Source organism: Phocoena sinus, chromosome 6 (genome assembly GCF_008692025.1).
Source record: "Phocoena sinus isolate mPhoSin1 chromosome 6, mPhoSin1.pri, whole genome shotgun sequence".
Classification (NCBI taxonomy): Eukaryota; Metazoa; Chordata; class Mammalia; order Artiodactyla; family Phocoenidae; genus Phocoena; species Phocoena sinus.
This window is the reverse complement of record NC_045768.1, coordinates 94,949,881-95,021,969: the sequence shown is the minus strand read 5'-3', so window position 1 is coordinate 95,021,969 and position 72,089 is coordinate 94,949,881. Positions and strand designations below refer to the sequence as shown.

The 72,089-nt window shown below is 39.5% G+C and overlaps 1 protein-coding gene across 1 annotated transcript; it reads left to right on the top strand.

The window, feature by feature from the left end:
- The first annotated feature begins 14,262 nt into the window (after nucleotides 1–14,262).
- DIRAS2 (DIRAS family GTPase 2) lies at nucleotides 14,263–50,226 on the top strand. The gene is made up of 2 exons (XM_032635474.1): nucleotides 14,263–14,409; nucleotides 48,088–50,226. The coding sequence occupies exon 2, from the start codon at nucleotides 48,124–48,126 to the stop codon at nucleotides 48,721–48,723; it is 600 nt and encodes a 199-aa protein (XP_032491365.1). The 5' UTR covers nucleotides 14,263–14,409; nucleotides 48,088–48,123; the 3' UTR covers nucleotides 48,724–50,226.
- Nucleotides 50,227–72,089: the final 21,863 nt, after the last annotated feature.

Below are 72,089 nucleotides of genomic sequence, written 5' to 3'. Positions count from 1 at the left end.
GGTATGTTATATTTCATTTTCATTTGTCTCAAGATATTTTTAAAATATTTTTGATTTTTTTTTTTTTTTTTTTTTTTTTTTTTTTTGTGGTACGCAGGCCTCTTGCTGTTGTGGCCTCTCCTGTTGTGGTGCAATGCTCCGGACACGCAGGCTCAGCAGCCATGGCTCACAGGCCCAGCTACTCCGTGGCATGTGGGATCTTCATGGACCGGGGCACAAACCTGTGTCCCCTGCATCGGCAGGCAGACTCTCAACCACTGCGCCACCAGAGAAGCCCTAAAATATTTTTTTCTTTTGTTTTTGATCCAGTGGTTGTTCAGGAATGTGTTAATTTCCACATATTTGTGAATTTTCCAGCTTTTCTCCTCTTATTGATTTCTAGTTCATAATAATGTGTTCAGAAAAAGATACTTGATATAATTTATATCTTCTTGAATTTATTGAGATTTGTTTTGTGGCCAAATATATGATTAATCCTAGAAAATGTTTAATGTTTGCTTGAAGAAAATGTGTATAGTTTTGCTGGTGCATGTAATGTTCAGTATATGCCTTTTAGGATCATGTGATCTATAGTGTTGTTCAAATCCACAGTTTCTTTATTGATTCTCTGTCTGGGTGATCCTTCCATTGTTGAGAGTGAGGTATTAAAGTCCCCAACTATTCTGTGGGCAAGGCCACAGGCTGTGTTCAGCAATCAAGCAGAGCTATATGCTGGGTTCCATGCCTGATGGTACCGAAGACTGGGATCTGAGGCTGCTCAGGGTCACTTTTTAGTCTTCCTGGTTATGTAGGGCCTGGGGGTATGCTTAACAGTTGGGCAGTTGGGTGGGGCTGCTAACTTAGCTCCACACAGGCAGATCATAGGATGAACTCTACATCTGTCAGACATCTGTGATTACACTTCCTGGAGGGGAAGGATTGGAGGCTTAACTGAGCAGTTGGGTGGGAGTGCACATGTGCTCCCCTGCCTAGGTAGGCCTTAGGATGTGTTCTATGGCTGCTGGGAATCTGTGGCTATGCTTCATGGTGTGGTACAACTGGAGGCTATGCTGTACAGTTGGGGGGAGTGCAAATTTGCCTCCCTACCTGGGTGAGACCATAGAATTAACTCCATGCCAGTACATCCCATTGGCTGAGGACCCAAATCAGGCAGAACTACCAGCTAAGTTCCCTGGCAAGATAGGGCAACTGGCTTGGCTCTGTAGATGGACAGAATTGCTGGATGAGATTTCTAATTGGGGGGCGCTGAAAGTAGAAGCCAATACCTTAGTGTAAATTGCTGTAAGCACTGCCCCTTCCTCCATTTCTATATGATACTCAGTGGTCAAGCTTAGTAGATTTCCCCAGTAACTCTCATAAAGTGACAACCAAGTGGGCTTCCTGGGAAGCTTCCTGCAATGCTAGGGAAGCTGGATGTCCACACTGGGTTCTTTTATTTCCCACTGGAGAAACTGTAGGCCCAGGGGAGATTTTTTAGCATAGCATTGTACCAGTCTGGGGAAGAGGTGTTGCAGACAGAGTGTAGACACTCCTCTTAACTTTTCTAATGTGTTTTTTCTTGGCATCTGTTTTCTAAGGGGTGTTTCAGCCTCACCCCTGAGTTCTGGGATTTTCACAGTAGGTTCCTATCTATAGGCAGTTGCTAGTTGATCTTCTTGTGAGGGGGATTGAAGTTGGAAATGTCCCATGACACCATCTTGATGGCATCACTCCCCATTTCTATGAATTTGACTATTCCCAGATACTTCATATAATTGTACTTTTGTGTCTGGCTTATTCCACTTAATGTAATGTCCTCAAGATTCACCCATGCTGTAGCATGTGTCAGAACTTATTTTCTTTTTAAGAATGAGTAATATTACATTGTATATGTATACCATATTTTGTTTATCCATTCATTCATCATTGACATTTTGCTATTTCCTCCTTTGGCTATTGTGAATAATGCTACTGTGAACATTAATGTACAAATATTTGTATGAGCCCCTGCTTTCAAATATTTTTGATATTTACCCAGAAATGGAATTATGGGATCATATAGTAATTCTATTTTTAATTTTTTAAGGATCCATAATAGTTTCCCCTTGTAGCTGCTATGTGTTTTACATTCCCACAAACAGTTCTCCACGTATTCCCCAAAACTTTTATTTTCTGTTAATAGCCATCTTAATGGTGTAAGGTGATATCTCATTGTGGTTTTGATTTGCATTTCACTAATGGTTAGTGATGTTGAACATTTTTTTCATGTGCATATTGTCAATTTGCATATCTTCTTTGGAGAAATGGTTATTCAGATTATTTGCCCATTTTTTAATCAGGTTGTTTTTGTTGTTGTTGAGTTGTAGGAGTTTTCTAAGTTTCTGGATATTAACTCCTTATCAGATATATTATTTGCAAATATTTTCCCCCATTTCATGAGTTGTTTGTTCACACTGTTGATTGTATTCTTTCATTCACAGAAGTTTTTAATTCTTATGTAATCAATTTATCTACTTTTTTCTTTTTACCTGTGCTTTTAATGTCATATCTGTTGGGGTCATTGGCAAATCCAATGTCATGACACTTTCCCCCTATGTTTTCTTCTAAGAGTTTTATACTTTTTAGCTCTTATGTTTAGATTTTATGTCCATTTTGAGTTAATTTTTGTATTAATGCAAGGGTCAAACTTCACAATTTTCAATATGGGTGTACAGTTTTCCCAACACTATTTGTTAAAAAGGCTGCCTTTACTCATCAAGTGGTCTTGTTATTCATGTTTAATATCATTTGATTGTAGATGGCAGGGTTTATTTTGGGCTCTCTATTCTATTCCATTGTTCTCTACGTCTATATTTATGCCAGTATCACACTGTTTTGATTATCATAGCTTTGTACTAAGTCTTGAAATTAAGAAGTGTGAGACTTCCAGATTTGTTCTTTTTCAAGATTGATTTGGCTATTCAGGGTAACTTGAGATCCATTTGAATTTTAGAATTGATTTTTCTATTTCTATAAAAACATTGTAATTTTGGTTGGAATTACATAGAATATGTAGATTCCTTTTGGTAGTGTTGGCATCTTAACAATATGATCTTCCAATCCATGAACTATGATGTCTTTCCATTTATTTGTGTGTCTTCTTTGATTTCTATGAACAGTGTTTTATAGTTTTCAGTCTACAGGTCTTTGTCTCCTTGGTTAATATTATTTATAAATATTTTATTCTTTCAGATGCTATTGTAAATGGAATTGTTTTCTTAATTTCCTTTATAAATTGTTTATTGTTAGTGGATAGAAATGCAACTGAATTTTGCATATTGATTTTGTATCCTGTAACTTTACTAATTCTCAAAAACTTTTTTTTTGTGTGTATGTGGAATCTATAGGGCATTTTTTTAACATATAAGGTCATATTTTCTGTAAGTAGAGACAATTTTACTTCTTCCTTTCAAATTTATATTTGATTTATTTTTCTTGCCTAATTGCTCCAGGTAGGACATCCAGTACATATCAAATAGGAATGACAAAAGCTGGCATCCTTTTCTTGATATTAGAGGAAAACCTTGACCTATCACCACTGAGTAAAGAAGGAAATAGAAGGAAACTGTTGTTGTGAAAGTTGGGTGCAAAAGGGTGCTAAATTTTGTTAAATGCTTTTGTTTGCATCAATTTAGATGATAATGTATGGTGTTCTTTTCTTCATTCTGCTTAGGTAGTGGATTACATTGATTGATGTTAATTTTTCTTAAATGTTTGGTAGAATTCACCCATAAACCTATTTGATTTGAGGATTTTCTTTGTTGAAAATTATGAGGATGAGGTTTTTAATTATGATTCAATTTCCCTACTAGTTATAGGTGTACTCAGATTTTCTATTTCTTCATAAGACTATCTTTATAGATTATGTGTTTCTATGAATTTTTCCATTTATCTTGCTTACTATATTTGGAGACAGATGCTTGTCCATTGTACTCTAATATAATCCTTTGTATTTCTATAAATTCTGTAGTAATGCACCCCTCTTTCATTTCTAAATTTAGTTATTTAAGTCTATTCTCTTTTTTCCTTAGTAAATTCTAGCTAACATTTTATTAATTTTGTTGATCTTTTCAAAGAACCAACTCTTGTTTTATTGATTTTTCTTTATTTTTAAAAATTCTCTATTTTGTTTATGTCTGCTCTAATCACTATATTTCCTTCCTTCTGCTAACTTTGTGTTTAGTTTATTCTTTTTCTATCTCCTTAAGTTGTAAAACTAGATTGTTGATTAGAGATTTTCCTTCTTTCTTTTTAATATAAGGATTTATGCTATACGTTTCCCTGTTGCTTGCTTCCCTCTTCCCTCTTTCCTTGCTTTCACTGCATCTCATAGTTCTAATTTCCCTTGTGATTTTTTCTTTGATCCATTGGTTGTTAAGGGTGTGTTGTTTGGGCTTTCCTGGTGATGAAGTGGTTGAGAGTCCACCTGCTGATGCAGGAGACACGGGTTCATGCCCTGGCCCAGGAAGATCCCACATGCTGCAGTGCCCATGAGCCATGGCTACTGAGCCTGCATGTCCAGAGCCTGTGCTCTGCAACGGGAAAGGCCACAACAGTGAGAGGTCCGCGTATCAAAAAACAAACAAACAAAAACAAATTAAAAAATGTGTTGTTTAATTTCCACATATTTGTGGATTTTTCTGTTTTCCTTCTATTGATTTCTAATTTCATTCCATTGTGATGAAAAGATACTTTGTTTCCAAACAATCTTTTACATCCATTGAGACTTATTTTGTGACCCAACATATGGTCCATCCTGGAGAATGCTCCATGCACACCTTAGAGTGGAAGTTGGGTGGTATATTCTGTATATGTGCCTTAAGACCAATTGGTATGTAGTGCTGTTCACACTCTCTCTTTTGTTAATTATCTTCTCTCTCATTGTTTTATCCATTAGGGAAAGTGGAATACCAAAATTTCCTACTATTGTTATGGAGCTGTCCGTTTCTCCCTTTAATTCTGTCAATGTTATATTCATATATTTAGGAGCTCTGATATTTGGCACATGTATGTTTATAATTGTCTTATTTTCAGTGTGAATTGACCCTTTTGCCATTATATAGTATCCTTCTTATATATCTTTTCTATCTCATAACAGTTTTTGACTTAAAGTTTAATTTTGTCTGATATTAGTATAGCCACCCCTGCTCTCTTTTGGAAAAATTTTCCCCATATTTTCACATTTAACCTATGTGTGACCTTATCTCTAAAGTGAGTCTTTTATAGACATGATACAATTGTGTCTTGTTTTCTGTCTGTTTTGCCAATCTATATTTTTAGATTGCAGAGTTTAATCCATTTACATTTGAAGTAAATATTGATAAGATAGAACTTTTCTTATGTGCTTCCAGTGTGTCTTGTACCTTTTTGTCCTTCATTACTTCTTACTGTGTTTCACTTTTTTAAGATGATTTTTTTTATTAACACATTTTGATTTCCTCCTCATTTTATTTTGTGCATATTTTATAAATATTTTCTTTGTGATTACCATGAGAATTACATATAACATCCTAAAAGTATAACAATCTATTTCAAATTTATAACAAGTTAACTTCAGTCACCTACAAAACTCTCCTCCCTTACAGCTCTGTCCCATTACTTTATGTTTTTAATATCATAAATTAACTATCTATATGTTGTACCCATTAACATAGATTTATTGTTAGCTTTTGTGCTTTTGTCTTTTAAGTCCTGTAAAAGACTAAAAAGTGGAGTTAAGAACCAATATTACAATAATACTGGTTTTTATATTTTTCCATGTCTATCTTTACTGGAGAACTTTATATTTTCATATGGCTTTGAGTTACTGTCTAGTATCATTTCATTTCAACTTGAAGTTCTGCCTTTAGGATTTCTTGCATGCTGGTCAAGGGATAATAAATTCACTCAGCATTTGTTCATCTGGGAATGTATTAATTTCTCCTTCATTTTTGAAAGACTGTTTTGATGGATACAGAATTTCTTTGTTGATAGTTGCATTTCTTTTGGCATTTTCCCACTGCCTTCTGGCCTACAAGATTTCTGCTGAGAAATCTGCTGATTATCTTATTGAGGATCCTTCATATTGACAAGTTGCTTTTCTTTTGCTATTTTCAAGAGTCTCTCTTTGTCTTTGACTTTTGACAGTTTTATTATAATTTGTCTCAGTGTAGGTATCTTTGGATTGATATTATTTACAATTTGTTATGCTTCTTGTATTTGCATATACATGTGTTTCCTCAAATTTGGGAATTTTGGGTCATTATTACTTCAAATAATCTCTATGGTCCTTTCTTTCTCTTCTACTTCTGGGACTCCTCTAATACCTGTATTGATTTGCTTAGTGATACCCCATAAGTCCCTTAGGCTCTTTTCACTTTTCTTTAATCTTTTTTTCTTTTTATTCCTCACACATGATAAAATGTGTGAAATGACCTCTCTTCAAGTCTGCTAATTCTTTTTCTTGTCTGTTTGATTCAGATATTGAAACTCTTTAATGAATTTTTCAATTCTATAATTGTATTTTTAGGCTTCAGAATTTCTGTTTGTTTATTGTAATTTTGATATTCTTATTTTGTTCATATGTTTTTCTGATTTTTTTTTGTTCTTTGTCCATGTTCTACTTTAGCTAATTTCTTTAGTGTCCATTTCCAGAGATTTATTTTATTCCTCTGAATGGGCCACATTTACTCATTTCTTTGTATGCTTTGTGAACTTTTTTGGAAAACTGGGCAATTCAAAAACACAGCCAACTTTCCCGGTCTTTGCAGACTGGATCTGTGCAGGGAAAGACCTTCACTAATTAGCCTGGCAGACTGGCATAACGTCTTCTTAGGCCTTTTGGGGGCATGCATTTCTCTGGGACTGTGCATGTGCTTTTTTCCCTGATTTTCCCATATACATGACGGCTTTTAAATGTTTTGATGTGCCTAAGAGTCTCACTCCTGCTTTTTCCCATAACATTAGATGATCTATTGTGTTCCTCTACGTAATCTATGGTCTCCCTGCAGTTTTCAAGTGTTGTGGCACCTGATATACAAATATTGCCACTGTAGAGGAAGAAAAACTTCTCTTTCTGCTCTTTTAGGTTCTGTGTCTAAAAGTTAAATTGACAGAGACAGTTTAACAGGAGAAAGAACAATTTTAATTATTTATGTATGAACAGGAGTCTCACAAAAATATGAGACTCAAAGAGGCAGCCAGATGATGGAGGTTTATATACCACCCTGAGATAAGAAAAGAGTAGGGGTTTGGGACTTATAGGTGTAGGGAAAGCACATTTTAAGAAGATAAGGAAAGAAAATGTATGTTAAACCAATGTTGCTTTATTATGCACATAAGATTCTCTCAGGAAAAATTTATCTCTGGAAATAGCTCTCTTTCTGGTATAGATATCTTTTCTAATGGAAATTTCCTGTATAAAAGTAGATTTCCTTTACAAATAGGGAAATTTAGACTTTATCTTAGGCAGGTAAGGGGGAAGTAAAGAGCTTTCCTGAGTCTGCTGGTTCTCTATTGCCTTCAGCTCAAAATAATTCATATGCCAAAGTGGTATATTTGGGGGTGGCATACTCTGAACGCCTTCATCATCATTCCTATGTGATTTCTGAGTCAGGCAAGACAGAAATTTTGTCTTTTGGACAGCTGCCAGACAAGCTAGAATTTTGCAGATAAGTTCATTTTTTTCTTTTGACCCAAGGGAGGTACTAGGAATTGGGTGCCTTCCTCTGGACCACACTCTTCCTGCTTCTGACTCCAGACTGGGATCAGGGTGAGCAAAACCAACACATAATTTCCTACTGCTTTGAGTGTGGCCTTTTCTTGACTGGGCATTCACTTTGTTGCTGCATATTCTTGACTGGTTTTTAGAGCTCCCATAAACTTACTTCACTCAGTCTGTTGTCATTTACTTGATGTTTCAATGGGAGAACAAGGGTTTGGACCTTCCCAGTTTGCCATCTTGCTCAAGTTTGTTTTTTGTTTTTTTTTTTTTTTTTGCGGTACACAGGCCTCTCACTGTTGTGGCCTCTCCCGTTGCGGAGTACAGGCTCCGGATGTGCAAGCTCAGCGGCCATGGCTCACGGGCCCAGCCGCTCCGTGGCATGTGGGATCCTCCCGGACCGGGGCACGAACCCGCGTCCCCTGCATCGGCAGGCAGACTCTCAACCACTGCGCCACCAGGGAAGCCCTTGCTCAAGTTTTTTGACCCCTGTATATTCTTAATTGATTTAGATCTTGGGTGGGGAGTGCATGGTGTTTATGTACTTCACCCTCAAATTTCTTCAACCCAACATACTGAGACAGTGATGAATGAGGCATTCATGGTGTCCACATTCATTTAGCTTACAGTCAAAAGGGGAAGACAAAATAAATAAGTATAAACAGCTAATAAATAAACAAATAGAAGATGTAAATTAATCACGATCTAGACTCTAAAGGAAGCAGAATCTAGGGACTGAGTGATGGGTGGTATATTAGTTTGCTGGGGTTGCTGCAACAAAGTACCACATACTGAGAGACTTAAAGAAACAGAAATTTGTTGTCTCACAGTTCTGGAGGCTGGAAGACTGGAAGCTACAGTTTACAGTTCAAGAGGCTTCAAGTTGTTCTCAGGGCCAGATTCCCTCTGAAACCCAGGGAGAATCTTTCCTTGCCTCTTCTAGCATCTGGTGTTTTCTGGTAATCCTTGGCTTTCCTTGACTTGTAGATACATCACTCCAATCTCTGCCTCCATCATCAGATAGCTGCCTTCTCCCTGTGTATCTCTTCTCCTCTTCTTAGAAGGATGCCAACCATATTAAAGTAAGGGCCACTGTACACTAGCATGACCTCATTTTAACTTAACCAGTTACTGTGGCCACAAACCTATTTCCAAATAAAGTCACGTATTGAGTTACTAGTAATTAGAACTTCACATATTTTTTTTTTGGGGGGTGGCACAATTCAGCCCACAGCAGGAGGTGATGCAAGTTTAAACAGGGCAGTCAAGGAAGGTCTCTCTCCAGGCAATGCATTTAGGAATAGATTTGAGGCAAAGAATGTAGTGGAATGACCATGGCAAAATATGCTCACAGAGCTGAGATGCAGAGCATGTGCAACAGCCTTGATGGGAGGAAAGCCTTGGTGCATTTGGGGAATTGAAAGAAGGCCAGTTGGGCTGGCACTTGAGAGCAGCAGGACATAGGGCATGAAATGAAATTGGAGAAGCAGCAAGCCACTGGATCATGAGAGCCTTGGGAGCCAACATAAATGTTGGGCTTGATTTTAAAAACTCTGGGATTCTCCTCCAGGCTTCACTCCTCCTCACTGCTTGGGGAGCAGACAGGAGATCCCAAGCATAGATGAGGGGAGAGAGCTTAGAAGCTCAGACTCATCCGATGATACCGTCAGTCTTTTTGATTCTTCAAAGGGGACAAGAGTGAGAGGGACAGAAGACTTGTTTCTGCTACATATTTTACAGATAGAAAAGGGAGAAATGATGATGTGGAAGAGACAAATGCTTAGAATGAAGGTAATCCTGAGCACAGTGGAGAAACTGTCCTGCTAAGGAGGAGGAGTGGCTGTGTGAGTGGCTAGAAAGGGGGATGCTTGAAACCAATGTTCCATTGTCCTGTAATGTTTACATAATGACGCCAGGGAGCAGGATGTGGCCATCAGTGGTGATGGCTGGGGTATGGTGGGGGAAAAAGTCACTGGAAACAAGGAGATAATGGAAAGAAGAGAGCAGAGCGTGGGATGAATCTGTTAAGTGGTACTGGATCCAGGTAGAGAGAAAGACCACCAGACCCAAAGCATGGCAAGATGAATGGAAGAAGTTGTCACAGTGTAAAAGCAGGCAGTATTTTGCAGCCAGACAGGGAGATATGGCTCAGAAGATACAATGAATTGAGACCAAGGAGGTAATGGAGCAGAGAGAAAATACAATCTCTGTTTGAGATGCTACAGGAAAAGTGGGGACTGGAGAACAATCAGCTTTTTTTTTTTTTTTAAACATCTTTATTGGGGTATAATTGCTTTACAATGGTGTGTTAGTTTCTGCTTTATAACAAAGTGAATCAGTTATACATATACATATGTTCCCATATGTCTTCCCTCTTGCGTCTCCCTCCCTTCCACTCTCCCTATCCCACCCCTCCAGGCAATCAGCTTTTAATTAGGGCAAAGGGGTGGCAGACTCTCCCACAAAGCAGTGTAGGATTTAGAGGAACTTGATGAATAAGGCACAAGTGTTCCATTGGCTAGAATGGAAGGTTAGGGGAGAAGGGAAGGCAAGGGGTTTGATGGGCTGGATCTGGGGATGTGCAGAGCAGTGCACAGGGTTGCATTTTATGGATAGAATCATCTGTATGTATTCACAAATATTTTAGTAGACCAGGAGAACTAGGTCAACCTTAGATAAGGCAGGGATGAGAAACTCTCTGAGATTACAGAAAACAGATGTCAGCTTTAGTATCTGTGTAGCTCGGGTAAGCTGAAAAGATTAATAACAGATAGCAAGCATGGTGCCTTGTCCTTCTTGGGCTGAATATAGTATGGAGGGAGGCAAGGAAGGAGAGACACAAAATCACCTTAGACTTAAAAGCATCTGGTACATTTGTACAGAGCCCAAAAGGATGATTAAAAATACAGAAGCAGAATGAAAACTAATGGAATAATATAGAACTTTTATTCTCTGTAAAAAGATCTGCCTCTGAAATTCTTTATTCATAACAAATTGATGTTATTTTCTACAAGTCACCCTTGGCTTCTAAAGAGGGTGCTGCCACCCACCACCACCATCACCCCTCAGGACTGAAGCCTCATTGCCCCAGTAGCTGGAGTGTTGCTGTTGAAGGCTGTCAGCTGATTTCCTTCCTGGGACTTGCCCTCAAAAGGGCCTAGAGGGAGAATAGCATACATACAATGACTAATCCAGGGGTGGTTCTCAATGTGGGACATCTTTGAAGGGCCAACCCAACTTCAGAGGTCTTGTTTTGGGGCCAGGGAACTTGTGGACAAAAATCAATGAAAATTTTATTTTCTTCTTCTCTTATGTTCATGGGCCTGGGTTTCTTTTCTCCACATAGATGTGAAAACCTTTTTGCATTTCAGGGCTGAGATCTTACTTTGGAGGATCTGGCCTATACAGGGGTTAGGCTGGAGTGACTCCATGGGGACGGAGATAGAGGTAGGAGTTTGAGCAGAAGAGAGCCACTCCCGGAGGTGGACATCCTGACTGCTCACAAGATTGCTGGGAAATGGGGTGGTCTTCTGGGCAGTGGAGTCCTGCACCCCACCCTTATGTGGTAGAAACTTAGAAGGGATGGCTGCACAGCCAGGTACTATGGTGCTGGGGAAATCTGAAGGACAAGAAACATCTGGGAAGGGGGTGTATTTTTCCAGAGCACATTCAATCCAGATGATACCCTTTCAACAATTTGTAAGGAGATATGTTGACATAGCATTTGTTAAAAATATAATTAAAAAACAAACTTTAGTGCAATGTGTTTCAAACTCTACTCTGCATCATCGCAATTACCTGATCACCTGGATTGTTTGCTAAAATGCAGATGGCTGTGCACCACTTTCAGAGTGGGGCTAAAATGTCCATTTCTAAAAATTTCCCAGATGATGCTGATACTGCTGGTGCCCAGAACCACTGTTCTAGAGAAAACAGGATGAAAGTGAGACAACGAGACACATAAAGAACACAGCCCAAAGGTATATCTTTTCACTATGTGCTTGCTTGCTCAGCAGCAAACTAGAGCACGTCGCGCCTTATCCCTCAGCTCGTGACCCCGTTGTTAGAATGTGGCTCTACCTCTCCCTGGATGGTGCCTGGCACTCTGTGGATCTGTAGACCCAGGTCCTCAATGGAACTGCCAGCCCTCACCTGGACTATGCTGCCCCGGAGGAGGAGCAGAGTTGATGTGTTTGGTTGTGCAGTTTGCATGATGTACAAAGGTGACCAGCTGAGGGCGAGAGGGGTGCTGGGGTTCAGCAGGTGCCCCACTCACCCAGCTGGGGACCTGGCATGGGCTACACCTGCCCCAGGCAGGTTCTCTGCACAAAGGGTCCTCTGTCCCTTAAGCCATGTGCTGTCTTGGGGATGAGGTGAGGACAGATTGTGTGCACCTAGAGCAGGGTCCTTTTTCTAACATGCACAGAGGCTGTGTACCCATGTAGAGTCTTAAGTCGAAGGGCAAAGTGAGAATGCAGCTGGGGAACTTCTTTTTTACAAACACCCCTCAAAAGGTCCTGGGACACATGTGTGAGTCTGGAGAAGCACGGGGCTTGCTCCGAACGGGGGACACTGGGTTGACTGAGCCAGTTTCAATGTGCTTTAGAAAATAGAGGAATGTTATGCTTCTCGTACCTGAGCACATTACCACTTGTTATCAGTGTCTTCATTACCTGGGTGGCTGAGCTCAGTGGGTCCCAGCTGCAAGCAGCCTCAGCGTGACCAGGGAACTTGTTACAATCACACATTTTGGGACCCGCCCCAGCTGTGCTGAATCAAAAAACCTGGGATGTGGCCCAGCTGGCTGTTTAGCAAGCTCCCTCCCCCCCAGGTGATTCTGATGCAAGTTAGAGTTTGAGAGACACTGGCATCCCACCTCCAACAAGCCTAGAAATCTGAGGATCTTATTACATCAGATCCTGAGACTGTAGCCTTGGGAGCAATCTGTTCCTTCTGGCTGATGAAAAGTCAGGGCTTGTGGAGAGTGACAAGAGACACCGGGGCCATCGTTTGAAGTATTTTGTTCCTTGTTTAAATGTGCCCTCTGGGACCCTTGCTTCATATTCTCAGAACAAAAAATGATTATATGTGGCAAAATGCAGAATTCCACTGCAGTGTGGAGTTTGCAGAATCAAACTGGCTTCCTTCACCACCTCCATATTCTTGCTCCCTACTAATTTGGTGCCAGAATTTGCTTTTTACCTTTAATATGTTTACCTCTTTAAATCTTTCACCCTTCTCTATTCAGCCCTCAACTTCCATTTTATCATTTAACCTGATAACATACGTTTTGGCATTGTCATGGGAAACACCTCGATTTGATGGTTCTTTCAGATTGAAGAAACGGAGGCAGACACTGAGGGTCTGTGTCTCTGAGACCTCCTTTGGGACAGCTTTCCTAATGGCCATCCACTCCTTTGTAATGAAGAGAAGACTGGGAAGAGAGTGATACCCTGTTTTCAGGCGTCATTAAAATAGTAGATTTGCTGATGGTAGCCTTAAATGACAAAAATGGTTTTTTATTCATATTCCAATGGCCATAGCTCCAAGGTCAGAATTAGGGTGAATGAGTGAGCAAAATAAATTTTCTTGATTACATACATACTAAAGTAAGATTAAAAACAACAACAACACATATTTCCTGTGAATAGCAGGGCAGAAATTTACTTTGGAAATGAACATCAAAGGACAATGCTAACTGAAATTGTAAATTGGAAACAGTCTTAGAACTGACAAATGCAATTCTTTAAGCAAAATCAAATTTAAAGAACAAAAAAAATTGCCCAATTCTTTTAGAAAATTTGGTATTAAAAAAAGAATGAGTTATAATAGGGAGAAGAAATCTTCCTCAAGTGTAGTTTGAATATGGATCAGTGTTATAGGAAAGCATTTTCTTTAAGTGTCGGCACAGAATTGTTAGCCATGAACCTAATTCTTGCTGATTTACCTGTTTTTGGTCAATGCTTCTTTGACAACATGTTTTATCAGTGTCAGAAAATATACCTGGTTATTTCCCTGAAATACTGATGTGAAACTACTCAGTGTAAAAGCAGTTTTAGTTCCAGATTGTTACAGGAGCCTATTAAATTAGAATGTATTAATCTGCAATGTGTGGTTGGCTGTTCATCATGGCCCGATTTCATCTGCCTTATAAATGAGGTTTTTAATTTAGTAGCTGGACACTGAAAGAGAGCCTTACGCGTTTAGTAGTAATTATAGCTGGTAATGTGAACAACTAAAACAAAAGAATCTGGTGCACTTTCAATGAAATTATTTTAACTCATTGAATTCGCTGAGAATTCCAGTCTTGACCATCTATTCCAGGAGCACGCAGTAGGTGGCACCTAAAAGCTCTTTGGAGGCGAGCAGACGCCATTTAAGCAGGAGCATCTGCCGCTGCAGCAGCTGGCACAGCTGAGAAGTCCGAGATTGAAGGGGGAAGAAGGAGGGGGAGCTGGAGGACTGTAGGGCGGCTGTGACCACCCCGGGCCCGCCCGGGCTGGGCGGCGCAGGTTCGCGGGGGCGCGGGGCGCACGGGCGGGCGAGCAGCTGACAGCATCGTCACGGCGGCGCGAGGGAGCGCGCGCCCCGCCTGCCTGCGGGAGGAGCCCTCATCCTCACAGCTTGCGCTGCCCTGTCCTATGCGAGGCGAGCTCGGAAGAATCCCTGAGCAGAGTTGTGTTCATCCTCAGGTAACCGATTTCTCTTCCTTTGCTGTGGCTTCGCTGCTTCTTCACTGGGGCACCGACGGCTTTGGCATCCTTGTTTGCCAGCCCCTGAGAAGGGACGCTATCTGGGAGGGCGAGTCAGCAATATAAGGGGAAAAAGCTGCATTTCTGTATCCTTGTCAGGGAGGGTGAGCATGTTGGTACACTTTTCTAAAACATGTCCTTAAAAATAAATCTGCATCTTACACATTATTTGGGACTCCTTCCAAAGCAGGAGTTCGTGTTTTAGAAAATTCTACAATGCAGGTGTTTCTATTAATGTGGAAGTTGATTTAATGGATTTAGGAAAGTCCTGAAAAGATGTGGTCCAAAGTGAGTGAAATGCGAGGCACGTTAGGGGCTGCTGTTTTGTTTCAGCGTGTTTTCCTACTAGACCGGAGCCCTTCGCGGGCTTGGCTGAAACTTGGCTAAATATTTTAATTCTCCTTTTAAAGAATGTGTTTCATGACGTTACAAGTGTTTTTTTCCTGTTTCGTTGTTGTAAGAACAGAAGATGGGAAAGGCGCCGCATCCCATCTTTAGTTGTAAGATTGTGGTTCCCATTAAGATGACAATGACTGCTGACAGCTCCCGGGGTCGCCTGCAAAGCATTGCTGGCTTCTCACCATGTGGGAACCTGCCTCAGTCTTCCGTCCTGAAAAATGCTGTTTTCCTCCTTTAAAACTCGTATTCACGTTCTATGAGGGTTTGAGAGACTTTTAAAACTAGAAGCTCTGTGAATCATGTTACATTCATTGAATGGTGAAATACACCGTTGTGGTGGAATTGTTTCTTCCCACTGTGCAGTGACACAGCTTGCCTTCCTTAGGAATTTATTCTACATATTTGCCCACGTTGTTTTTTGAATGACCCCCTAACATGTGAGAAGCCAGTCTTAGCATAGGGGACCTTTTTTACTTTGAACTAAAAACTTAAAATATATATATATATTGTTTTTAAGGAAGATTTTCTAGGTAACAGTAAAAGGCTGGAGAATTTTACATTCCAAATCAGTCCAAATGCACTTCTTTTCCAGTGGCATTTGGATTCGAAGAGGTGGAGTGGGAGGGAGAGAAAAGAGGAGGATAAAATTAGAATAAATTTAACAAATTTGTGGGGGAATACTATTTTTTTAGTTGTTGCTTGAAATTGCAAATTGTCAAGAATTCTATCTCTGGAAATGCAGGAGATCCTATGGGCTGAGGTAAATGAAAATCCATAGTTCATTTTATAGAAACAGAAGACACAAAGCAGGGAAGCATTTTCATCCCATTTAACACATGGCATTTAATTTGGTAATAGGGACCATGGTGCCTGGTGAACACAGGAAGGAAGGGGAGAGAGAGGTGATTGTCTCCACCATCGCACAGTATTCTCTGCAAGATGGCAAATATATGTGCACGGTTATTGCAGAAACCTCCAGAATCTTTTCTTGTTACATCTTTAATAGAGTTGTTCCAAAGAAGACTCAGAAAACACCTGAATTGAATTCCAAGTTGTGGAAGTCCCTTTTCAGCTTGTGTCTAGCAAGCTAGCATTCTCAGCAATCAGCAGTTCCATCTCACCATGAGAACAGAGAAGGCTTTATTCATTTTATGCTGTGCATCTCCTAGAAACCACACCAGACTTTATTAGAAATGTATTATTTCAGGAGTAAATACTGTCTCGAATCTAATACCTGCATATCTTATTGAAAAACTAAAACCTTTGAAAAATAACAGGGTTCTTTTTTTCAAAAGAGTGTAGCTGTGATATTAAACATATGTTCATTTTTCTAATTTTGTGGCCATAGTTGATATATATTAGTATATTGGAAAATAACATTAATTTAGACAAAATCATTATTTTCCCCCAAGATAAAGGGAGTCAATTTTTGCAGTAGAGAATTTCTTTGTTACAAAGAGGAACATTTGCCTGTCTGGGTGAGGAGGTTGCCTGCCAGCTGTTTTAAGTTAAAATGGGCTCAGTGCTGACCTGTAACATTCAGTTCAGATGACCATGGTGCCCCATTCCCGCTTATATGGTGAATTGAGTCTATCTGTCTGTCTTGTCTGTCTATCATCTGTTTATCATCCAGATATTAATCATTTATTTTTGTACTTGGTATGGATGTTTATAATGGACAGCTGTCTTTTTAAAGTCAGAGCTGATTTCTAGGACACTGGTTTTGGTTCTGATTTTTCTAGGAAAATATCTGCTCTTAAAAGGGGAGGTGGTGATTGTCATGTTGTCACAATTGCTAACATTCTTTTACAAGTAAAATTGACACATGCATGCACATTTAAGGATTAGTGTAAAAATTATTTGATTTCAAATTATGTTTTAGTTTTTATTTTTATTATGTGGCTTGCAAGTCTGTCTTCCTTGACCAGGTAAGTACTTTTTAAAGTACTCGGAACAAATGCCGTCTCATCCTCTCCTCCTTTGCTCTTGTCACTAGCAAATTCAGGAAAGGAAGATTGCTGTAGCTCTCTCCTTAGTGCAGTTTTTTCCCATAAATCAGTACCGTCCAATAGAAATAAAGTGTTTGAGCCACATGCATAATTTAACGTGTCTTAGTAGTCACAATAGAAAAGTAAATATAAACAGGTGAAATTAATTTTAATAATATACTTTCTTTAACCCAGTATATAAAAGAATGACCATTTAAAGTTGTAGTCAATACAAAATACTAATATTTTACATTTTTTATGTTAAGTGTTACACTTACAGAGCATCTCAATTCCGATTAGCCATGTTTCCAGAGGTCAATAGCCCATGTTGCTAGAGGCTGTTTTATTGGCCAGCACAACTATAGAACGTTAACCTTTTGACAAAACAATTTAAAAGCTGAAATATTAAATTAAACTGGTTACACACTATCAAAAATAAATATATAAATGATCTCAAATTGCTATAAGACCTGTGTCCTACCCTGCCCTGCGATTAAGTAGTTGTGCAGTCTTGAACCTATTTTTACTACTTTATCAGTAAAACAAGAGGATTGGGTCAAATACTCCCCCTGGTTTTATAAAAAATAACCAGTAGATGTGAATTCAACCTGCAGGCAGCCTAGAGATCTACTGTAGCAGAAAAAAAGGGAGCGGACTTAGTGGTGGGCATTTCCATTTTGCACCAAGTTTGCTTTGATCCAGTCCCTGAGGTCCCATGCCTCATTGGAGATCATTCAATTTTCATATTTAAATTACTTTACTGGGCAAGTGGCAGCAAACCTACTGTAAAATCAATAGATAACTAGTGAGCTAGTATTTAGATCTTTTAATATTATCCTTCACTAGCATGCATATCTTTGTTCGTATCTATCTATTTCAACACCATTAAACAAAGTTTGGTGAAAGGTAATGCTTTATAATTGACTGATCCATGAGTACTGACTTCCTGAAACACAGAAATCAATACCTTAATGAAAAGATGTCAGTTTCTTCACCCAGTCTCTGGATAGCTTGTGTGATCAATGAGTGCTGGGTACCATTTCCATTGCATGGCTTTCTGCCCTGGAAATCATAACAGGACCTTTAAAGAGAGCTTTTTTTTCTGTATGAAAGGAGTTTATGCACTGTTTTTCTAAAACTAATTAATGTCTGGAAAGTGACGTTTTTCTGAGGAAATAAGAGAACAGATGAGGAAATAAGAGAACAGAGGAACACTCCATTAGGCCTCCCTGTAGTAATTTGTGTCTTTCTCTGTGTGTCTCTGTCTGTCTCTCTGTGTGTCTTTCTCTCTCCCTCATCCCTCTTCCCCCCACACCCCTTAACTTCTGAAGCTGGGCTCCAGAAGAGTACAGATATTCATCAGCATTTAGACAGAGAAGGCTTTGCAGGGGTAACTTATGTCCTCTTTACATTCAGAGGTGTTTTATTGGAGCACCTCTGTGACTTCTGACTTTGGAGTTTATCTTCAGATGATGCTGAGCAAAGAGGAAAAATGATCAGTATCCAGGACTCTGCATCCAGAGCAAAGTCAGGAGTTCTCTCAGGTCTCTGTTACATTAAAAATCCAGCTCAAAGGCATTTTTCTTTTGGTATAAACTTGAACTTATCTCCCCAACACCACCACCCAGCTGCCACCCTCTCCCCCCTCCACTTACATATACACCCATAAGAGCAACGGATTATATCAATGCCTTCTTGAAATAGTCCCCTGAGATTTAAAGAAACGTGTTTGTGGAATAGTCCCCTACACTTAAAGAAGAATTGTGCTTCTCTTTTGAGGCCCCTTTGGTCTACATTGTGTTCTTGACCACAGAGTAGTGGGAGGGCATCGCAAAATGTAAAACTGACCTTACTGTTTTTGTGAGGTGTATGTAAGTGTACATCTATGTAAGGTCTGTGTAAGTTCTACGCAAGGAAAAAAGAGCCTGGAAATGTTGAATGATAGAAATGACTGGGTGACCTAGATTTTGAAAAGAATCTAAATTTTCCAGGATATCATGACAACCACATGTTTATATATTTTTGATTATTCCAAGTAGATTTACAGATGGCACTCTGGGCACCTCTTCTTTGTTCTGCCCTTCTTTTAAAGGTTAATTTAAATTCCTCTAAATATACCATCAATTTCAAGATGCAGAAATAAATCAGATTGTTGGAGCAACTATTTAAACATAAAGAATGAAAATGTAGATATAGAGAATGTTTAATGATCTCAGAGTAGGGAAGAATTTTCTAAGGATGATACCAAACTGGGATTCTAAAGAGGAAAAGCTTGTTAAATTTGGCTTCTCAGAAATTTAAAATTTCTGTCCAGGAAAAAGAAACAATATCGAAGGACAAATGGCAGCTGGGAATAAACATTTTCAACTTATTTAAGATGAGGTCTAATTTCCTTAAGACAGTAGGTCTCAGATTTTGAGCATTCAAATCACCTGATGGGGTGGTTAAACCTGAGATTGCTGGGTTCAACCCAAGAGACTCTGATTCAGTGGGGCAATGGCAGTTGGAGCGTGGTCCCAGGTGAGGGGGACAATGCTGGTCTGCTGAACACAGCTTGAGAATGACCGCCTTGAAATAGGACAGATACGATCATTGCAAACTAATAGGAAACTGAGCAGAGCACAGGATCATGCAGGTCTCAAAGATACAAATTACTTTTAACATATGAAGAAATACTCAGTCTCACACAAATTAAATAAATGCAATTTAAACAGTCATGAGAAACAGCCTTCTTGTTACATTGGGGAGGATCCAGGCCCACGGGGCTATGCCAGGTGTGAGGAACTAGCACTGTCACACACCATTAGGGGCAAATTGGTGGTAATTTTGGAGAGCAACTGGCAATCTCTACCACATTTAAAATGCACATACACTTTGATCCAGTAGTTCCATTTATAGGAGGTTAGTCTACATGTAGACTCAAAAACGTGATGAGATAATTATATGTTTGTTGAGCAAAGAAAGTAGTCAGTGAGAAACTGGTTGATAAATGATGGACCATCTCAGGAGTTCTATGCAGCTGGTAAAAAGCACAATATGGCTCCGTATGTACTAATATGGATCTGCATGAACACTGGGTACCACACTTGCATTTGTGTGTGCGTGCTTCTGTCACTAATGAGCTGTCAGTTGATATCTATCCCTCTTTGCCTAGATACCATTTTGTTAACACCTGATACCACTAAACTCGTAACACATACTAAATGTTTCAGTACAAACCCTCCTTTCCCATTTGATTTGTGCTCTTGACTATTTCTGGTGATTGAAACAGAGATCATGTTGTATAAGATGCCTCTGTGAGTTAATGTGAAAAAACGAGCCTGATCAAGTTAATGCATTGGAAATGGATATGACACACACACACACACACACACACACACACACACATATATATATAATCTCATTTCCAAACATGACATATTGGGTTTTTTTTTACACTGATTATTATTTTATACCATTTTCATTCTTACATGGACATTCTGAGAATTTTCTCTCTGTCCTTTAGGACAATTCCAGGTTCCATTGAAGCTGTTCTGTTTCCATCATGGAAACACAAGCCAGGTTTGGGGCCCAGGGATCTTGGTCTACAACCCTGAGATGACCAGTGTGACCCAAACCTTAATTGCAGGGCTTGTACTAATTAGGAACTGTGAGTCTTTAACTCAGCATTGAAAGGCATGTGAGTCATAAACATTTTTGTATCATCTCATTGCCTTTTCCTAAGGCCTGTGAAGACCAGCAAAATCGGAATTCCTACTCTGACTACAGTCTCATGTGGCCTGGCCCTTCACTGGTCAGCCTTATCAGGACACTTTTGCTCCTGGCATTGGGACTATGCTAAAATACTGATTCAAATATCCATGACGTAAGTATAACCCATGTTTTCCTACAAGCGGGTGTTATATTAGCCACCTGGTATCATTGCTCAGAGTTCAGCTTTTGATGTGGACCTTTTATAAGGCATCTCTAACCTTTTTGATGAATCAGGAAACATCACAGTCATCCATTATTCCCTGCCTAACATCATTGTTACATTTTTAAAAATAAATACGAGATGTTCTGAAAATGGCTTGGCAATATTCCATGTTAGTGTAAAAAATCTTCCTCCAACATTTCATAATCCAGAGCTCCTTGTTCAGTTGTTTTCTAATTTGGATTGGCCTGAATGTCTTATTGGGTTTGCTAAACCTGAGTTGAATGCAGGTTCTGCCACTTACTAGCTGTGCATCAGTGCACTGTTACTTTAACCACCTAGGTTCTCACTTCCCTTACCTGTGAAATGGGGCTGCTGATACCCAAATCAGAGACATTTTAAAGATCAAGCTTGTCTGGGACCTCTCAACACTGGCTAGATGGTCAGGACTCCTGGGCTGTGTTGGTGGTTGCTATTACAACCTGGCATGAAGCCCATTGTCTCATAGTTGCACTTTACTTCTGGATGGAATTCTGGCCTTTAGTTTTAGCTTTTCCTAATTTACCTAGTATGTACACTCTGCAATTCATCTAAAAATATTGACTTTTTTCTTTACATCTTTGTCTTTAAGCCAGACTTACAGGACTCCCTATTTTGTATCTGGTTAAATCCATGTTCCCTCCTTCAGGAGCACTCTTTTCCTCTGGTCTTTGACTGAGCTCATCTCCCCTCAGGCAGTCCTGACTCTGTAACTGAACTCACAGTTCTGAGTATGCAAGAATATCCCTGCTTGATAGTTTTGTCATTCTGGTCTTGAGCTATTTATCTATGTAATGACTTCAGGGGTCCTGGCCTTGAAGCCTGCTAAGGACTGGTGGTGCTAAGGGCTGGTGGTTCTACGGCCTGTGTTATGCTGTCTGTCATTGGATTCTAGACACATCAGGAGCTATAGCCTTTTACAACGAATTTTGCTGACCTGCCTAGTAACCAGAGAACAGACACAAGTATGTATTCACTGATTAATGGTTCCCAATTCCCGACTGTATGCCCTTGCCTTTTCTCATTCCATCAGCTTTGGAACTCCTGGATATTCTACACTCACCAAGGGCATTGCCCTCTGGTTTAGTCTTCTCACTCACCTTATGTTCAAATGTCATCCAAGTGACTTCAGTATTTTCCCTCCACCCCTCTTAAGCTCCACACCCACAGTCACAGGGGATCTCATCAGTGCTGGAGGCTCTCCCACTTCCAGAGAGAATCTTCTCTCTGACCACAGCAATCTGATTCTGCAGCATCCTTGCTCAACTTCTCCTTGAGCCTCTCCCAGAACTTACACTTTATCTTGCTAATATATTGTTACCTTCCCATTAACATTTAAACATGTTCATGTCTCTATATTTAATCAAAACTGGGTACCACTCAGCCACCAATTCACAACCAGTCTCAGGAAATATTTCCAAGCTGCCTGTATCAATGTCTGCATCTCATGATCACTCCTCAACCTATGGCAATCTAGCTTCCGCCCAGGGTGCTTTCGGAGCATCTCTTGCTAGTGTCACCAGTGACCTTCATTGATTCTCAACCAGCAGGTGCTTTTGTGTTCTCACTGTACTTTACGTCTTCCTACCAGTTTACATGGTCAAGCCCTCTTCTTTTTTGAAGTCCTCCCTTTCATTGGCTTCCACAAAATGCCCTTCAGTGCAGTTGCTTTTGTTTCTACTATTTGTTCACTCCTTCTCTTAATTCTTTGCAGATCCACTGCCTTTTCAAACAGTACAGTTTGGAGTCTCCTGAGGCTGTCTCTAAGTCCTGTTGTTTTTTTCTCTGTTCCTACAAGCCATGTGATCCATAGACTTGGCATCAATCCCTACCTCAGCACAGATGACTCCCACCTGTGTATTCCAACCCCCGATGCTAGAGTTGCCCTGAATGCATTTCCACTTGCCCACTTGATGTGAGCCCTTGACTGTCCCAAAGACACTTGGTGCTCTGTCTGCTGAAAACCAAGCTCATGATTTTCCCCTAAAACCTGGCCTTTGATCTTATCCCAGCTCTCCAGTTCCACCAGTTGGAATCCTTAGGAGTTTTCCTTGACACTTCATTCTCTCTTACTCCACGTCTTAACTCTTTCCCCCACCAGCCATCACTCATTGCTGTTGATGTCACTTTAACTGTTTTCTGTCTTTCCTGCTAGTTTAAACTGTCTGTTTTGGGCCCTTTTTATTTTATTTTATTTTATTCATCCACTTTAAAAAAATTTATTGGAGTATAGTTGATTTACAATGTTGTGTTAGTTTCAGGTGTACAGCAAAGTGAATCAGTTATACGGATACATATATCCACTCTTTTTTTTTTTAGATTCTTTTCCCATATAGGCCATTACAGAGTACTGAGTAGAGTTCCCTGTGCTATACAGCAGGTTCTTATTAATTATCTATTTAATGTATAGTAGTGTGTGTATGTCAATCCCAATGGGCCCAATTTATTATAATAGACTTCTTGTCCTCTTTATATGGTAAAGCCAGACCCCTTCAATGGCTGTGGGTTGCCCCCTGAAAGCCCATATGATCTTGGCCATGCCTCCCTCTACTAGCTTCACCTCATATCACTTTCCTCTTGCTGACAGTGATGTTCATGCCACCCTCCTTAGAATGTTGGAGGGCTCTGTCCCCACAGGGCCCTCACATGGTCTTTGTCCAGCTTTGTTAATACACTCCTGTAGCAGAGGGCCGTGGACGAGACCTCTCCAGTGGCAGAACTGCCCTGCCATTGATATAGTGGTAGGGTCCACACTAGTCCTCTGTCATTGTAGCCTGGAAGCCACGTCTGAGATCCCGTCCAGCCTGCCACCAAAGCAGGGGTAACTACCGCAGGTGCATGCCAGGTAGAGATGAAGCCCAAGGTCTCTTCTCACGTTGCTCTCGCCTGAGGCGCGTTGCCTGGCCTTCCCAGTTTGTTCACTAGAAGTAAAGTGCAGATTCATTCACACACTGAACGTATTCTTATTGTGCACTTTTTATGGGCCAGGCAGTGTTCAAGCACTGGGGAGACAGCAGTGAATGAAACAGATAAAACCCCTCATGGAGCGTATAATGTAGTGGAAATAAACACAGTTTTAAAAAGGCAAATTGCAAAGCGTGTCAGAAAGGGATATGTGCTATGGAAAAAAAATAAAGCAGGAAGAGGCTAAAGACTGCCAGGGTTGAGGCTAGAACTGTAAATTCAGATGAGGTGGTCAGGGAAGTTCTCACTGAGAAAGCGACATGTGAACATAGGTGTGTGGGAGGTAATGGGGGAAGAGTGCTCCAGGTAGAGAGAACAAGTGCAAAGGCCCTGAGGCAGGAGCATGGCAGGCATGTCCAAGTAGCAATGAGGAGACAAATGTGGCTGGAATGAAGTGAGCTGGGGAGGCAAAATAGTAGGAAGTGAGAATACGGGTGGGGGCAGAGCCCTTCACCTGTTACTCTCAGGGAGACAGGGCAGCCAGTGGGTTTTAATCACAGGAACGATGTAATCTGGTGTCTGGGTGGGGAGCTGATTGAAGTGGCTCAAGGCCTGAAGCAATGACCACTTAGGAGGCTGCGGCAGTGATCCAAGTAAGAGGTGACGGTTGCTTCGAGAGTGTGAGGGCAGTGGGGAAGATGATTTGTGGCTAAGTCTGGGCATGTTTTGAAGATACTGCTGACACACTTTGCTGATGGGATGGACATGACGTACAAGAGAACAAGAGGGGTTCAGGAGGGCTCCAAGGGTTTTGGCCTGGACAGCTGGAGAGAGAATGTGGGTACTGATTGAGATGAAGAAAATTGTAAGCAGTTTAGGGTGATATAGGGGTTTCAGTTCTGCACATATTATATTTGGGATGTCCCCAAGGCAACAAAGTAGAGATGTTTGGGAGGGAGAGAGACATATGACTCTGCAGTTTAAGAGAGAAGCCTGCCCATGGGTATGCAGTTGGACATTGTTGGCATGTGGATGACAGCTAAAGACGTGAAACCCGATGACACCTATGAGAGGGTGATCATGGTGGGGAGTGGGGGGAGGTAGCAAGGATGGAGGTGTGAGGTAGTCTTACTGGCTTGTTAAATAGGAGTGATGACACTGACCCACCTCCCCTGCCACCACCCTTGCCCCGGCTGGACCTCCTGACTGTCTCCTGCCCCTCAGAGTCCTCAAGGAAGTCTTGGCACAGCGTGAGTCAGACCTATCACTTCTCTGCTCAAAACCCTCCATGGCCTCCTGTCCTTCTCACAGTAAAAGCTGCCTCTACGCCACCCCCCATCCCCTGCCCATTACCTTGCTGGTCTCATCTACCTTCCTCCCTCCCTCCATACTAGAATCCTCCCTGTTCCTAGAACATGTCACGCTAGCATCTGTGTTTACACCTGCTGTTCTTTCCCCTCCCAGGTATTCAGAATTCATACCATCACTGATCTCAAATCTTTGCTCTAATAGCAGCTTGCCAGGTAGCCCTTCTCTGGCTTCTGGCCACCTCTGATGGCCACTGTACCTCCTCAAAATGTAACTGAAAGATACTGCGTTGATGTATTTTGATCAAATGCACTCACACCCATGGAAACCCTTCATTCGAAAGACTTTTAAGATGATAAAATAATGATTTTCAAGTTTTTAATTGTGCAGATAAGAGAGCTTTTAAGGGAAACATTTGCATTGCTTTCGGCAAAATCATGTATAAAAATGCCTCCACCATTACATCTCTTTTCAAAATGCTCTCTCCATAGGACAGTTGTTTTTCCAAAGCAGGTACTGATCCCTCCCTTATGTTTTGAAATGTCATCTTTCTATTACAGGGATGGAGAAGGGTGCTTATTTTTGGAAAATACCTGCTGTGTGGCATACTACTAACAGCCACCTGCCACCCAGAAAATGGTTATGGATGTAGAACAATTGCTTTTTGTGTAATAGAAAAACACGACCTGCCTTTTAGTTCTGCAACACTTATATTTTCTTTGCGGCAAGATGACTAGTGAACCATCATGTAGTAGAAAATATTTTCATGGTGGTTCCTCATCTTCTTATAAAGTATTGTAAGGAATCTACTACATCGTAAAGGTCTTATTTCTATATATTAAAAAATAAAATATCCAAATGCATGATATCCAGAAGCTCCTGCCTACTTTTGGCTTCAGCTTCTTTGCTGCAAGAACTGACTGATGAACAATGCAATAAATTCATTTACCTCTGGTTCTGTCTATATAATGTCACCACAGATCCTCGTGTAATTTTTTATTTCACTTGACATTGCCAACCTATGAGCGGTTACTCTTACGTAGATTTTTCAAAACTTGATTTTGTTACTTTAAAGAGTTCTTTTCTGGTACAATTTTCCTTGGTCAGCTCACAAAAATGTATTTCAACAGCAGATAATCAACATGCGCTAAAGTGTTTCTGATGTGTCCGGCTTGGATTGGATAAAATAATGTGCTGGTGGGTGAATTCCATGGGGTCCCTGCCTTAATGGCACTGATATTGGAGGGAGAGGGAGAGAGAAAACACAAATAAATAAATACCAAGAGAGAAAAATCAAATAAATAGATACCGAGAGAAGAATAAGTATCTTATTATTGAAAGAGAATCATTCCAACAAATAATAGATGTGCTAAAGTGTGTTTGAAATATTTCTGCTTTGCTCTGTTTAGTAAATATCTCCCCTGTGAAACTTCTAATATTGGTTCTTTACACCTTCAGCATTGTTTTCTAATTATTTTCATACAGGACTCTGAGAAAGGCATGCATTTTAGTTTGTCATCATGCATTTCGGTGTATTATTTTATATATTTTATTATGGCAGAAAAATAACTTTTTCCATTGACTTGTGGCATTTTGCCTTTCAATATTAATAAGAAGAAGATTCTAAGCATTTAAAAAAATCAAGTTTAGGGCTTCCCTGGTGGCGCAGTGGGTGAGAGTCCGCCTGCCAATGCAGGGGACACGGGTTCGTGCCCCGGTCGGGGAAGATCCCACATGCTGTGGAGCGGCTGGGCCCGTGAGCCATGGCCGCTGGGCCTGCGCATCCGGAGCCTGTGCTCCGCAACGGGAGAGGCCACAGCAGGGAGAGGCCCACGTACCGCAAAAAAAAAAAAAAAAATCAAGTTTAGTTAAATTTTGTAACATACCGGATTAAGTATAATGTGTTAAACTTTGCTAAAAAAAGTGTAGAGATTTGTTCTACAGTGGTGCAACCCAATAGATAAACAATGTGAGCCACATATGTAATTGTGTATTTTCTAGTAATCACATCTAAAAAAATACACAACTGAAGTTAATTTAAATCATATGTTTTATTTTACCCAATATATATGAAATATCATTTCAACCTGTAATCCATATCAAACTTATGAATGAAATATTTAACATTCTTTTTTATACTAAGTGTTCAAAATCCAGTGCGGGACATCTAAATTCAGTCTAGCTGAGTTTCAGGTGGCTACAGTACTGGACAATGCAGTCCTGTGGGCTTAGTTTTAAACACAGTGGCTAAGAGTGATGTGTCACAGTACCATTGATCAGTATAAAATTAGGGCCTGGAAGTAGGTGCAAAATTTAATTGGTCTTCTCAAGAAATTAGACTTTTTTAGCCTGGTCGGATTGGATTAGATCCTTATTGCTATTATGTGTAATGTGGATGACACAGGAGAAGGACTGTCTGCTCTGCCAGTGCTGCTCATTGTGCTCACGTTATGAGCGTGGTTTTTAATTCATAGTTTTGTTTTTGCTAAAAATATTTCATTTACGGCCATGTATTTTTATCGTAGTAAAATATACATACATAAAGTTTACCATTTCAATTGTACGATTCATGGGCATTGAGTGCATTCACATTGTCGTACCACCATCCATCTCCAGAACTTTTCATCTTGCAAAACTGAAACTCTGCACCCATTAAACAATTAATCCCCATTCTCCCCTCCCCCCAGCCCCTGGTAAACCACCATTCTACTTTCAGTCTCTATGACCTTGACTATTCTAGGGGTATTTCATGTAAGTGGAATCATATGTTATTTGTTCTTCTGTGACTGGCTTATTTCACTTAGCATAATGTTCTCATGGTTCATCCATGTCGTAGCATGTGCCAGAATTTTCTTCCCTTTTAGGCTGAATAATATTCATTTGTGTGTATATACTATATTTTGTTTATTCATCTGTTGATGGACGTTTAGGTTGCTTTGGCTGTTGTGAATAATGCTGCCAGGAGCATGGGTATGTAAATATCTCTTCACTTGTTTCAGTTGTATATCTATATAGCAATTATATATCTGTTTTAACTATTTTGAGTATATACCCACAAGGGGATTGCTGGATCATATGGTAATTCTTTGTTGAAGTTTTCCCACAGTGGATGCACTGGTTTAGATTCCTAGTCGAATTGCACAAGGATTCTAATTTCTCCTCATCTTCCCTAACATTGTTATTTTCTGTTTGTGTTTTGTTTTGATTTTTGATAGTAGCCATTCTGGTGGGTGTGAGGTGATATCTAATTGTGGTTTTGATCTGCTTTTCCCTGATACCTAGTGATGCTAAGCATATTTTCATGTGCTTATTGGCCATTTGTATATTTTCTTTGGAGAATATTCAAGTTCTTTATCCATTTTTTAATTGGTTTTTCTTTTTACTATTCAGTTGTAAGTGTTCTCTATATATTCTGGATGAGATTCTTATCAGGTACATGATATACTTTCTCCCATTATGCAGGTTCTCTTTTAACTTTCCTGACACTGTCCTTTGTTGCACAAAAGTTTCTAATTTTGATCAAGTCCAATTTATCAATTCATAACAAATCGCAAGGGCCGCCAAATAGCCAAAACAATCTTAAAAAGAACAAAGCTCAGGCTTCATACTTACAGATTTCAAAACTTATAAAGATACTGCAGACAAAATTGTGTGGTACTGGCATAGGAATAGACATAGAGACCAATGGAATAAATTTAAGAGTCCAGAAATAAGCCTAATTTACATTTACGGTTAATTGAGTTTTGATAAGGGGATCAAGACCATTCAATGGAGAAAGAATTGTCTCTTTAACAAATAGTGCTGGAACACTGGATGTTCACAGGTAAATGAATGAAGTTGGATACCCTCACACCATATTCAAAAATTAACTCAAAATGGATCAATGGCCTAAATATAAAAACTAAAACCATAAAACTCTTAGAAGAAAATGTAGAGGTACATCTTCATGATGGCAATGGATTCTTAGATATAATGCCAAAAGCATGAGTAACGAACTAGTTCACGATTGCGTGAAGGAATCTTTTTTATCCACTTGCCAATTTTGTAAACTTTCATTTGGCTAAAACTAGAAATCTACCTAACCAAGTACACGTATAGAATCATGTTCCGATAGGGTGACAGTGAAGGAAGGGCCCCAGGTTGCACACAGCAGCACCTTAAGCCATCATCCCTGGCTTTGAACAATTTCTTCTCCTTGCTGGCAGAGTTTGCATCCTCCAGTTGTCTTCATCTTTTGGTGTTTATTTCCCCCCATGGTTATCGTGCTGCATTGGGCATTCAGGGTCAAACTCAGTAACTGATCCTTTGACTAGGACAATATTCTTTTTAATCCACATAGTTTACCTTTTTACTTCTCTTACCCACATAGAAAAGAAATAAGCAAAAAATGGCCCAAACATAGGCTCTTGGCAGTCTGAAAAATGTCACTAAGTGCATTTAATTTGGCTGTTTGGGCTTCTTGGCCGTCATATTTTCCCCAAGTGGAATAGTTTTAGACAAACATCAGTGAACTGTATTTCTGTGCCTAAGGTGTGAGCTTATTTGCCTCTCAGTAATGAAACTCTTAAAGAAAAATTTATTCTACCCCCTTCCATTCTAAGAAATGTTACAAGTTCTCTATTTCATTGTTGCAGATATTAGGAGTCTTGTGATGAGTGCCTAAGGATTCCCCCCATGTGTGGGATGGGGGCTCCATTATCTGGGTGCAGATGTGTCACCTGCTTAGCACCTGCACTAATATTGCTAGGGTGGGTGTCTCCATAACACTATGAAACAAGATTCCTGAAACAAGGATTCTGCTTCTCTGGAGAAGGATGAGCCATGGATATTTAACTCTTCTTTATGATCAGGTAGGCATTTCTCACTAATAAATCTCTCATTTTTTATGTTCAGCTAAGAAGGTACGTGAAATGGATCCTTAATTAAATTAAGATTCTAAAAATATGTCAAAGTACGCTCTCTTACCTAGAGAATGTAAGTTCTGTTAAAAATTGTTAATTTCTTTTTGTTATACTTATTTATGCTGTAGTATCAGCAGTAGTCCTTATTTTTACTTAAATGACCCATTTGCCTTTTATTAGTAGTAGTTTTAAATAGAGGCTCTCAAGTAACAACTTTAAGTATGGAATTTGCTTAAAGGTAATAAAGTTTAAATGTTGTAATGAAGACAAATCTACTTGAGGAGAAATCATTGTGGAAAACCAAGGCAAAAACTGAGCAGTTATAGCCTGTATAAACTTCAGGAAATGAAGGTGCCCTTGATCTCAGACTGTTGATGGGACTTTTTGGCAGGATAGTATACTAAATTGTCCGGCTTTTCCAAAGGCTGACAGCTGAATTCTTGTAATCTATGATTTTTCTCTGGTTTCAACTGTTTGGTTTTTTTTTCCTGCATTTGTCATTGATTTTTTTTAATTGAAGTATATAGCTGATTTACAATGCTGTGCCAATCTCTGCTGTACAGCAAAGTGACTCAGTTATACACATATATTCTTTTTTTTACTATTCTTTTCCATTATGATTTATCCCAGGAGATTGGATATAAGACCCTGTGCTATACAGTAGCACCTTGTTGTTTCAATTATTTGTTTTTTGAAGCAGGCTTAATTCAGGGTATAATGCAGATAAAGATGGTGGTTTTACCTGAGCTGCTGCTGCTTCTTTGTTCTTCTTTTTTTATTTTTAATCTCATGCACGTGAATTTAATGTGTCTTCCAAAGGATACTTGAATAGGCAACTTTTGTGACTCAGGAAATCAAGGTCCATTTTCCCTACAATCCTAGGTGGGCCTAGGATAAGCCTCTGATAATTCTGCACCCAATTACAATGTGGAGGAGGTTTCCCCACACATCCAACGATTCTTCAGACACCAGCTGGATGTCCTTCCATTTGACTGAATTCTGACACTATCACCCAGATATAGAATCAGCCTCCAAAGGTTGAGGGCTCACCTACAAGACTGTTCCCTGCTTCAGATGCCACTTGCCAAGTCCAGGTTGTTACCAACTAGCTGTAAATCAGAGGTTCCTGCTAGCCCCTCCTTAGGTTTGATTAATCTCCGAAAGTGGCTCACAGAACTCAGGAAAACACTTTACTGACTAGATTACTGGTTTATGATAAAAGGATACAACTCAGGAACAGCCAGATGAAAGAGGTGTATAGGGAAGGTATGGGGAAAGGGCACAGAGCTTCCATGCCCTCTCTAGGTGCACCATTCTCCCCACGGCTCCATGTGTTCACCAACCTGGAAGCTCCCCTAATCCTGTCCTTTTGAGTTTTTGTGGAGGCTTCATTACACAGGTATGATTGATTAAATCATTGGCCATTGGCTACTGATTCAACCTCCAGGCTCTCTCCTCCCCTTCTCCTCCCAGGAGGTGGGAGGTGGGGCTGAAAGTTGGTTAGTTATCCTGGCAACCAAACCCTAGTCTTAAGTACTTTCCCAAAGTCACCTTATTAACCTCAACCCAGGTGATGGAAAGGGGCTTGTTATGAATAACAAAACACTCATATTACACCTTTATGGTTCTGAAGTGTTTTTAGGAGCTAAGGACAAGAGGCCAAATATTTTAACAAAAGATGCTCCCACTGCTCTTACCACTCATGAAATTCGAAGAGTTTTGGGAGCTGTGAGCCAGGAACCATAGACAAAGACCAAATATATATATGAGAAATACATTTTGGTCGTCTGAATGACCAAATATATACTTCTTATAAATCAAAATATTGCATCTCTACCTGATTTTCAGTATTTAAAATGTCTCATTTTGAATCTTTATTATAAGACACACATTTTTATATTTTATGATATTTTGGGATGGATAGTTTACTGCCTTTCCTTGATGCTTTCCTTCATTTGTCTGTTTATGTATATGCTTTTTAGAAGTGTAAGGGACTGTAGAGACAGTTTAGTCCAAACAAGTTCAAGAAAAGGAAAGTAGCAGGGTATATGTAAAGTCATTCTAGACAACCTTCCTATATAGGGACTAGGCTGTTGGTGAACAGATCTGCGCATCAAGAGAATGCACTCTAGCTGCCTTTCCCAGCCAATATGATTCTTCTTTAAATCAGTGGGCTACAGGAGACCAAGAGACATATGGTGAAGCCAACCATATGAAAGAGAAGGAACACAATGAAGAAATGGAACTAGAGGTATCTCAGATAAGAATAGCAGCAACAAATCTCAATTAGCATTCTTATTGAAATTCTGCATCGTATCACCTTTCCTGAGATAACAAAGTGCTTCTCTAAAAAAGAAAAATATCAGGGGGACCTTGAAGATGGCGGAAGAGTAAGACGCGGAGATCGCCTTCCTCCCCACGGATACACCAGAAATACATCCACACGTGGAACAACTCCTACAGAACTCCTACTGAAGGCTGGCAGAAGACCTCAGACCTCCCAAAAGGCAAGAAACTCCCCACGTACCTGGGTAGGGCAAAAGAAAAAACAGAGACAAAAGAATAAGGACGGCACCTGCACCAGTGGGAGGGAGCTGTGAAGGAGGAAAAGTTTCCACACACTAGGAAGCCCCTCCGCGGGCAGAGACTGCGGGAGGCAGAGGGGGCAGTTTCGGGACCGCGGAGTAGTGCACAGCGACGGGTGCGGAGGGCAAAGCGGGGAGATTCCTGCACAGACGATCGGTGCTGACCGGCACTCACCAGCCCGAGTGGCTTGTCTGCTCACCCGCCGGGGCGGGCGGGGCTGCGAGCTGAGGCTCGGGTTTTGGTTTTGGACGGAGCTCAGGGAGAGAACTGGGGTTGGCGGCTTGAACATAGCCTGAAGGGGTTAGTGCACCACGACTAGCCGGGAGGGAGTTCGGGGAAAAGCCTGCACCGGCCGAAGAGGCAAGAGACTTTTTCTTCCCTCTTTGTTTCCTGGTGCGCGAGGAGAGGGGTTTAAGAGCGCTGCTTAAAGGAACTCCAGAGACGGGCGCGAGCCGCGGCTAAAAGCGCGAACCCCAGAGACGGGCGCGAGCCGCGGCTGAGGGCGCGAGCCCCCGAGACGGGCGCGAGCCGCGGCTGAAAGCGCAAACCCCAGAGACGGGCGCGAGCCGCGGCTAAAACCGCGGACCCCAGAGACGGGCGGGAGACGCTAAGGCTGCTGCTGCCGCCACCAAGGGCCTGTGTGCGAGCACAGGTCACTCTCCACACCCCTCTTCCGCGGAGCCTGTGCAGCCCGCCACTGCCAGGTTCCCGGGATCCAGGGACAACTTCCCCGGGAGTACGCACGGCGGGTCTCAGGCTGGTGCAACATCACGCCGGCCTCTGCCGCAACGTCACGCTGCCTCTGCAGCCGCAGGCCCGCCCCGCACGTAGTGCCCCTCCTACCCCCATCCCCCAACCCCCGGCCTGAGTGAGCCAGAGGCCCCGAATCAGCGGCTCCTTTAACCCCGTCCTGTCTGAGCGAAAAAACAGACGCCCTCCAGCGACCTACACACAGAGGCAGGGCCAAATCCAAAGCTGAGCTCCTGTGAGCTGTGAGAACAAAGAAGAGAAAGGGAAATCTCTCCCAGCAGCCACAGAAGCAGCGGATTAAAGCTCCACAATCAACTTGATATACCCTGCATCTGTGGAATACCTGAATAGACAAGGAATGATCCCAAATTGAAGAGGTGGAATTTAGGAGCGAGATCTATGATTTTTTTCCCTTTTCCTCTTTTTGTGAATGTGTACGTGTATGCTTCTGTGTGAGATCCTGTCTGTATACTCTTGCTTCCACCATTTGTCCTAGGGCTCTATCCGTCCATGACTTTTTTTTAAAAATTCTTTTTCTTAATAATTAAGTTTAATTGTAATAACTTTATTATACTTTACCTTCGTTCTTTCTTTCTTTCCTTCCTTCCTTCCCTCCTTTAGACAACGAATCACCCCAAATTGAGGAGGTGGTCTCAGGGAGCAGGATTTATGATTTTTCCCCCTTTACCTCTTTTTGTGAAGGTGTATGTGTATGCTTCTGTGTAAGATTTTCTCTGTATAGCTTTGCTTCCAACATTTGTCCTAAGGTTCTATCCGTCCCTTTTTTTTTTTTTTCTAAATATTTTTTAATTCAATAACTATATTATACTTTATTTTATTTTTACTGTATCATCTTTCTTTCTGTCTTTTTTCCTTCTTTCCCTCCTTCCTTCCTTCCTCCCTCCCTCCCTCCCTCCCTCCTTTCTTTCCTTCTTTGCTTCTTCCTTCCTTCTTTCCTTTACTCCTTTCCTTCTTTCTTTACTCATACTTCTACTAATTCTCCCTACTTTTTCTCCCTTTTATTCTGAGCTGTGTGGATGAAAGGCTCTTGGTGCTCCAGCCAGGAGTCAGGGCTCTGCCTCTGAGGTAGGAGAGCCAACTTCAGGACACTGGTCAACAAGAGACCTCCCAGCTACACATAATATTAAACGGTGGAAATATCCCAGAGACCTCCATCTTAACACCAGCACCCAGCTTCACTCAACGACCAGCAAGCCACAGTGCTGGACAACCTATGCCAAACAACTAGCAAAACAGGAACACAACCCCACCCATTAGCAGAGAGGCTGCCTAAAATCATAATAAGGCCACAGACACCCCAAAACACACCACCAGACGTGAACCTGCCCACTAGAGAGACAAGATCCAGCCTCATCCAGCACAACACAGGCACTAGTCCCCTCCACCAGGAAGCCTACACAACCCACTGAAACAACCTTAGCCACTGGAGACAGACATCAAAAACAATGGGAACTACGAAAGTGCAGCCTGCAAAAAGGAGACCCCAAACACAGTAAGATAAGCAAAATGAGAAGACAGAAAAACACACAGCAGATGAAGGAGCAAGATAAAAACCCACCAGACCTAACAAATGAAGAGGAAATAGGCAATCTACCTGAAAAAGAATTCAGAATAATCATAGTAAGGATGATCCGAAATCTTGGAAGTAGAATGGACAAAATGCAAGAAACAGTTAACAAGGACCTACAAGAACTAAAGATGAAACAAGCAACTATGAACAATGCAATAAATGAAATTAAAATCACTCTAGATAGGATCAATAGCAGAATAACTGAGACAGAAGAACGGATAAGTGACCTGGAAGATAAAGTAGTGGAAATAACTACTGCAGAGCAGAATAAAGAAAAAAGAATGAAAAGAACTGAGGACAGTCTCAGAGACCTCTGGGACAACATGAAACGCACCAACATTCGAATTATAGGGGTTCCAGAAGAAGAAGAAAGAAAGAAAGGGACTGAGAAAATATTTGAAGAGATTATAGTTGAAAACTTCCCTAATATGGGAAAGGAAATAGTTAATCAAGTCCAGGAAGCACAGAGGGTCCCATACAGGATAAATACAAGGAGAAACACGCCAAGACACATATTAATCAAACTGTCAAAAATTAAATACAAAGAAAGCATATTAAAAGCAGCAAGGGAAAAACAACAAATAACACACAAGGGAATCCCCATAAGGTTAACAGCTGATCTCTCAGCAGAAACCCTACAAGCCAGAAGGGAGTGGCAGAAAATACTGAAAGTGATGAAGGAGAATAGCCTGCAACAAAGACTACTCTACCCAGCAAGGATCTCATTCACATTTGATGGAGAAATTAAAACCTTTACAGACAAGCAAAAGCTGAGAGAGTCCAGCACCACCAAACCAGCTTTACAACAAATGCTAAAGGAACTTCTCTAGACACGAAACACAAGAGAAGGAAATGACCTATAGTAGCGAACCCAAAACAATATATAAAATGGAAATAGGAACATACATATCGATAATTACCTTAAATGTAAATGGACTAAATGCTCCCACCAAAAGACACAGATTGGCTGAATGGATACAAAAACAAGACCCTTATATATGCTGTCTACAAGAGACCCACTTCAGAACTAGAGACACATACAGACTGAAAGTAAGGGGATGGAAAAAGATATTCCATGCAAATGGAAACCAAAAGAAAGCTGGAGTAGCAATTCTCATATCAGACAAAATAGACTTTAAAATAAGGACTATTAAAAGGGACAAAGAAGGACACTACATAATGATCAAGGGATCGATCCAAGAAGAAGATATAACAATTGTAAATATTTATGCACCCAACATAGGAGCACCTCAATACATAAGGCAAATACTAACAACCATAAAAGGGGAGATCAACAGTAACACATTCATAGTAGGGGACTTTAACACCCCACTTTCACCCATGGACAGATCATCCAAAATGAAAATAAATAAGGAAACACAAGCTTTAAATGATACATTAAACAAGATGGACTTAATTGATATTTATAGGACACTCCATCCAAAAACAACAGAATACACATTTTTCTCAAGTGCTCATGGAACATTCTCCAGGATAGATCATATCTTGGGTCACAAATCAAGCCTTGGTAAATTTAAGAAAACTGAAATTGTATCAAGTATCTTTTCCGACCACAACGCCATGAGACTAGATATCAATTACAGGAAAAGATCTTTAAAAAATACAAACACATGGAGGCTAAACAATACACTACTTAATAATGAAGTGATCACTGAAGAAATCAAAGAGGAAATAAAAAAATACCTAGAAACAAATGACAATGGAGACACAATGACCCAAAACCTATGGGATGCAGCAATAGCAGTTTTAAGGGGGAAGTTTATAGCAATACAAGCCCACCTTAAGAAGCAGGAAACATCTCGAATAAACAACCTAACCTTGCACCTCAAGCAATTAGAGAAAGAAGAACAAAAAAACCCTAAAGCTAGCAGAAGGAAAGAAATCATAAAAATCAGATCAGAAATAAATGAAAAAGAAATGAAGGAAACAATAGCAAAGATCAATAAAACTAAAAGCTGGTTCTTTGAGAAGATAAACAAAATAGATAAACCACTAGCCAGACTCATCAAGAAAAAAAGGGAGAAGACTCAAATCAATAGAATTAGAAATGAAAAAGGAGAAGTAACAACTGACACTGCAGAAATAAAAAAAATCATGAGAGATTACTACAAGCAACTCTATGCCAATAAAATGGACAATCTGGAAGAAATGGACAAATTCTTAGAAATGCACAACCTGCCAAGACTGAATCAGGAAGAAATAGAAAATATGAACAGACCAATCACAAGCACTGAAATTGAAACTGTGATTAAAAACCTTCCAACAAACAAAAGCCCAGGACCAGATGGCTTCACAGGTGAATTCTATCAAACGTTTAGAGAAGAGCTAACACCTATCCTTCTCAAACTCTTCCAAAATATAGCAGAGGGAGGAACACTCCCAAATTCCTTCTACGAAGCCACCATCACCTTGATACCAAAACCAGACAAGGATGTCACAAAGAAAGAAAACTACAGGCCAATATCACTGATGAACATAGATGCAAAAATCCTCAACAAAATACTAGCAAACAGAATCCAACAGCACATTAAAAGGATCATACACCATGATCAAGTGGGGTTTATTCCAGGAATGCAAGGATTCTTCAATATACGCAAATCTATCAATGTGATAAACCATATTAACAAATTGAAGGAGAAAAACCATATGATCATCTCAATAGATGCAGAGAAAGCTTTCGACAAAATTCAACACCCATTTATGATAAAAACCCTCCAGAAAGTAGGCATAGAGGGAACTTTCCTAAACATAATAAAAGCCATATATGACAAGCCCACAGCAAACATCATCCTCAATGGTGAAAAACTGAAAGCATTTCCACTAAGATCAGAAACAAGACAAGGTTGCCCACTCTCACCACTCTTATTCAACATAGTTTTGGAAGTTTTAGCCACAGCAATCAGAGAAGAAAAGGAAATAAAAGGAATCCAAATCGGAAAAGAAGAAGTAAAGCTGTCACTGTTTGCAGATGACATGATACTATACATAGAGAATCCTAAAGATGCTACCAGAAAACTACTAGAGCTAATCAATGAATTTGGTAAAGTAGCAGGATACAAAATTAATGCACAGAAATCTCTGGCATTCCTATATACTAATGATGAAAAATCTGAAAGTGAAATCAAGAAAACACTCCCATTTACCATTGCAACAAAAAGAATAAAATATCTAGGAATAAACCTACCTAAGGATACGAAAGACCTGTATGCAGAAAATTATAAGACACTGATGAAAGAAATTAAAGATGATACAAATAGATGGAGAGATATACCATGTTCTTGGATGGGAAGAATCAACATTGTGAAAATGACTCTACTACCCAAAGCAATCTACAGATTCAATGCAATCCCTATCAAACTACCACTGGCATTTTTCACAGAACTAGAACAAAAAATTTCGCAATTTGTATGGAAACACAAAAGACCCCGAATAGCCAAAGCAATCTTGAGAACGAAAAAAGGAGCTGGAGGAATAAGGCTCCCTGACTTCAGACTATATTACAAAGCAACAGTAATCAAGACAGTATGGTACTGGCACAAAAACAGAAAGATAGATCAGTGGAACAGGATAGAAAGCCCAGAGATAAACCCACGCACATATGGACACCTTATCTTTGATAAAGGAGGCAGGAATGTACAGTGGAGAAAGGACAGCCTCTTCAATAAATGGTGCTGGGAAAACTGGACAGGTACATGTAAAAGTATGAGATTAGATCACTCCCTAACACCATACACAAAAATAAGCTCAAAATGGATTAAAGACCTAAATGTAAGGCCAGAAACTATCAAACTCTTAGAAGAAAACATAGGAAGAACACTCTATGACATAAATCACAGCAAGATCCTTTCTGACCCACCTCCTAGAGTAATGGAAATACAAACAAAAATAAACAAATGGGACCTAATGAAACTTCAAAGCTTTTGCACAGCAAAGGAAACCATAACCAAGACCAAAAGACAACCCTCAGAATGGGAGAAAACATTTGCAAATGAAGCAACTGACAAAGGATTAATCTCCAAAATTTACAAGCAGCTCATGCAGCTCAATAACAAAAAAACAAACAACCCCATCCAAAAATGGGCAGAAGACCTAAATAGACATTTCTCCAAAGAAGATATACAGAATGCCAACAAACACATGAAAGAATGCTCAACATCATTAATCATTAGAGAAATGCAAATCAAAACTACAATGAGATATCATCTCACACCAGTCAGAATGGCCATCATCAAAAAATCTAGAAACAATAAATGCTGGAGAGGGTGTGGAGAAAAGGGGACACTCTTGCACTGCTGGTGGGAATGTGAATTGGTTCAGCCACTGTGGAGAACAGTATGGAGGTTCCTTAAAAAACTACAGATAGAATTACCATATGACCCAGCAATCCCACTACTTGGCATATACCCTGAGAAAACCAAAATTCAAAAAGAGTCATGTACCAAAATGTTCATTGCAGCTCTATTTACAATAGCCAGGACATGGAAACAACCTAAGCGCCCATCATCGGATGAATGGATAAAGAAGATGTGGCACATATACACAATGGAATATTACTCAGCCTTAAAAAGAAATGAAATTGAGCTATTTGTAATGAGATGGATAGACCTAGAGTCTGTCATACAGAGTGAAGTAAGTCAGAAAGAAAAAGACAAATACCGTATGCTAACACATATATATGGAATTTAAGGGAAAAAAATGTCATGAAGAACCTAGGGGTAAGATAGGAATAAAGACGCAGACCTACTGGAGAACGGACTTAAGGATATGGGGAGGGGGAAGGGTGAGTTTTGACAGGGCGAGAGAGAGTCATGGACATATACACACTAACAAACGTAGTAAGGTAGATAGCTGGGGGGAAGCAGCCGCAAGGCACAGGGATATTAGCTCGGTGCTTTGTGACAGCCTGGAAGGGTGGCATGGGGAGAGTGGGAGGGAGGGAGGCGCAAGAGGGAATACATATGGGAACATATGTATATGTATAGCTGATTCACTTTGTTGTAAATCAGAAACTAACACACCATTGTAAAGCAATTATACCCCAATAAAGATGTTTAAAAAAAAAAAAAAAAGAAACGAAGATAGTTCTGGGAACTATAAAACACTAGAAGAGCTTATTACCTGTGATTTTCTAATGACTGTACCAACATCTAGGATACTAATACGCTTTATTTTATAAAACTCAACATATTATTTGAGGACATAAGTTGTAGGTGTGGTAGATATCTACAAATGAAATTCACTAAGCTTGAATATATTGCTTCAAAAATTTTGTCTCATGTGTCCACAAGGAGTATTCTGAAATACTAATGTACCCACTCACAACTTTTAGGGTGATATGTAAATGTTTTCATTACAAATGTATGTAATTGCAAAGGATATAACTTCCTTTGTACTGTTACTGCTGAAATTTTTAAATGAGATTGTTACATTGCTCTTTTAAGTGGATCCAATGAAATAAAATACTATAACTATTTGAAAAAAAAAAAAAGAAATGAAATTGAGCTATTTGTAATGAGATGGATAGACCTAGAGTCTGTCATACAGAGTGAAGTAAGTCAGAAAGAAAAAGACAAATACCGTATGCTAACACATATATATGGAATTTAAGGGAAAAAAATGTCATGAAGAACCTAGGGGTAAGATAGGAATAAAGACGCAGACCTACTGGAGAACGGACTTGAGGGTATGGGGAGGGGGAAGGGTGAGTTTTGACAGGGCGAGAGAGAGTCATGGACATATACACACTAACAAACGTAGTAAGGTAGATAGCTGGGGGGAAGCAGCCGCAAGGCACAGGGATATTAGCTCGGTGCTTTGTGACAGCCTGGAAGGGTTGGATGGGGAGAGTGGGAGGGAAGGAGACGCAAGAGGGAAGACATATGGGAACATATGTATATGTATAGCTGATTCACTTTGTTATAAAGCAGAAACTAACACACCATTGTAAAGCAATTATACCCCAATAAAGATGTTTAAAAAAAAAAAAAAAAAAAAAGAAAAATATCAGAGTACAAGAAAGTTTATTGACAACATAAGGAAAAGATTTTGAGAAATCAAGAGCAGGTATACTTGGTCCATCCTGTAATACAAGTTTCAGAAAGAGGAAAAAGATATAGGGATTGGGATGATGTAATTTTAAAAAGAAAAAGAAAAATTTCCCAAGCTGCAGAAAGGGTTATGTTTTTAACCATCTACTCACCCCCCTGCCCCCACAAAAAACCCACCATAGTTAAAAAGCAGTTCTAGATATATCCTAGTGAAATGTCATGACTCCTAGAATAAAGAGAATATCCTAACCCTGCCAAAGAGAAGGGAAAAATACAACTTTGCTACAAAGGAAAGAATATCGTACTGGCTTTGGATTTCATGTCAGTAACCATGGATGATAAAATTAAATAATTTTTTAAATCTGAAGAAAAAAGAATTTGACCTTAGTTTGACTGCAGAATTCTATCAATCAAGTGAGGGCATGAGCTCAGAAATTTTAACATCATCTAAAAGAAGTTATCAGTAATGTTTATACTAAAGCGTAAAATGAGTCCAAGGAAGGTGATAAATTGAAATACAAAAGTTGTATTACTTAAGCAAAAAACAAACAAAAAAGCTAGAAAAAGTAAGACTCCAGTGTTGCTGACACAGAAAATTATGCAAACAGCAAAGTTTAATGAAAATAACCTTTCCCTCTCAGTGGGTCCAGTCCTGTCTACTTCTGCAATGAAAAATCTTTACAAAGTCCTTTTAATGCTGTTTATTGATAGGGTTTAGAAACAACCTGTAGAAGAACCACAGAAGACAATTTAAATTTTGAAACTAATTGCAAATATTATATCTGGAAAACACAAATACTGGTATGTACTTTAAAAACAGAGTATACCTAACAAAATTAGGCAATGGAGGAAGGTAATAGTGCTAATTTCATAGAGAGAGATGTTCCAAAGTCAGTAAGTCAAGACATTAAGATCTATTATTCAAGCAATGAGTGCATTATTTAAAATTTAACCGTGAACACCAGGAAACAACTGAGTTTCCATTCTTTTTAACAGTGGATATCTCTGGAAAGAGAGACTAGGGCTGCCGAAGGAAGGGGTCTGGGTGTGGATAAAAGAGTATTTTACAATTTTGTTTATTCTTTTTTTAACCAAGTACATGCATTATATCATTATTTTTAAATTTATTTGTTTGTAAAGTTTTTAAGCTGAACAGCAGGGTTGGTCTGGGAAGGTTTAATTGGGACTTCCTCTGCCATCACCTGCCCTTCCTTCTCTCCCTGAAGACCAACCTTCTGTGTGGGCATCCTGAATCCCAGGGGCTCCTGTTTTTTTCCACATTTGCTCCATCAGATATCTATCAGCAGACCCATACAGATACTCTTTCCCACCTGTCTAACCCTTACCTTAACCTTTGCCAATTGTCCCTTCTCCTTTCCTTAATCTCCAAATTTCCTTAAAGAGAAATCTACACTTCTTGTCTTTGTAGCCGTCTCATCTCGTCATTCTCATACCCAATGCAGAATGACTTGTACTCCCCAACACCACTTAACTGAAACTTTGCCAATCTTCCTTTACTTATGTGCAGCTGAGCCACACTCACTCCATTTTCTCAGCTCCATCTTAGTTCTGTAATCCTACCCCTTCTCTTCTCTGCATGACTGAGCTTTTGCTCACAAAGAATACATCCAAGCCAGATAAATTTCCTATCAACTTCTACCCTTGCTTTCATCTGATATGAAAACTGGAAGAGTGCCTTTGCTGGCACAGATGTTCATGAGACCCCCGCTGGGGAGGAAAAATTCCCGGTTCCTGACAGGTACAGACGTGCTTCTCACTTGGTAGTCAGATTCTATATTTCACTTTGGCCCCTTTAAATTCCCCTGTACCCCTCTCAGCAGGGTGGAGTGCAGCTGTGAATGCTTCTGGATTGCTGTCTGCCTGATCCAACCTGTATGTAAGTTCACTTCAATAAACTTCATAATTCTACTTTATGGAGTTGCCTGCTTCATTTTTTAGTCTCGAAGTTCCTTCTCAGTTTGGGGAATGTTATTCAATATCCCTATCTTTGAACAACTTCCTAGTCTCCAAAATCAAAGCCTTACTTTCTAGGTCTATCATACTTGAACTCTAACAATAGTATTCCTTTAACTGGGGTCTGAGAATGAATCCTATTAGATTTCCCAGTTTTTAAAAAAAATTGTGATTTTATTTCCATGATAATTTTAAAAGAATAAAATCATTCAGAATAATCTGTATAACCACCTTATAACAGTGTAGTGTTAACACCTTTGTAACCACCACCCATGTGAAAATATGCACATTTCTAGCACCCAGCAGGCTGCCTAACACATCTCAACAGTCAGATTCAACCAGATTGTTGCATGTATTATTCTTTGTATTGTTCTTTGTGTTGCTTTTTCTTATGGTATGAATAAGTTAATTCAGTGTATTTCTTTTTATAGTATGAATATTCCATTCTTTGCTTATCATTTCTAATGTGAAGATGTGTGTTGTTTCCATCATCTGGCTATTAGGAATAAAGCCGAGCCTGTTAATGTTTAGCACATTATTTCTCCCACTGAATCAGTTTCAGAATCAGTAGACAATGTTATCACATACAGTGGAATGCTGCCCTATACAATGTCTTTTGTAAAACTACAGCTTTATTGAGATATAATTCACCCAATTAAAGTATACGCTTTAGTAGTTTTTGGTATATTCACAGGGTCATGCAGTCATTACCACAGTCAGTTTTAGAATGTTTCATCACTCAAAAGGAAACTCTGTCCAGTCACTTCCCATTTCTCCCCAATGCTCATGTCACCCCAACCCTAGGCGATCACAAATATCCTTTCTCTGTCTATAAATCTGCAATTCTGCATGTCTCATATGAATGGAATCATACAATATGTGTGGTCTTTTGTTACTGGCTTCTTTCATTTAGCATCATATTTTCAAGGCTCAACCATGCTGTAGCATGTATCAGTACTTCATATCTATTTATTCTTGAATAATATTTCATTGTATGGATCTACCACATTTTACTTATCCCTTCGTTAGTTGGTGAACATTTGGGTTTTTTCCACTTTTTGGCTATTATGAATAATGTTGCTATGAATATTCACATACAATTTTTTGTGTGGCTATGTTTTCATTTCCCATGGGTATAGAATTATGGAAAACACTGTGCCTTATGGTAATTCTGTTTAAGCTTTTGAGGAAGTGATAGAATGTTTTCCAAAGCAGCTATACCACTTTACATTGAAACCAGCAATGCACAGGGGTTCCAATTTCTCTACAACATTGCTAACATTTGTTATTTTCTGTTTTTGTTTTTTTTAATTTGTGATTTTGTTAAAGTCTTCCAAGTGGCAGTGAAGTGGTATTTCATTGTGGTTTGGTTTGCATTTCCCTAATAATTAGTAACAGTAATGTTGAGTATCTTTTCAAGTGCTTATTGTCCATTGGTATAGCTTCTTTAGAGAAATGTCTATTCAAGTGCCTTGTTCATTTTTAGTTTTGGGGTTTTCCTTGCTGTTATTGAATGACAGGAGTTTATTATATGTTCTGGAATTAATCACTTGTCAGATATATGATTTGTAGAAATTTTCTCCCTTTCTCTGGGTTGCCTATTACTTTCTTGAAATCAAATTTACCTATTTTTAATCTTGTTCATGCTTTTGATATCACATCTAAGAAACCATTGCCAAATCAAAGATCACAAATTTATGCCTATATTTTCTTTTAAGAGTTTTATAGTTTTTGGTCTTACATTTAGGTCTTTGATCCATTTTGAGTTAATTTTTGTATATGGTATAAGGGAGGGATCCAATTTCATTCCTTTGTATGTGAATATCAGTTGTCCAGCATCATTTGTTGAAAAGACTATTCTTTCTCTATTGAATTTTCTGACATCCTTCTCAAAAATAAGTTGACTGTAAAAGTCAGAGTTTATTTCTCGACTCTGAAGTTTTTCATTCATATATTTGTCTATCCTGTGCCAATATCACACTGTCTTGATTATTGTAGCTTTGTAGTGAGTTTGAAATCAGGAAGTATGTGTTCTCCAACTTTGTTCTTTTTTTCTTTCAGTCAACATTGGTTTGACTATTCTGGGTCTCGAATTTTCCTGTGAATATTGGGATCAGCTTGTCAATTTCTGTAAAGTAGTCAGTTAGGATTTTCTTAGGGATTGCATTGAATGTGTAGGTGATTCAGGGACTATTACTATCTTAACAAAATTAAGTCCTCTTATACATAAACATGGGTGTCTTTCCACTAATGTAGGTCTTCAGTTTCTTTCAACAATATTTTGTAACTTTCAGAATATATATTTTGTACTTCTTTGTTAAGGTTATTCCTAAGTATCTTATTCTTTTTCATGATATTGTAAATGGAATTAGTTTCTTAATTTTAGATTGTTCATTTCAAGTGTGTAGAAATACAATTAATTTTTAAATGGGTATTATATTCTGAAAACTTGTTGAATATTTTATTAGTTCTAATAGTTTTTAGTGGAGTCCCTAGGATATTCTATCTACAAAGTCATGCCACCTGCAATATACTTTTGTTTCATTCTTTTCCAATCTGGATGGTTTTATTTCATTTTCTTGCCTAATTCTCCTGGTTAAAACCTCCAGTAAAATGTTGAATAGAAGCTGTAAGAGTGGAAACTCTTTTTCCTGATCCTAGGGAGAAAGCATTCAATCTTTTACCATTAAGTATTGTGTTAGTTTGGTATTTTTTATTATATGCCCATTATCTGGTTGAGGAAGTTCCCTTTCATTTCTGGCTTAAGTGTTTTTGTTTTAACATAATGGAGTGCTGAATTTTGTCAATTTTTTGTATCTACTGAGGTATCATGGTTTTTGTCTTTTATTGATATGGTGTGTTACGTTATATACATGTTTTATATATATATATATATATGTATATATATGTATATATATGAAACCAACTTTGCATTGCTGGCATAAATTCTACTTGGTTATGATGTATAATCTTTCTGTATATTGGTGGATTCAATTTGCTAGTATTTTGTTGATTTTTATATCTATATTCATAAGAGAAACGGGTCTGTAGTTTTCTCATGACATCTTTGTCTGGTATTGGTATCAGGGTAATATTGGATTCAGAAAGATTAAGAAGTGTTTCCTCCTATTAAGTTTTTTGGAAGACTGTGAAGAATTGGTATTAATTCTTCTTTAAATGTTTGCTGGAGTTCACCGGTGAAGCCATCTGGACCTGGGCATTTTCTTTTTAAATAGTTTTTTGATTACTATCCAATTAAAGTTCTATTCATATTTTTGATTTCTTCTTGTGTCTACTTGAGTAGTTTCCATCTGTTTCATCTGAGGAATCTAACTTGTTGGCTTACAGTTGGTCATGCCCTTGTAATCTTCATTTCTGCAAGATCAGTAATGTTTCCTCTTTCATTCCTGATTTTAATAATTTGAGTCTTTTCACTGTTTTGTTTGTTCAGTCTAGTGCAAAAATTAATTTTGTTGATATTTTCAAAAAAACAGATTTTGGTTCTATTAATTTTTTCTGTTGGTTTTCTATTCTTTATTACTTTCCACTGTAATCTAATCTTTCATTTTTCTTCCTTTGGGTTCAGTTTGTTCTTTTTTTAAAAAAATTGTAACCATTTAAAACATCAAAATATAGTTAATTTACAATGTTGTGTTAGTTTCAGGTGTCCAGCAAAGAGAATCAGTTATACATACATACATATATATGTATGTATGTATATACATATAGATGCTTCTTTGGTTTTTTGCAAGGTTAGGGATACCAAGTGCGCACAGAACAGCTGAGTATTTAATTGAGCAGATTTGCAGGCAGATGTACATGGTGAACTCAGAAAAAAAATCAGGAGATGAGATGCCACAGTCCTGGGCTTTGATCTGATCTGTCTGCCAGTAGACATTAGCTGCACATACCCATTTCCTTCCATGGCTAATTATATTTAATTTTTACCGGTCTCTGAGAATGACTTTGAGCAATGCCTTTTATTACTGTCCCTTGGTTACTCTAAGATTAGAAAAGTGAAAGTCAGCACAATGTTGCCTGGAGAAAATGGGTTCCATGCTTCACATTACCGTATTGCGTGTCTACTTTGTTTTAAAAATGTTGGCTGTTTCTTGACTGTCTACTTTTTTGCATGTCATATGTCCTTTCTTACCAAAGAAGGAACGGGATGAAAGATTTTTGATAATCTGTATGTCAGGAAACGGGTGATGTTTGTGATAAAGGGAAACCCCATTCTACTCCATTTTAATGACCATTAATAGTGGTTTATATCACTGTCTTAGTAACACTTGACTTCTTATAATTCTTAAAAATAGAGCACCCATAATCATTTTAAATTTGATTAATAAAAGGACCCTCCAAGCTTCTTAGTTAACTGTCAACTTCTACTGCTAAATGAGAGTCCACACCATGGCCTGAGTAGTGCCCAGGCCCCTGTGACCAGCTGTCTGTCCAGCAACCTGTGGGACAGCAGCCTGTGGGACAGAGATACTGCAGTTTGCATCCCTGCCTCACCTCTCACTGTCTGTGTGAAGTCGGGGACATTACATTCCCCTATTCCTTCTGTGTTTCCTCATTTCACAACAGGGATAATGACACCAGTTCTGCAGGCTGGTGAGGATTTCATGAGTTAATATAAATACTGAGTAAAAATTGCATTCTCCTCGCCTTTAACCCCCTCCTTGTACTTTTAAAAAATTACATATTATGACCAGTGTATTGGGTGTTCACAGTACTTCAGGTTAAATAGTAAAGATCTGCTGTGATTGTGATTATGTGTGTGTGTGTGTGTGTGTGTGTGTGTGTGTATGTATGTTGGGGCTTGGTTAATTTCCATCTCCCCATTACCTTTCCTGGATTCTGCTTCTCTTGGGCTGACTTGGCATCTTTTCCCTGAGCACAGGGTGATGTGAGAGCAAAGCTGCTCAGAACCATGGTCCGATAAGGAGGAATAGACTGGCTCCAGTTAGCCACTCAGTAGATCAATAGCCCTGTTGAAAACTGGGGATTAGCTATAATTATTGGATTTAGAATTACAGAATTAAAAAATGAAATTTGAATTGTTCTTGTGTTGGGAAAGTGAAAGCAAACTGTACCATTTCAATTTTGTTTTAAGCTATCAAGAGAGGGTAAAGCAACCTTTTCCTAGATTTCTCTTTTACTAATTCTCTCAAACAACATCTGGTTCCTTTGCTAGGTGCTTCCTAGTTGATCGTTGGAGCCCTCAAGCAACATGCCAGAGCAGAGCAACGATTACCGGGTGGCCGTGTTCGGCGCAGGTGGTGTTGGCAAGAGCTCTCTGGTCTTGCGGTTTGTGAAAGGTACATTCCGGGAGAGCTACATCCCCACTGTGGAAGACACCTACCGGCAGGTCATCAGCTGTGACAAGAGCATCTGCACCCTGCAGATCACGGACACCACAGGCAGCCACCAGTTCCCTGCCATGCAGCGGCTGTCCATCTCCAAAGGGCATGCCTTCATTCTGGTCTACTCTATCACCAGCCGGCAGTCCTTGGAGGAGCTCAAACCCATCTATGAACAAATCTGTGAGATCAAAGGGGATGTGGAGAGCATCCCCATCATGCTTGTGGGCAACAAGTGTGATGAGAGCCCGAACCGCGAGGTGGAGAGCAGCGAGGCCGAGGTGCTGGCCCGCAAGTGGAAGTGCGCCTTCATGGAGACCTCGGCTAAGCTCAACCACAATGTGAAGGAGCTCTTCCAGGAGCTGCTCAACCTGGAGAAGCGCAGGACCGTGAGCCTCCAGATCGATGGGAAAAAGAGCAAGCAGCAGAAGAGGAAAGAAAAGCTCAAGGGCAAGTGCGTGATCATGTGAACTCCCTCCCGTGGGAGCAGCAATTGTGTGTCTCCCTCTCCTCCCCTCCCCCTCCACGTGAAACCCACAGTCGTCAGGGTAGCATGTCAGATGCCCACGTGTTAAATATTGCATTTTGACCGAGATGTGCGCTGTTGTCCTCAGAGGGCATTTTACACTACCACCAATAAGCACCCCCTCTCCAGAATCAGGGAATCTGACAAATGCTTAAAATGAAAACTAACATGCTCAACATCGCAGGGAACCGAATCGGGTGCCAGACATTTCTGGAGGCATCGTTCGCCATCAGGAGGCGTGAGAGCTTGTGCCCTCGGAAGCAGCATGTACTGATAGGGGGAAATACTATCTGCATACATGTGAGAGCATGTTAACCCAGAGCTGCAAGCACCACCCCAGACCAGGCATCCCCTCTGCTCAGAAGCCAGTGACAACCCTTGGGGAGGGGAGGGGTGGGAAGAGGTGAGAAGACCAGGCCAAAGTTGTTCGGTTCCATGGTTCTTCTACTGAATTAAAAATAACACAGCCTCTCTACCCGCCAGAGGATGTTCACTGTCAGTTCCCAGCTGACCTGTGAGCCTTGCCACTCTGAGGGGAGGTCCTCACCTCACTAAGTCAGGTTATTAGCAGGTATCGTTTTAGCCTTTTAGGGTATTTCTTTCCACATACAATGATGAATTCACTAAGAGTGTGCTGCTCTGTCAGAAATTCTTCAATTTCCATTTAAAATGTTTGCGTAAGGATATTGTGGACAATACTAAAACATTGCAATAACGCTCCTGTGTGTTATATTGTGAGAGTTTTAGAAATGTGAAGTTTCCTTCCTTTGACCCATGAGGGGTATAACTCTTCCAGCCTTCAGATTTTAAATAAAAGCAATTAAAGTAGCTATTTTTTAGACATTTTTTTCCCCAACATGATTTTTTTCTTTTCAATAACTCGATCTGTATCCAACTGGGTAACAGCCAACAAAGGCCATCCGAAGACCAAAAGCCACATCCATTTTCTAACAGACACGGACATGTCTGTGCCATACTTTGCATCTTAATAAAATACGTTGAAACAAAGGTTGTTCACTGTGTTTTTGATGATTATCTATAATGAGTATATTCCTGGGAAATGCATTCAAGTAATAGATTATCGTGCATGTTCCATTTGAAATGTCTTCTAAGAGCTGTTCGATGCAGGGTTCACTCTGGAAATGATTATCTTTTCCTCCTAATGATCTCATGTGCATCCTCAATCCTTCAAACCAAATTACGGCCACTGCTGGTTCCTGCATGCTAGGTGGAAATGGGTCCGGCAGGCTCTGTCACAGGCTGGGCATAGCCCACTCAGCTTATTCTTCTGCCGTCCTCAAGGCTGCTTTGGCTCTGCTTCCTGAAAATTCCCACTGACAGAGCCTGTAAATTCTCCTGTTTGTTCCAGTCTGCATCCCACTCGGGCCTCCTCTGGAATTTTCCCTTTCAGCACACCTTCCTGTTGCCTGCCTGGCAGGCAGAGAGAGTGATGCCCTCAGGATCATGTAAGGGGAGCTTCTCGGCTTCTGGGCAGCAGCGCCCAGCTGAGGCAAGATGGTCAAGTTCGGACGTTTGCACATACCCTTCTCTCGTGCACTTGCTGTGTCTTTCCTGTGCCTCCTGCTTGCTACAGCAACTATTGGGCAGTTCTGTGCTCTCAACAGATCCTAAATTAACCTTTTTCTGGTTAAATTTTCTTGCCTTCATCTCATCCCCTCTCCTCTGCTAATAACTCATACTTGTGATGTATTTAGTGTGTGGGAGGTACTTTGAGAACCATTGGCTCCATGGTCAGCCCACCTCTCTGGCCTCCTAGAACAGAACTTGGACAGGGAGGGTAGAGAAGTGGCCTGGGTGCCACCAAATCCCTCTCCAAGTCCCAATGGACACACCTTCTGATGGGCTCCTTCTGTTCCAAGTGGCTGTTCCACAGCCTTCACAGTGAGATCTCATTGGTGTGTTTTCTAGAACATTTGCTTTCCAACTTGTCCCTACCTTTTTTTTTTTCTATTTCTATTCTCAGAGAGATGTCATCCATTTGTAGTCTGGATATGGGTTAAGTGGAAGAAGAAACAGGACTTCATGGCCAAAATGAACTTTAGAGATCTTGGGTGGGTTAAACTAATGGTAAAATGTGATGTCTGCCACAGGCTGTAATGTCCGTAAGGCTCCCAGTGTGTGGGCTCCCTGTCACTGCCCCATTCTTCCTAATCCAAGTTAGAAATTCATTTAGCCCTCTCAAGGCAGTGTCTACATTTTTAAGTGTTTACAGCTTGATCAATATGAGAAGCTTGTAATTATTGAAAATCTGATCTCATTCAGGACACATTTTCTTCCTTTGTATTTTGCCTGTGAGTTTATTGGAAGGCCATTGATGCTTCAATCATGGGTCTTTATTCTGAGATCATTTTTTATGAACTGCACTGAGGATATAGATGATTATCTCAAAATAATATTTTCGGAGCTCCCCAATGGACATTCAGGTGGAGTTAGTCCCACTGAACCAGATGTTTTTAGCATTTATGTGGGCCAGTCCCCGAATAAGTAGTTGTGGTTCTTGAGGACACGTCCTGCATTGCATATGGACACAGAAGATTTTGACCTTGCCACAGTAAGTTACAAAACTCAAAATATTGGTTTGAAGATGGCACTCCGGGAATAAGCTTGGGGCTCCATGGGTCCCGTTCTGTCCCTGCCAATCCCTCTTCCATCTGGTGACAAGCCATGGGCGTGCCCTGGGCATGCATGCAATACAGCAAGACCAACACAAGAGCAATATTGAATTGTTCATTAGATCTAAAATTATATATATATAAAATATATATAATTTATCTTCCTGCATTTTGAAGTATAAAGTACATTGTACATATCTGTAAGCTAGTATATTTGTTTCACCATTTGTAATATTTAAGAAATGCTCTCTTTATAGAACAGAAGTATTAAATATCGCCCAGAAATGCTCTGTGATACTTAATTTTTTTTTCAAAATTTGTAATGTGTTGCTCCTACATAAGCTCTTTGGAAATGTCCATAACTAATGGGACACATGTAAACCCTCAAAGATCCATCCTGGAATTCAGTGCCCCACAAAGACAGTGTGTGGACATAACATTTACAGAGCATGACTTTTATACATGTGGGATAGCAATGTGTATATTTATATTTAAGGTGTATTTACTGTTACAATTCCATTATCTATTTTATTTACAGTTGTAAAAATCATTCTTGCATACAAGTTTCTAGTTGTCAGTGATATTCTGAAAATAAGAATATTAAAATAAAGCTTCGGTTCTGACACACGGCTGGAAGGTGGTGGTATTTCTTACTCTTCAGGGCATAGTGGGTCTGTGATGGTCTCGCCCTAGTTCTTCTACAACTGCTTTCTTGCACCTGTTGACCACATAGGAGATTGTCAAGCCCTGCAGGTCTGGAGTCGGCAACCGCAGCTGCCCTGCGGTGTTCTAAGGAAATTTCCTCATTGTTTGTCACTGGGCTGACATGATGCTCCGGGAAGAGTGAGGTGAGAGGGAAGGAGTAGGGTCAGGGCCCCTCCTTGGCTTAGAATAGGAGTAGTGAAGTGGAGAAAAACTCCTCTTTAATCCTATTTCCCCCAAATCTCCTGGCCTCCTCAGGAAAGCCAGGCTGTTAAGTGGAGTTGATGTACAAAGCCCCAGCACTGTTCCCGGGCACAATTTCCGTTTGACACCCTTGGTCCTTACTCCTTCTTCTCAACACCAACTATAAGATAAACCTGACTTTTGATTTTGAAAGACAACAACTATCAACACAACAAAACCATCATTCAGCCACTGAATAGCTAGATGACCGTGGGCAGGTTCTTAACCTCCCTGTGCTTCTGCAAAATGGGAATCATTAGCAGCATGAGTGGCCATGAGAATTAAATTAACCATAAGCACAAAGCAGTTGGAGCGATCTTGTCACATTTTGAGCCTTCAATGGAAATAAAACCCCTCGGACTATGTAAGACTCTTTCGAAGGTCTGTGGCAGTGTGAAAATTAATCTATGCAGATACAGCAAATCAGCCAGAACCTTTCAGTTTCTTTAAGCCCCTTTAACAGCTTTCTCCAGTCTGGCTCTCGGCACACTCCACCCCTCCTCCCCCTCCCAAGATCATTAATACTACATTATTCAGGGATTTCTCCATTTACAGAAATAATTAACAACCAGCAGGCCCCATTAGGCCCCATTAAAGGGCATCCCATCCAGTGCTTATCAAGCTTTAATGTGCAAATAAAGCACTTGAGACCTGTGCTTCGGCAGAGTCTGAGTCAGCAGGATGGGGTGGGGCCTAAGAATCTGCACTTCTAACAGGTTCCTAGGTTCTGTGGATGCTCCTGGCCCACTGGCCACGGTTTGAGTAGCAAGATTGTAATCTACTTATACTCCAATTTTGTTGCACATTGGAATCATGTGGAGTTTTGAAACTTATTGATACTGTTGGGGAGGAAAAATTTTCCTCTACCCTTCTAGGTTCTTCTGGCTGGCCTATAACAGGGAAGAGCCAATTCTGACTCCTTGTTGGATATGTTTCCTTTACTTTAACCTTTGCTTTTCTTTGCTTTTGTTATTATAATCACTGTCTATAGCTGTAAGCATACATAACAGCCTGCCACAGGGAACCATGCCCCTCTGCCTGACTGTTAAACTAAAAGGCCTTTGTTCAGCCCACAGAGAGACATTCTGACCCTGCCCACCTGTGAATGGCTGCAGAAAAGAAGAAATTAACACATCCCCTCCGATTTTGCAAGATAAATGGCCTTTTTACTTTACTCCCTCATCTCCTCCCCGTCTCGGTTCTATAAAAAAAAACTGGCATCCAGGCCCCAATAAGATGGTTTTTTGGGGACCCTAGTCTGCCATCTTCATGGTCTGCTGGATTTCCAAATAAGTCACTATTCCTTGCCCCAACTCTTCGTCTCCCTATTTATTGGCCTGTCGTGTGGTGAGCAGAGCGAGCTTGGACTCAGTAACAGTCCTAATAATTACATTGACATGAGAGTAACAGGAGAAAAACAAAATTTAAGTATGTACAAAACCAGTTAGAACCAACTAGGCCCAAGAACCAACTAGGTAGAAGGTTGGATCTCCAATAGACCTTGAGCCTCATTATATGCTCACTGTAACACATTTGCATGCTAAGTGATACACCCACAGGTGCCATGAGAGTTCTGAGGCTGACCATAAAAGGCCCAAAACTGGGAGGTGGCCCAATTCCTGGGAATCCCCACCCCATCTTCTAAATTGTTAGAATGTTCCTCCCCCTCATTAGCATATGTAATTACCCAGCCCATAAAAGCTAACCACCTCCACACCCCAGGGCCACTCTCACTTGAGATAGCCTGCATTCACTTTCTGCCTATAGAATGTGTATCTCTCTAAGTAAACTCGCTTCCACTTTACTATGGCTCGCTCTTGAATTCTTTCCTCATTTGGCAACCCGCCCCAGGAACTCTTCCAACTCGTAGGAGAGATGGGACATGACCATTCTCCCGCACCCCCTTCTCCAGCAACAGAATCTAATATCCACAAAAGAATATTACTGAGACAACTTTTCTCTCTCAACATCACCCTCATTTTTACCAAAGAGAAACAAATTAAGATTAACTTATTTGAAAAATGAGTCTAGTTTCATTACACTTGGCCTGGCTATTTACATAAGTACAGCAAGAATAGTGGTTGACCACATAGACTCTTTTATTCTGCTTTGCTGGAATTTTTCATAAGGAATCCCAGATTGAACTTTTAAATGCTTCACAAGACTAGGAGGCAAAGCTAAGGACTTGTTTGTCATCAGATTTCCCCTGCAATATCTAAAGGTTTGGGTTAATTCCTTTGATTTTGAGGTCCACAACATGTTCAGAGGTTCCTGCACTTGCCAAGAAGTGACCTTTTTTACCCGGTTAGGCTGTCGGGAACCCTGTAAGCAAGGTACCAGACTTTTTTCAAGGGACTTTATTGGCTCCATTAAGTCAACCTTAGTTCCTTAAACCTGTTTAGTCATATCTGAGTTTATGCATGTTTCTCTCAAAGGCATGACATCCCAGTCAAAGCCTTGGTAATATAGCCAGTGCTTCCAATTGTGTCCTGTTATAAAGAGAACAGATTCTTAGTGAACTTATGCAAATAACTATATTGCCATAACGAATACTCATTGAATTTTCAAATTCTGGAGGAATCAGGTAGGGAGAAAAAGGTAAATGTCTGCTTCAAAGGAATAATTTACCAAACTTCTGTAAGTCATAGTTTAAGAGGAAAGTTTTCCTTATATCTGGAAAACAAAACATTAACAAAAATTAACAATGTTTCAAACAAGAAAGTCATAAAATTTATAATCATCCTATTCATTCAGTCCCATGTAATTAATTCTTGTTGATCTTGATCTTTAGTTAGTAGTTTTATGAAGCCATCTGTTTCTCTATTAGTGTTTTGTAACTTCTTACCTAGTTTAGTGGTATAGTCTGAAAGTTAACAGAGACAGTATTTTAGAATATGTTAAGAGTCCTTTCCATGAATTTCTCTGAAGATGAAACATACTTGAAAAAGCAAAAAGACTTAAAAATGACCATAATTATCAAATGAGAATTCATTAACGTAATTGACAAGGAAATGTGGTTATTTTTGTGACACACATTTTAAAATAGTAATTAGAATTACAAACAATAACATTATACTAGGACATATCAGATTTTTAGGAATTTTATATATTTTCTAGAACACTTACATTAATAACATTTACCCATACAATATAACCTCAGACGGTTTATTATCACTTATTTGATAATGTTTCCCATGTAATTTAACATATCAAATACACCTATTAGTTTAATCTCTCTCCTTTTGTAAGTAGAGAGAATATATCCTTTGGGATGCTCCAGGTGCCCTCTAGAAATTCTCAAAGTTAGTTTTTGGTCAAAAAGACTTCATTTAGAATTTGATTTTGGGGGAAGTTTGTCAAAAATATCAGAGATTTTAGAACACTTGGCCAAATAGGATCGTAATTTATTGTGAAACAATACTTATTCATTTAACCATGACAACAAAGACTTCACAGGCAAATACAGAAGGTTAAATAGTTGTACAAAGCTTTAGCATTTTAATATAGAAAAGATACAATTTTTTTTAAATGATCAAAAAGCCGATAAAGGCAAAACATAGAATCTTTGTTTTTCTAGGCAGATTACATTAAAGATAAAAAAAAAAACTAAAAACAACTTTCACAAGAGCAGACCAATAGTCCAATAAACCTTTTTCTCTTAGCAGATGAAGGAAAATTAAGGCTTAGTTTTACCTAAGTACATTATTGATATTAAAGCTTATTTTTAAAAACTTTATAACAAATTCATTGATCACACATAAACTTTCTTTCTTAGATTCCTTTTCCTACACCTTCTACAACTTTCTATGTCCATTTTAGTTCATCCCTTGTTGTATTTTTTTACCATTCAGCTTTATTTTAGGAAAAAATTATTTTATTTTCCCTCAACAAAAATGCATCTTCATATCTCATACCTTTTCTAACCAAAAATACATCCTACTTTCCTTGCATATAAAGTTGTTTCCCTTATTATTTTCAGTAGCTTTAATCATATATGTTAATTAGCATTCTTAACACTTAGAAACTTTAATTTCTAGTGAAAACTATGAAGTAAGCAATTGTGAACTATTACACCAGCAGTCTTTAGACTGGCAAATTTATGAATACATTCCATAATTTCTAGAAACATACATTTCCTCATAGCACAAATTTTCAATGTGGCATATGTCATGTTTATGAATAGACTAAAATATCTTTAGACTCTGTAATAAGAAGTCAAAATTAGATAGACTTGTTCAGCAATTAATGTCTCAGTATTTTATCTTATCTGGAAATTATCAGACATTTAATAAATCCCCATCATTTCAATTAGTAAAATTCTAAGGGTGGAAGTTAAAGAGATTTGGGAAACTAAATGGATATATCGTAAAGCAATTAACTTAACTTAAAAAGTTCACCTAAACATTCTTATCTTATTTAATTCATTTTTAAAAAATAATCATACTTAGATTACTCCTGAAGATTGAAGATTTAACAATACATTCAAGCTATTAACCATCACCTTATTTTTCTTGATGACAAATTTTATGACAGAGATAAGATAAACTTATTTGAGTTTTAGTAAACCTAGATAGAAAAAAAGTGTTATACTTAATGTTGATAACTCTAAAGACATACCTGTATTAATTAAACCAGCAAACTTAAACTAGATTTTATTTACCAAAAATTATCGTAGATCACATAAATTTGAAAAACATATGGGTTAGTTTCTGTTATATTTATGAGATTTAAATATACTTAATTGATAAGTGCTTAATTTTAAGCCAATTAAATAGAGCTCTTTTACAAATTAAATTTGGCAATTGTACCTGAAGGTAGAAAAATACCATATCTATAATACACATACATAGACATACAAACACAAACAGAGATCTTATAGCTTTCATTTTAAAATTTCAGTCATGAATTACATATAACAATATAAAACTCACTAGTTTATAAATAACAGTTGGAATAAGTTAAGTTTACATGTGCAGATGGCTAAAGCTTTGTACTCTTTATGGGGAAGACTTTTAAGATTTGTATTTGTCTTCGACAAGTAATCTTAAGAAGGCCAAGCACTAGATTTTGGACAAGACAGTCTTTCCAACAGTATGTATTTTAAAAAGGCAACTCCCCCCCACCACCTCACTTTTTTTCTTCAATCTGGGCAGATTTTTAATTACCTTCCAGGATGTTTACATAGACATGGTAAAATTTACAACTTCAGAAGACAGAAATAATGCAAGTTTTCTCTTAGGAGTTTGGGGTGTATTTGACTATTATAGAAGTCTAGCGTAATTACTATTTAAACTTTATCTTCTTTTTGTTAAGTACAGACCAATTGTACATCCAGTATCCTGATTTTTGTAATATCTGCAAATGTCTGGTGGTAAATAGGAAAATGTCTGAGTGGATTCTGAGATATTTCAGAATTATGCTTTTGTTTTTCTAAAGACTCAAGTAGTAAATTGAATATTGTTGATTTTACACTTTTTTGCATTTCTGTAAGCTGTCTTCAAAGAATCAGGTAGGCTTTTTCACTATGTTTAAACGAGGTTGATTTGCTCACTCAATCACACTATTTTGAATTTGCCTTTTTATATCAGGGAGAAAACTTCCAGCTAAGATGGAAATCAAAATATTTTTATGTTTTTTATGTTCTGCTGTCTAGAGGACATTAATTATTTGGGATGGGGGTCTAGGATATATCTGCAAAGGACGTTGCGTAGGAAGACCTGAAGCTGGAAAGCCTGATTATAGGGCTCAGCAAAATGGAGGACAGGAGGACAAAACCTTATTGTCCATCCTGGGTGCTGCTGCTTAATTTATTTCCTGGTTAGAGCACTAATATGAGTAACCTCTAGACTTTGGTTCTAGAAATTAGGCTGGAGCTCTCTCTGGAAAATTTGTAGAGAAAGGGAAGTTAAAATAAGCAGCTGGGTATTTAAGGCTTTTCCATGAAAGGTGAAGGAGTTTTGGGAGTTAAGGGAATTTGTTGAGGAGATGGGGCTATATTTTAAGAAGGGAAATTTATATTGGATGGGAACTTCAATTTTGTTCTAAGTTTAATTTCTGTTCTTTCATCTTGTTAGGGAGTCTGTAAGGTTAGCTGTTATATTTCTTTGTATCCACTTTTTAATTTGGTCTGTTCACAGACACCAATAAGACAATTGTAAAAAATATCAATTTAGATTTTCAATTTAAAGGGTTATCATCTGGCTATTGGCATGCTGGATCTTAATAGTGACCCAAGCCAATAATAAGCCTTTTTATGGCTTAACCAAGGATGCAGGAGGCATCTCACAAAAGAGTTCAGCCCTCACAAGATTCAGCAAGTTCATTCTCAAAGATAACCTGAGAAAGCAAAAACCTTAATTGCACATGTGGTAAGTAAGGATGGTGCAGTGAAAATTGTGTCTCAGGTCTCACAGGGAAACCATGAGATGTGTCCAGTTACAAATCTAATAATCTATGACACCAAGCAGGTGCTAATGGAACGGTATTTTCCAGCACTAACAAAACAACGATAGTTGAGACAACAAAGGCCCCTGATGGACTGTAACCCTTTGTGACAAACTCCCCTGAAATCTGGCACAGCCAGATAAAGAGAGTGCTGCTTCTGACTTTGTGTCTATTCCACAAAGAACTCCAGTCTATTCATTCATCTGGCCACCAGATGCACCCCAGTAAGCTGCACCTCCTAAATGGCAGAGGCCAGAAAATATATTCTCACTGGTCACAAAGCCAAGGTCTCAGAACATAAGGTAAAATAAAAGGAAAAACCTCATCTAGTTTTTACCTAGGAGACCCCCAGCAAAATTTATCTAAACAGATGTGGGTCTGATGAGATCCCTGAACATACCAGAGGTCGGCTTGAACAGTAGCCTTATGGGGCCCATGCCAGCGTTCTGCCCTATTTTTTTTCCTCCTTATGATGAACAACACAACAGAGAAAAGGGAAAGCAGTGACCATCTCTAGGGAAAAAAAGGGATGAATAAGTGTACTCATTACCAAATTTTCACCAGAGTTGTTAAATCCAAGGAACAAACTCCACAAATACTTTCTGCTAATCTAAATTTAGAAAAAGAAAAGGGTAGGGTGGGAGAAATTGGGAGATTGAGATTGACGCACATACACTATTGATACTGTGTATAAAATAGACAACTGAGAGGAACATGCTGTATAGCACAGGGCACTACTTAATACACTGTGGTGTCTTAAATAGGAGGAAAATCCAAAAGGGAGGGGATATATATATATATATATATATATATATATATATATGATTCATTTTCCTGTGCAGTAGAAGCTAACGCAACATTGTAAAGCAACTATACTCCAATAAAGATTACAAGTAAATAAATACATTTAGAAAAAGAGACAAAGGACTCTCACCACTTTTACTTCCACCAGACCTTGCAAACAGAGATTCAGGAGACTCATGCGATAAGAATTCTTACATTCTGTGGCGTTTTGTCAGAGTTCCCAGAATCTCTGTATCTGCACCAGTCCTGAAAGAAAGCAGTTTCCAGCCAGTGAAGATCCTACCAACTAAACCAATTGTTGGGAAGGAGAAACTTTCCTCTACATTTCTAGGTTCTTCTGGCTTGTCTGATAATTAAGTTGACACGAGGCAGACTAACAGGAGGAAAAGCAAATTTAATTATGTACTTATAGGGGCTCCATAGGAATATGAGGCCCAGAGAAGTGACCAAAGCGGACAGCTTTTATACCTTTTAGACAAAGAAACTACATTTTTTTAGAACTGACATGACAAAGAAACTTAGATTTGGGTACTAATTAGTGAAGAATCCAAGCAGAGCTTGCTTACACACTGGGCCCTGAATTCCCTATTTCTGGTGATAAAGGTCTCTCTGTACTTCCTGGTGCAGGGAAGCATACATTTCACATTGGAGATTTATTTCCTGCTTTCAGGGGGACAAATGAGGGTCAGAGTGTCCTTCTTGCACTGGCTTTTTGCTAAGGAACATTAATTCAAAATAATCAATATGCCACTTTGACATATTTTGCCACGGCCTGCCCTGAGCCCCATCAATATCCATGCCCTACCGCAGAAATCATGATTTAGTAGGTCTGGAATGTGGCTTTGGCTTTGGAATGTGGGATAAAGATTAAGAACCACTACTGTTAGCCAGGTTTAATTGGGAAGGCCTGTCAGCTTCATAAATTTCCTGGGGTGGGGGAGATGCTTATTAAATTAAGTTCCCCTTCGATGAGTATTTTCCAGGAATCAAACTGGTGAAATTGGTGTGAGGGTCATAACCTCCTCTATGTGTAGCATCTCCCAAGATTGGCATTGAGAGGAAATTATAATCCAGGTAGAGAGTGCCCATCCACCGCACCACCTAGAGCAGTTTGGTCAGCTCTAACTGTGAGGTGATCTCACTGGCCTTGGGTCTGAACTCCAGCAGCAGTCTGGAGTGTCCCATCCTTACCTAGCCCAATCCCAGTATGCCATGCACTCCATTCTTGACAACTCCTCATGTTTCTTCAGTGCCTGCAAATACCAATGTCCCATTCTTACCTAGCCCAATCCCAGCATGCCATGCACTCCATTCTTGACAACTCCTCATGTTTCTTCAGTGCCCGCAAATACCAAAGTCCCATGGCCCCCTTATCAATCATGCCTTAGCTCTGCTGATTTGCTATTGCCCTGATTCCGATAACATGAATGTGATCAGTGCTCAGTGCTTCTTACATTCAACACTCAGTGGCTACCTCATTCCTTTGACCTGAGGCAATGGCTCTGCCCCACAGCTGTCCTGCTGCAGACGGGATATGACCTCGCATGCTTTCCTATTTTCACATTTCTGTATTTCTCTCATTGCTTTCCCATTCCATTACTTTTTCCTAAGTGTAGATAGAACCACTCATAATGAATTTACAATGAAATTTCTGCAGTTTCTTAATTAGGGGCAACAAGGGATATAAAGTAGATGTGAAATGGTTATTTCCCTCCTGTCAAAATTCAAGATTATGTTCTTTGTGATTCGTCTAATAATAAAGACACATAGTTTCAGGAAGTACCTCTCCAAGTGCTCAATAGCCCCCAGTCAACCATAGTAATAAAACAGCCTTCAGAGTTAGATACTATTGATATAAGTATCCCCAATACTCCAATAAGACAACCATAAGGTAAGTATCAGGCACTCCATGGAGGGTGAGGAAATGAACTTTAAGATATCATTGTCACTGTAAAACTGACAACATACAATTATAAAGTGGGTGTGTCAAAATTCATTACTTTCACCATGCTGTTTTTTCTGCTCAGAAATCCCTTCTTTCTGTCTCCTGGTCCCATCCTTGCATATTAAAATCTTTTCCTATATTAAGGCTGCTATCCAAAATTTCCTCTGTGAAGACTTCCCCAGTCATTTAAATCAAAAAAGAATTATCTCCCTATTCAGAATTCCTCTTGATTCATTTTTTCCTGTCTTTTCTGGCTTTTATGACATATTTTGTTACTCTGAATTGATTTTTGAGTCTGTCCTGATTTGTTCCATACTATTTAACCTGAAATCATTGCTGAACTCTCTTGGCAACCTGAACTGTACTTTGGACCAGGGATGCCCTGTAAACACTTGTTAGAAGGAGCAGCCAACCCCACCTAATCACTCATGGTGGGATTCTGTGCAGTTCTCCAAACATTTCCATCCTCCCACTCTGGATAAGGGTAGGATTGCACTTCCTGGTGCTCTTATCATCAGGTTGGATCTGACCATTTCTGGCCAAGGCGTATGCATGGAAGAAATACCTGTCATTTCTAGGCTGGAGCATTTAATCCTCAATAAGGGGCCCTTCTGAGCTCTGCTTCACTTCTCGCACAAGAGTGGCGATGTTCCAGACAGGAGTTGGTCCATTGGCCTGCATCTCAGAGTGAGGACAAGGGTGAGATGGGAGCAAAGCCCCCTGCTAACCTGCAGTGTATACATACCCCAAGGGAGAAATAGACCTTTGTTATTTTGTGTTATTGGATTCTGGGGGTTGTTTGTTACAGAAGTGTAACCCACTCTGTCTTGACTAATACATTATTCCTGGTTTATGATCTCAAAGATTAGCATTTCCTTCTCATCAAACATTTCCTCTTAAAATAGCAAGTGAATAAATAAAACCTATACAATACAAATAAATATAGTACTATAAAGGATGAAATTCTTAGAACTTGCCAGAGTCACCCTCTCCCGTTGCAGAGCACAGGCTCCAGACGCGCAGTCTCAGCGGCCATGGCTCACGGGCCCAGCCGCTCCGTGGCATGTGGGATCTTCCCGAACTGGGACACCAACCCATGTCCCCTGCATCGGCAGGCAGACTCTCAACCACTGTGCTACCAGTGAAGCCCTAAAGTTTTTCTTTTTGTTTTGTTTTTTGTTTTTTTTTTATTCTCCTTTGATAGTTTATTTAAAAAAATCCTCAAATTTAGGCTGACTAATGTCAACGAAAGATGAATTAGTTTACATAAATTATGCAAAAAAGTTGGTGCATCGGAGGCCTCTTCAGGCATTCCAGGATGTCTTGCTTTTGCCCCATAAGCCAGTATGATTCAAAATGTGGTCAATTGAGTAGTCTGTAGGGATTTTCATAGTTTTCAAGGCAAAGACAGTGAAACAGTTTTTGTTTAATTCTATACAATTTTAGTATATGAACTATAAAACAAATTGACTTTCACAGAAATCCCATTGAGATCCTAATAGTTGTGTTCTCAGCAGCTGTTCCAGAGGCAATGGGATTTGCCATGTTTTCTGGGCTGGTATTAGGCACTTCACCTTTGCTAGTGTGTTTTCATACTTGTTGCATGGACTTTCTCAGTTTGTTAAATTGCATTCTTTAATGTCTAATTCATGATTCAATGAAGCATAATGGCAAGATGAAAGAATAGCAAAACACTAAACATATAATGTCATAAAGCACTGGGAGTCTCTCTATGAATATAGTGAATCTGTCAATCTGTGAGCATGATCATTTTCTAAGACAGGAATCTCCTCCCTCACCCTTTAAACAAAGGTATTTAAGAAATAAGAGGACAATATCTGACAATTTGATATTATGTGTCTGGACTCATCAGGTCAATGAGTTGTCCTTTCAGAAAGTTAATCAATTCATCAAAATTTTACCATCATGAGTAAAGCAGTCATGATCTATTTTTTTACAGAACAAATACAAAATAATATTTTTAAGTGTGAAATTAATGAATTGTTGATAAAGAAAATGAATAAGCCAAAAATTGTATTTTTGTCATAGAAAGAGACACAAGTCATATCATCACAGAGAGGCCTCTAAGACCAGACTCTACGTTTATTACAGATGTTCTCAGAGAGAAAGCACAACTGTTTTTTTGTTAAAATTCCTTTATTTATTGTTAGATATTGTGTAATACTAATGGCCTACCCTGTAGAAGGACAGTGACCAATGTGTTAGTGTGTTTGCTGATTCTGTTCCATACTTGAGTCAGTTCATAGTGTACTAGTGGGACACATGTGGGGTCAACAGAGAATTCATGCTATAGAAGAAGATGTTCTGTTGTTGTCATTTGTTTAATTTGTGATTATTTTGTAGAAGGAAATATGTTTTGCAGAAGGTACACTGTGGTCAGAACTGGTAGGGAAAGGTTTCACCTGAGTGCCAAATCACGCACTGCTTTATTCTCCAAAGCAATTGGTGGTTAATGATTTGCCTCCCATTCCTTATTTATGGTTCAAAGAAGAAGTGAAAATTGGGAATATGATCAAATCACAGCCACCAGCACCTTGGCAGTCTTCTAAGTTTAGAAAAAGTGGAGAGGCCAGGACATATAGCATGTTGCTTTTCAGCACTGAGTATGTTGACAACTGAAAGAAAATGCATTTACCAAGTTTTTGACATTAAAGATGAGTTAAACTATTTTCTTTTTGATACTGATAATGTCAGTAGCATGATCAAGTGATATATTTTGGGGACACATTGAGTACTTGGACAGGCTTGAACTCTTACTTCAGGTCAAGATATTATGATATTTTTACATTAAGGAGAATGTATTATATGTACTTATTTGGCTGAATGTAACAGCAAAATCTCAAATGATAGTTATTGAAACAAAAAATATATATATTTTTCCTTCTCACTGAAAGGAGTCCAATGGCTTCATGAAATCATGAGGGATCTAGATTCATTAGATGATTCAGCTTCCCCTTCTCTGGGGTGTGGAACACATACTAATGACCCATTATGGCTCCTGGAGCTCCAGGCATCAAACTCTCTGCAGGCTGACAGTAAGAGGATGGACACAAAGGTAAGTATGCATAATCCACAGCACTTCTGTCCCCTCGCTGAGTAGAACTTATTCATATAACCACTGCTAGTGGCCAGGAACACTCCAGAAAGACTGTCTTTCTATCTGGGAGGCAGTGTGCTTTTCTAGAAGTTGGGGATCTGCTATTAAGAGGGGGGAAATGGGTATTGAGAGGCAACTGGCTATTTTAAAACATAGGTTTTATTTTTCAGGTATGGTTAGACCAACAGATCAGGAAACAATTGTCATTGAAAAGATAGTTTGTCATACTCATAGATCTTAAGAAGAGGGGCATGACATGCCATGCTGTGGGGTGGGGGAGCATAGAGGGAAGTACCAGGAGGCAGAGGGAGAAGGGAAAATGTGGACAAGAGCCTTTATAGTGGTTTCTGTGGGAAGGAATGAGCTGAGCAAGACAGGGTGAACAAGTTCAGGACTGGCTAGTTTGAATAATTTCAGCAGACTCTGGGGCAAAAGGGCTGTCTTTGGTTGTCTGTTATCTGGCTTTGGGGTGATTAGGGAAGGGCCTGAGTGTGAAAGCCCCAGAAAGTAGGTGGTTGGGATGTGGGCTCTGCATCAGTTGACTTGCATAAAAAAGGTGTGCTCATAGGTGAGTTGTTTATTATCTCTGGGAATTGGCTAACCCTGGGAGGGACAGTCCTTCCAGGGTCAATAAAGCCCCAGATGTCAAAGCATCAGAAATACACAAAATACAAGACATGATAAATACACTGGCAATCTCTGTCATGGATAAGATATCAAGATTTCATGAGATGGCTCAATCATCAACATTTTCCCAATATCTTATGTTTTTCTAATTTTGTTAGAGAAATAAAGCAACAAATATTTTAAAACCATATCCAAATGCTAGAAAACAAACAAACAATGAAGAAGCTCTTTCTAAAGCCAAATGAAATAAGTGACTACATTAAGGATCCATTTGCTATGATCTCTCCATTGAAACTTTTAACTTCTGACTTTTGAGTGTTACTTGCTCCCTAGCCAAAATCGTCATTAGGTTGTTAGGTTTTTCTAATTTGGTAGAAATAGGTGAGCAATAAGAGATACTGACTATGGGGACTTCATTAGCGGTCCAGCAGTTAAGACTGCAGGGAGCCTGGGTTCGATCCCTTGTCAGGGAACTAGATTCCACATGCTACAACTAAAGATCCCACACGCAGCCATGAAGATCCCACATGCCACAACTAAGACAGCCAAATAAATAAATAAATGTTTTTAAAAAGAGAGAGAGAGATACTGACTAAGCTATGAAGTCTCATGCATGATTCAAGGCATCCCTTGTCTGGTCAGATTGAAAAAGACCTCATGAAAAGATTAGGGGACATGATGGTTCCTAGAGGACACCTCTTCTCAAGCATAGGAAATTTCATGTGGGGTTCAGCTGTGCCATGGTCAAGGGATATGAGTTTTTCTTGACCACACAGAGCATCCAGCCCCCAGCTCTCTGTGTAGAGCTCCCTGTAAGTGTCCAGAACTGTTGGATGGCAAGTCTCACAGGGCACAGTGTGGAGGATGTGGTGATACATCCACACCCCAGGATCCTCATCCTTACTACCCCTTCCAATAGTCCCCTTGGTCCCTGTAGTCAGTGGTGTGCTGGTGACAGCTCCTACTGCATCACAACAGTCAACTGGGCCCATTTTTTCCTAACTCTGAGTTAAGTGAGTTGAGATCAGCCACAACAGAAACATGTACATCCTAACAATCTCTGCAGATTAGGGCTTTCCTTTCCTTCCCTCCCCTCCTTTCTCCTTCCCTCCCCTTCCTCTCCTGAAGAGCTGGTTGTTAAACATTTATCAGGACACTGTTGCTTGCAATGTATGAAAGTGTTTTACTTCTTTTCGCCTCTGAGACTTTGTTCTCTGAGTGTTTTCTTCCCCTCCTGCTTGCTACCCATCTTCATCCTACTTTGACTAGAGTCTTCTTCACTGGGGTCCCAGCTCATCAGTTACCAGTTTATTGTTATATTTATCACAAACAATTACATTCTAAGTTTTTTTTTAATTACAATACTGAGGGCTGGCAACACTGTGGTGAAAACTGGTTCAGCATTTTGGAAACATTTTTGGAAGCATTAAAAAAACCTCTGAAATATGTTATAACCCAGTGACCTAACACTTCACTTTAGGCACATCTGAAACTAATTTGAAATATAGAAGAAATAATCTTCTGCTCAGAGATGTCCTTTTCAGCCTTAATTAGTAGAAGATTGGAGAAAAACCTAAAAATGTCTATACAGCACCAAGCTGTCTGTGTGCTATTGGATGGTGAGAACAGTCAGCCTGAGGCACTGTCAGTGACTTAATTATAGAAGAAAATTTAAATCAGGTTTACTAAGTCAGGAAAGTGTGTCTTGTATACTTTGGAAAAACATTTGGAAAAGTTTTTCTGGTTAGTGCTCAATTCAGCCAGGAAATTAAATTTCCTGGAACACTCTATTAATTGAAGACTCTCTTAACTGAGACTTTTGCAATCACATTTAAAACAAGAAGCTTTGCAGAGTCTTTAGAGTTGGGCTGTTTCTGCTGTAGTTAGTGTAGATAGAAAATAACAATGTAGCTTAATATCAAAGAACAAACAACCCAATCCAAAAATGGGCAGAAGATCTAAATAGACATTTCTCCAAAGAAGACATACAGATGGCCAAGAAGCACATGAAAAGGAGCTCAACATCACTAATTATCAGAGAAACGCTAATCAAAACTACAATGAGGGGCTTCCCTGGTGGTGCAGTGGTTGAGAGTCCACCTGCCAATTCAGGGGACAGGGGTTCGTTTCCCGGTCCAGGAAGATCCCACATGCCGCGGAGCGGCTAGGCCCGTGAGCCATGGCCGCTGAGCCTGCGTGTCCGGAGCCTGTGCTCCGCAACGGGAGAGGCCACAACAGTGAGAGGCCCGCGTACTGCAAAAAAAAAACCTGCAATGAGGCATCATCCACACCAGTCAAAACGGGCATCATCAAAAAATCTACAAACAATAAATGCTAGAAAGGATGTGGAGAAAAGGGAACACTCTTACACTGTTGGTGGGAATGTAATTTGGTACAGCCACTATGGAGAACAGTATGGAGGTTCCTTACAAACCTAAAAATAGAGCTACCATATGATCCAGCAATCCCACTCTTGGGCATATATCCAGAAAAAAACATAATTTGAAAATATACCTGCACCCCAATATTCATTGCAGCACTATTTACAATAGCCAGGACATGGAAGCAACCTAAATGTCCATCAACAGAGGAATGGATAAAGAAGGTGTGGTACATATATACAATGGAATATTACTCAGCCATAAATAATGCCATTTGCAGCAGCATGGATGGACCTAGAGATTGTCATACTGAATGAAGTAAATCACATAAAGACAAATATCACATAATATCGCTTGTATGTGGAATCTAAAAAAAAAGGTACAAATGTACTTTGTTACAAAACAGAAGTAGAGTCACAGATGTAGAAAATAAACTTATGGTTACCAGGGGATGGGGGGGAATAAATTGGGAGATTGGGATTGACACATACACACTACTATATATAAAACAGATAACTAATAAGGACCTACTGTATAGCACAGGGAGCTCTACTCAGTACTCTCTAATGGCCTATATGGGAAAAGAAACTAAAAAAGGGTAGATATATGTAAGTGGATATATGTATATGTATAACAGATTCACTTTGCTGTACACCTGAAACTAACACAACATTGTAAATCAACTATACTCCAATAAAATTTTTTTTTAAAAAAAGAAAGAAAATGATAGGGTTAAGGTTTGTACATTTAATTTTGTTTTATGAGATTTGGCAGTTTACGACCTCCAAAAATATGTATATTCATACTCCAACATCAAGGTATAAATGCATTTTACCAGCAATTTCACCAATCCTATGTATTATAATAATAATAAAAATAGTCAATTTGATATGCAAAAATTAGGTCTGACTTTAATTTGCAAGAAATGCTGATACATTTTCAAATTTTTTTTGACCATTCATATTACTTTGGAGAACTGCCTGATACCACCCTCTAACCATTTTTTCTCTGTGTGGTCAACTGTTTTCCTAATGATTATAAGAACCCTAATAATATTTTAAAAATCAACCTTTCTTAAATAATTGACAGAAACTCTTTCTACTTTTTGAATTTCAGGGGTTGAGGACAGAAGACGAGAGAGGAAATATGGTTTGGGGTAAGACTCTTTCTCCAATTCAGAAATTAAACAGTTTTTTGCTGCTAATTATTGAATAATTCACATTTTAATAATGTTCCTAATATCTAAACATACATACATTAGCATGTGTCCCTGTTTTTTTTAGCTCATTCCGTAGTATGAAGTCTACTAGACTTATCACAATACACACTCATTATACTTATTTTTTAATCTTTCATTGACATGTTGTACTTGTTTTTTCACCTGAGTTAGCTTTACAACAGTTTTTGAAATTTTTAAAATAAAACTTGATAAAAAGAAAATAACAATGCCAAAGCGTAGCTCTGGAGGGCTGGGTAAGCTCTGCTCTGTCCTGTGATTGGGGGCAAAAGGATACCCTCATTTCCTCAGCTGTAACTGGGAACAATATCTTTTAGGATATCTTTTAGGATTGAATAAAACCCCAGAGGCAAAAGATTTGGCACAATGTCATCACATAGTAAACACTCAAAATGTCACAGCAATGATTGCCTCAATCAGGGAGAGCTGTTCCCAGGCAGGGTACATGAGATAGTATCTCACTCCTTATCTTGAATCCTACATTCAATCTTGAATACTACTTTCCTTTGTCTTCCTCTTTCTTTTTATAATTGTAAGACCATGTTTTCCATGAATCAACTAGAATCGAGACAAAATATGTGGCGCCCTGAATTACTTTTCTTCTGGGTTAAATTTACACTGCTTCCTTCCACACTATCTCTCTCTCCTCTTTTAAAATCCTCTGTTGCTTTCATTCATACACAACTCAAAATAGCTGCTTTCAGGAAGTGCTAAATATAGGTAATCTGAAAGAGCCAGTTTTATCCTTCCCTTCAAGATCCTGTTCCCTTTGAGTTCTTTGAGAAGAAGTTTTGCTCGGGGGAGTGTTTCACTTCCTTTTCCTGATGTAAACTCCAGTGGCCCCTCATGTTGTCTTGGGACCTCCTCCTCCAGCTGCCAGGACAACTGACGCCAGTGACCACCTTACTGAAGGTCAAGGTCTCTGTGATAGGTTGCTACCCTCCCCACACAGTATCAGCAGAGGGCTGTGATGGGCTGGAGTGTCCTTCTTCTGAAGGCCTGTGCTCAGTTGTATATACAGAAAACTCCAGTGACAATGGCTTGAACAAGATCTTCCTCTTGGTAATCAGCAAGCTTGAAGGGATGCATCGCAGGGGTCCTCCGATTTCTCCAGGCACCTCCATCTTGGTTACTTGAAAGATAGCTGCTTCAGCACCAGTAACTGTGCAACATTTCATGCAGCAAGCAAGAGGAAAGGCAAAGGGGAAGCGAGCATGCAGAGGCAGGCCCCATTTAAAGGAGCTTTCTGGAATCCCTACCTCACAGCCTGTGCTTGTATTTCATTGCCAGCATTATCTTCCATGGCCACCCCTCCACAAAGGAAGTGAGAGTGCCACTGGTAGACCAGGCTACCTACAGTGAAGTTGGTATTTTGGTAGGAAAGGAGAGAGGGCATACCTGCCTGGTCCCTTTGTTATTTACACTGTCACCCTGCACAACTGTATTTGTTTGTCAGAAACCTTGAACAGTTGGGGTAACTAAAGGCGACTGAATCATAAAAAACAACCTCATTCCTAGCTTGACTTTGTTGCTGTCCTTGTCAAAATGTCTTTTCCAAAAAATTCAGGACACACCCCCAACTCCCACCCAACACACACACACAAACACACACACACACACACACACACACACACACACACACAAAAGGGTCTCTGCACTTCACCACATTATGCTCTTATCCTCAGCAGTTACCCAAAGTCTCAATTATTCACTGCAAAACAGGGCTCCTCCAACTTGAATAATGAATGGATAACTTTGAAAAGAAAGAGGTTGGTGAACCTCTGGGTAGTGATCTACACTATTTGTATTTTAATTGTTACTTAATATGTAAAATACAGAACTTGGTTGAACTTCTTAAGCTTTTGGCTTTTATGCATCTTTAAACAAAAACAAAATTTCCGAGCAATTTCAAACAAAACTATCCATTTTTGCAATCACTTAAAATCAAATTAGCATAATTGATTTAATGGGGAACAGGTTTTATCCTCAGTGGCTGCTCTCAGATGCGTGAGGCACCCATGGCTCTGATTCTGCCGTGCGGATGCCTGCAGCAGAGTGTGCTAAGTGCTGGCTCAGGTCTCATCATGTTTCTCAAGTCATTGCAGAAATGATTATTTCATAGTGCCCCAGATGCCATTTGGCCTCCATTTCTTTCCCACCAATGATAAATAAAGTTAATTTCCCTTGGTATTGAGGGTATCATAGATTAAAGTGGAGTTTCAAGGCAGGATGTCATCTCAGGTGATCCTCCTATTGTTGCCTGTGTGGCAACAATTAACTCCTTCTATTTCCCTTTCTGCAGTTCCCATCAAATTTTGCCTCTAGGTAATTCCTGAAATAAGAAACTTCCTAAGAATATGAAAACCAGAAAAAGCAAAACTTCTGCTTATAAAGGTTTGATTAGACTCTCAAGGAAGTCCTATTATCTACTAAGAATGGGGGTGAAGTGGGTGAAGGGGAAAATTGGGTTCTTTCAGCATATAAATGTCTCATATTTTTAAGAGAATAAAACAGCTTAATTAGGTGTCTCCATGCTTTTGGCCTTGTATGAAATCTGTTCAGAGCCTTGCAGTAAGTGGGTTGGGGAAAGGAAAAGTCAGTTCTCTCATCAACAGCAAGGACTAGCAAGAGTTTGGCACACTGGAAAACCTGGAGCTGAGTGAGGCAGAGATGAGTTTACCAGTCTCTTGATAGAAGAACATTTTTATGATTTTGCTATATAATTTAACATCAGAAATTTTTGATGCAGTTTCTTAAGAAATTAATGACCACACACTATCCCAGCATTCTATCTTGGTTGGGAGTGTCCACTAAAAACAGTGGAGGAAGGCAGGGGAAATGCAGTGGGTGGTATTTCAGAATGACTTGCATTTTCTTTTTCTTTCTTTCCTTTTTTTTTTTTTCTGTCAAATTGCATCCTTCCCTCTCTGATCCTGATAGGACATTCCCCCTTATCCCCCAGGAAGTGCTTCTAATGGAGGGTTACCAGATCCATGAGTGCCCCTAGGCCCTAAGACATTGCTGTTCTAGGCCCTGACTAGTCCACCTCCTTTACTTACAATTTAGAATTGCTCTCACTGTTGAATGTGACTTGGATGAATTTCCTCTTCTAGTCCCTCCTCTGCTTGTTTAACTAAATCATCTCATTGCCTAGTATCCACAAATAACTCTGGAAA

Coding starts and splice junctions, on each gene's coding strand:
- DIRAS2 (XM_032635474.1), top strand. CDS start 48,124: ATGCCAGAGCAGAGCAACGATTACCGGGTGGCCGTGTTCGGCGCAGGT.